Source organism: Centroberyx affinis, unplaced genomic scaffold, assembly GCF_046629955.1.
Source record: "Centroberyx affinis isolate AG114_WGS23_722 - 3 ecotype Tasmania unplaced genomic scaffold, CSIRO-AGI_Caff_v1 ptg002183l_1, whole genome shotgun sequence".
NCBI lineage: Eukaryota > Metazoa > Chordata > Actinopteri > Beryciformes > Berycidae > Centroberyx > Centroberyx affinis.
In genome coordinates this window covers 969-72400 of record NW_027280491.1, presented here as the reverse complement: position 1 = coordinate 72400, position 71432 = coordinate 969, and the positions used below count along the sequence as shown (strand labels likewise).

The window sequence follows — 71432 nt, the reverse complement described above, 5'->3', positions numbered from 1 at the left end:
AGCTGTGGCTGGCTGTTAGGATGTGTCCATCAGTGGAAGTCACCTATCAATAGGCGGGTCAGTGACCTGTGACACCGCAGGTCGTCACTGGGTCACCCCTCCATCTGAGGCCCTTTCCAGGAGTTGCATTCCCATAGTATCTCCAGAGTGGTTATTTACAGTGTAGGTGACCCTGGTGGCCAACAGGAGCACGCATGCCCCTAATCCACTTAATCGTCTTTGGCCTCAGGGTGGCCACACAATCAGAGGTCTGGGTTTTACAAAGCGGAAACCCCTGACTTCATTGGAATCCATAGGTGTAGATTTGGGGGGGACATAATATCAGGAAAAGGATGAATTGTCCCCCACAACTATTTCTGCCTCAAACACATATACTGTATTTTTACTCGCTCTGTGTTTTTAAAAGCACCGTTGTTTATTGAAGCACATTTTGTGATTGGCTTTCGTCACAAACACCCTTCCCCTTTAAAAGAATGGAGTCCTGCCTCTTTAGAAAGTTCTATTGGAAAATATATTTTGACGAAGAAAAACCCTTGAGATCAGGGGTTCATTGTCTTACTGTATTTCACACTGATCAATAATTCTCCTCACTCTCTCTCATACCTGCACACTTTTCTGTTTCTCTCTTGCTGAGGAAGTGAGGGAAAATTTAGTTGTATTTAAGCGACTACTCTGCAGAGTTTTGCTATATTCAGGGTTTGATCCAGAGAAACTTACGGCCTTGTTGGAATCACACCATGAATCAGCATGTCATGTTGTGTGTGTGTGTGTGTGTGTGTGTGTGTGTGTTATAAGAGAAACACCTATGACCTGGGACACTTGTACGTCAGCCCTGCGTCAGCTGTTGATCGCTGAGACACCAGGTCAGGTCTGAAGGGGTTAAACAGCCACGGTGGGACACAGCTGGGATTATCATGACTCTTCAGCTATCTGCCACTGACACCAGGGGGCGATGTGCGTCCTACACTACACTAATACAGCTGCTATAGATCTATGAGGGGGCCGGGCCTGCACCGCGTGCGTAATTTGTCTAAGCAATAAGTCACGCGAGGCTGAGCGTCACCATCATTTTAGAACAGCTAAGAGGCGTTGCTGGGCAGAACATGAAGCGCAGCTCTGAAATTACTGTGGATCACTGCCTTGTTGAAATGGGAACACACGATTGTAATCAAAAAAGAAGAACAATGTCCAAGAAATCTTTTATTTTTAATCTATAATAACCAAATAATAATAATAGTAATACTAATTAATTGTTATTCTTCCGCCATGCAATATAGCTTTTGAGCAGTAGCTAAACAAAGTGGTTGCTAAGCGACATGTATGTGCCATTATGAGGGGTGATGTGGTGACAGGTGTGTGTTTATTGGGTATTTTTACATCGGCTCCAAACATGACTCAACCAATCAAAACTGAAGGCAGCAATTATCTGTTTTATAATGAGCCAATTAATAAAGTTTCTCAGAAAGGGGTTGCTGATCTAGGATAAAGCCTTCTAGGATCACATACTGTATTGACTTCACCATGGTTTATAGATACAATCCATCTAGAGTTTGATTTATGACCTGACAGAGTTGGACTTGTAGATGGAAAATAAACTGCTTTTGGAATTTTCCTAACTAATCATAACAAAGATCTTTTTTACATCCCACTTCAAGTCTGCCAGGGTTAAACAGCCACGGAGGGACGCAGCTGGGATTAACCATGACTCAGCAACTATCTGATCCCAGGTCACAGGGTTCTGCAGCACCAGCCCACGGGACCACATCCAGTCCTGTTAGCCAAGAGCACAGATTAAGGCATTAAATATGCTCAGAGGCAAACTCTTTAAGATGTTCCTTACTGAACTGTCACTATCCGAAGAGTCACTCAAAGCTACAATATGGAATTTATTTGACTTAAGTGTGACGTATATTCACCCACGTTCTTGAAGAATGTTACCTGTATACATGGGAAATAAATGTTTTATATCCACAAAATAAATAATTTGATCAAAAGCTCAGATAATAACATTCAGAGTAAATTAAGTATCTTAAATCCAATGAATCACAATGTAAACCATTAGTAGGGTAAATGTGTTTCAACAGGTGACATCATACTGCAATTACAGATTTGGCCCTTGAATCCCTAAATGGTTCTGCACAGCAGTTTGAGGATTTATTACAGGTTGCAGCACCTGCCACTATAATTATAAAAAAAAAAATTACTACACAGTGGATCAACTGCTCTAAAACGTTACTAAACTCTCTGAACTCTCTCTCTCTCTGTCTCTCTCTCTCTTCCTTTCTCTTTTTCTCTTCCTCTCTCTTTCTCCTCTCTCTCTCTGTGTTTGGTTTCTAACAAAGGCGGTGTTTGTAAGGGTCTGCATTAGAAAGCGGATTGTCAATGGCAGGCTCATTAACCAGCGGACGGAGGGAAATGGAATGCGAGACTAAAAGTCTTTTGCCAGCGGATGTCAAAGGTCAGAGATAGAAAAAGGGGAGGGATTAGGTGTCGGAGAAATAAAACATTAAAGAATCTCGTTGGGGGGTCTGGGTTGTGTAGAGCAGGTAGTTTGAGTGTTGGGACACCTGTGAATTTGCAGCGCTGAGTCATTAGTGCAGCTTCAGCACAAGCTGTAGAGGAAAATACGTGCTGTCTCACTCACTTACAGTTGGGCTTTGTAGTAAATATAACTTTTTCCATTGCCTATTGGTCCCTCAGGTATTTGTGAATGGGACTTGTATCTCATATTCTGTTCTTGGACAATCCATTTTCAGCTGGTAATTGTAATGGACCTGACTTCAGTTTTATACTGGCAACATCTACTGGACATTTTACATAAGCATTATCAAGTCTTTTAATAGGCTACTTGTCACCGAGACAACTTCCATTGGCAACTAGGCCACACCTCATCAATTCTGCACACCAGGCCAAAAATAGAAGAGATGTGTGTTGGCATACAAACCCCCTTCTTAGTGTGAGGTAATATGCGGCCATTTTTTCTCCAGGAAGGATCACACATCAATGGTTGCCCTATCAGGAAGCAATTAACCCAGCACACAGCATAATATCATTGGGTAATCTTTGGTTGATTTTAAGTGTGTGTGTGTGCGTGTGAGTACGCATGAGAGCATATGTGTTTGCTAGCATGGAAGGGGTTGGAAAAATAAATGGCCCCAACAGAGGTTTTAATGAGCTCAAGGTAGAGGACACATTTAAAAGAAGGCTAAGCCCTTCCGCTGTTGAAGACCAACCGTTTAAGAGGGAAGAATGTGCTGCGTCACTGACTGAGGACACACATGCGCGCACACACACACACACACACACACACACACACACAAAAACCCACAGGCAAATGCACCAAGCTAAAAAAGGACCGGTGCTACATCATGCCAGAGCATCAACACTGTATGTGTGTGTGTGTGTGTGTGTGTGTGTGTGTGTGTGTGTGTGTGTGTGTTTGTGTGCGTGAGAAAGAGAAGTGGAGACAGAGAACTGTGTTGCCTTGTCAATGTTTCCCTCATTTCTTTCTGTTCTCTCCAAAAGAAAAGAAACAGATGATCATCATGGATCGTAGTCTCAGATTATAAGATTATAAATCACTTTTCCTAGAGCTTTCATGACACCCATAAATCCATGACAACCATGATAAAAAAGATGCAGTAATAAACATAAGCCAAAACGCAAAATTAAAATCACATGGGTGGATTCAAAATAAATGATCAAAATCCCAGGATTTACATAGTACAGCAAGATCAGTCCGCCGCTGCCGGTTTATGATGGTCTGGACTGCATTTGTACAAAATCTTTGCTGTAAACTTTATCACAACTGGTTTGATATACTATATACTGTACGTATGTGATACTATATTGATCCCAGATGCTCTATGTCAAATTCTATTTCTGCAGCCTTTTGATATTCCTTCTTGTGACTTTGCCCTAAACAAGCAGATATCCTGGTTCCTCCCATCTTTTTGCTGACGGTTCACTGGGTGACGCTTCTGAACTGACGCACCCGGGGCGACTATAGTAGCGCCTAGTCGAACACAGGTGCAGCATCAAACACTCTGCAGAGCTGTGTAATCCTGCCATTCATTTTGCAGGTTTTTATGTAATGTGCTGGTACAGCAAAACCCATGAGGCACATTCAAATGTATCAGCCTAGTCTTGGTATCTGCTCTCATTTGGCACAGGTATGGTGAGTATTGTAAGATTAGAACTGCTCAGCAATGAGATAACACTCACAATTCCTTTGGGGACACACACAAGCATACATACACACACACACCAGCAGTATTAAGAAAATGCTTAAAAGACCTTGGGCATATGTCCCTCACCCCTCATCCATCTCTTTGGTAGCAAAGACATTCAGCTCTTTGTTACTGGCTGTAGGAGATTGTAACAGGAGCCTCCTGAGGAGCAGGCACTGAAACAAACACACAATGGACCTCTGTGTGTGTGTGTGTGTGTGTGTGTGTGTGTGTGTGTGTGTGTGTGTGTGTGTGTGTGTGTGAACTTGAGGACTACAGTGAGAGTAAGAAACTGTGCCTGTCTCTCCCTGACTCCTCTCTCCCCTCAGGCTGGTAGGAACCTGATAAAAAGCCCAGACGAGCAGGTGTGTGTCTCTCCATAAAAGGCCTCAGACAAGCTGGTGTGTGTGTGTGTGTGTGTGTGTGTGTGTGTGTGTGTGTGTCCCTCTGTGCTTGCTCTTTGTAATTGTCTAACTGCTGGTCAAACCCATATTAACTAGGCGTTGTGGAACTCCCCAGTTTATTTCCAGTCATTTTCTCTGTGAAGCTCTAAGCTGCTGTGAAACCCTGACTGGCTCCTGCTGGTGTAGATTTTGGACTGGTTCCCAAAGCAGCTTAGATCCGTAACTGGGTCAGAACTCTGTGTCTTAGCCTTGACCATGAATTGCTAGCTGCTAACTAGCAACACTGGAGGTGACTGACTGTCTGTCTGGCAGATCCACTTACCTGAGCTAAGCCAGTTAGACACAAGCAGGGTGAACGAGCACAAAGCTACAGTTTAGGGGAAAGAATGTGAATTTCCATGATTAGTGACAATCCATATGCCTCAAGAGAGAAACATGGCCAAAAACCTGTTCAGATGCTTCCCAGAAAGTGGATGATATGTGATTCAAGCAACAATGCTGGAACATCCCTTAGGGCAATGTTGCCCAAAACACAGCATCACAACACTGTTGGAGGAATGGTTGGTTAAGTCTTCAGCAAGCAGTCATCCCTTTAAATATTTTGTTTGCTGGTTATATGGCACTGCTTGTGTAGAGGTCAGTCAGGTCATTTCAACTTGCCACCTACAGAAACACATACACAAATGTTCATGTGCACCCTAATGGTTAGTGGATGCTCAAAATGTCATCGCCTCAACCTCTGGAAATGGCTGAAAATCTATGCTGACATCTAGTGTGTGAAGAAGGTACTTCATCTGTCCATTATATGCACAGAGTTCTGCATTATTCTGGGCAATGATCCTATTCAGAAATTCAAAGGAGTCACATACCAAACCTGTCCAGTTGTTTGAGGTTATGTATAATTTATTTATGTATACATATTAATTATACCATAACATAAAAAGCAATGCATGGTCAAAGGTGCTTTGTTACGCATTTAGAATGCTTGATGTCACTATGGCAAACAAATAATGCCAACATCGCTGAATATTAAACACTACCAAGCCCACATAAATGCAAAATTATAAAATATACATCACTGATATATATATATATATATATATATACACCAACGCAATACATTTTCATAATATGAAAGCAGTGCTATCTATTTTATATAATGCTTGGATTTATCTATAATGAAATCACAGCAGAAACTAATTCCTGAGAAATCAGTATTAGCTTGTAAATGGAGAGTCTACAGCGAACCAATAAATGAGTAAATATCTCGATGAGTCTCGTGTGGATTTCCATAGAAACTCGGATTGTTCCAGAAAGATTTGATTTGAGACATTTTATGTCTTCCACTAACACACAAAAACATCAATCTGACAGACAAAGAATTTCACTAAACAAGCAAAACTGGTTATGCGGCTACAATAACTGGTACACAACAAAATATTATTCAAAATCACCATTCCCTCGTGCACATACATCCGTTTGAAATCCCTTGTTCAGTTAGCATCCCATTGACAAAGATAAACTGAGTAAATACTCTTGTCAGTGTCTCCATTTCAGGGTTAGTGACCCCTGTCATACGTATAATAGGTATAAGCTGGTCTAGAAAAAGACATGTGTCCTAATAGGATCTGTGAGGAGGACTGGCTGTATTATTACACCTGTTCACATGCTAATCTCTTCTTTTGTGGATCCTGAGTAAATTCAAAGTATGGTCATTACCCCTCTTTCCTTGAACCAGTCTTATAACAGGAGATTACGACACAGTGCACCTACAGGTCACTCACATCTTCACAATCACAGTTTAACTGCTAATTTACATTGCATGATGTCGGTGATACATTCATATGCTGTCAAAGTTATTTCTCTCCTTACAAGACATCACCCACAGTAGATAAACAGCAAACTTTCTAGCTATGTTAAGAGACCTTTGTGGTCATTCATCTAAATCCATTTTGCTGTCTTCTATTTCCTCTGACAGTGGAGTGCAACTGGGAGAGATCCGGGTGGATTCACACATGTTTCGTGGGCACATGCAGGGCCGGGTGGCATCCAGGGTGGCTGTCCTGGTTACTCAGCCCGACAACAAAACAGCGGTGCCATGTGCCAATCCAGCTAGACTTCGCCCAGTCCAGCTCACAACACAGGCTGGCAGCGCTCCATGTCATGTAGTCACCTATTAATCTCATTCAGCATCAAAAAGATATGTATAGGATTCTGTACATCTTATGTACACCTATCTTCAAAGTGCAAAGTAGCAGTGTTCACACATCAAATTTTCTTACGTTTCTGTCAAAAGAAGATTTTCTCTGTGCATTCTCACAGAGAAGTTGATTGCGGCCAAATTAAGTGTCTATTTAGGTTGGGATACATGTTGAGAGCAATTCTTCACTTGGTCCACTGGTAGATCTCTGCCTTTTGTTACAAAGACACAGGAGAGAGAAATCAGAAAACCAGAAACTCATACTGTCAACTCCAGAATCAAGGATGAAATCACAGAGTGAATGTTGAAACGATTTGAATGCCTTGACTCTCTGAATTGCAGACTGATGTGATTCCTCTCTCCTTTTCTTTCTCATGTGATCTGACCCAAGAAATCTAAACAGAGGACACAAGTCAAGATGTCACAACACTGGCTGTCGTCCCACTGAGGAAGGACCTGTGAGCTCTGCATTACATTATGGCATTACCAAAATACCACACCAAATGCCAGAGGAGAGGAAACAGCGATTATAATTAGAAGACTGAGGACTTCAGCTTCAAGAAGAGACTTGATTGAATGCCCCCCATATAAGGCACGGGATATTCAGTGGGATTGTGGTTGAAGTGCAACATCAACCAAGTTCAGCAAAAACATCAAAAGCTGCCTTCATCTTTCACTGCATATCAATCAGGTTCAACACAGCAGGGAAAACCTGCATCGTGCTGAAAAGGAGAGGTAGTTTTAAAATGGGAGGAAATTTATGGTTTTACTCTTTACTGCACCAGTGGAGCCTTAAGGCAACGATCTTCTCAACTCAAACACAACAAAATCATAAATTGAATCCAGAATGAGGATGATATTAAACTTCAACCACACAGGAGGGATTCAGACTGGGGAGAAACACAGAGAAAAACAATCTGCCTTTTGACAGAAACATAGGTCACTCCTGTAATTCCTTAGAACCTGATAGCATTTCTTCCATCAGTCTTATTGGTCTTTCCATGTTGCTGTTCAGTGCAGGTCTGATGCTGTCATTGTGGGTGAGGGTTCAGAAATCAGTGTGTGTGTGTGTGTGTGTGTGTGTGTGTGTGTGTGCGTGCCCCTTCCATCTCATCTAAAGAGGTGACTGGATGGTTTGTAGTGCAGTGTGAGCTGGCGGGAGCTGTAGCCGGACACGCCGATCCCCATGAGGCCCATCAGGAGGGCCATGCGCGGCATGGCGGGGCCCTCGCGGGTCTGAAGCACAGTCTGGGCTGCCTGAGTCTGAAAGAGAGAGCAGGGATCACCACCACCACCACCGTAGCCATGACAACCGCCGCTCAGTGTGATCATCGCCAGGGACGATGATGACGAAGCCAGTGTGTCAGCCACGTTCCTCCTGGCTCTGGCCGCGGTGGAGTCCTTAAAGAGGCGACCCTGGTCACACACCTGTCTCATCCCAGAGATGGTCTTACCATAGGGGAAGAGCCGTGCTAGGGTCTCCATTTTGTCAAGTTCAAATTTAGGGTCAGGCAAAGAATACGGCGAACCCATGCAGTTATTGTGTGTGTGTCAGTCTTCTGGGGGTTTGGAGATAACGGGCATCTCAGAATTTTGAGCCAATCCAAAACATGCCCTAAAGTCAGATATAAATTAGTTATTTTCTATTCTATTTTCTTTCTGTTATGCTATTTTCTCATTCATAAACCTCTAAGTGCACACCAGATACAGGAGGTTTGTTTACACAAACAACATAATACACATCTAAGGTCTAAAGTTTTAATCCTGACCCATTTCTCATCCATCCTCCCCCAGCGGTGTGACTTATCTAACCTTAACTCTGATGAGCTGAAACACAGATAATCAGGTTGGACACAAAAAAAAAAAAGAGAAGCCATAGGCTTGTAAATCCAGCTGCAGGTTCCTGAAATACCTCGCTGGGTGATTGGGAGCTTGGATCTCATGCCATTCCATTGGATATCCAATTAGAGGGCATTTACCTGACCCTGCATTAGCTAGTGGATCTCTAATTCAAATCCATTCAAAGACAGGCTGCTGTAATCCTCTGTCCTAATCCTGCCATGACACACACAAATGGACACTCTCTGGACAGTGTTCAGTCGGTGGCGGTCTATGAACATTTAGCTGGCCAAGAAGGCAATGCTTTGAGATGAGCAAATGGCATGCCCAAAGTCTCTTAATGATGGCCTTTTCTCCAGCTATGCACATGAACTGGTTTAACTCATTGGGTTACTTCATCCAAAGCATACCTAAGGCATTATTTAGGGCTAACTTCAGTTTCTAATCTTGAGTATCTACCCGCTGAGATTCTGTATTGCTGTAATGCAGAAATATACCCATCCCAACTTTTCATTAAAGCAGAGCAGATGGGAAGATGTGGAGTGCCTGGGCCCTAGACCTAAATGTCTAATCTATTTTCTCTACTGTTGGGCCAAGAGCAGATGTCCCTTGATCACTAAGCCAAATCACTAATCTATCTAAAGGAGAAAAATGCCCGGCAGCATCTTACGCACCTGGAGGTATCTGATGTACCCGGGGGTCAGGCGAGGGATGCGGAAAAACATCGCAGTTGTTCTCTCCAGTGCTTCAAGTCGAGACCACAACAAAAAAAGGCCTCTCCAACCAAGCCCTCAGGACTTTCTGCTAGGCAACCTTAGCACAGTGAGTCCCGTTCCTCTCCGGCCTCGGCCTCCTCCACCAGGCTGAGTCTCTCCCCCGTGTCCGAAGACACACACACGCCTGCTCCCTCGCTCGGATACACCAACACACACCTGCACCGCTCTGGTGTCTCTTGAGGGGAGAGTCGTCCCTATAGGTAGCATATAAAGCCTAGGCCTGGTTGCGTAAGCCAGTCACATGGTGTTTGTGTGTGTGTGTATGTGCGTGTTAGCATTTGTGTCTGTGGGGGATTAGCAGGGCCACTGGAGCTGCTGTTGGGTTAATACACCTGTGAGAGATGTACTTTGTCCCTCTGCCTATGCTGTGGGAAATAAACAAACACATAACCCCATCCTGGGATGACAAAGCAATGCTGCAGTGACGTCAGATGGGGTCAATAGGGGGCAGGTCAACAATTAAAAGGCAAATGAGTTGATTAGGATTTAGTAGGCCTATTGTCTGAATCCACAGGTGGTGCAGAGGATGCTGGCACTGGCGCCTGACCTGACCCATATGCATGACAGAGCCATGAACAGGCATTCAACCTCCATGCAGCTGATCTGATTCTGAGCAGCTGTATGATATCTCAGTCATGACACAACAACCAAAAATTAGAAGTAACACGGAAACTGTCAATATGCCCAATTTAGGATGTATGATATGGAATATTATAGAGCTGAGTTGTTGGATTTTTTACACAATACAAAACTCAATGGGGGATGCAGTAGCCTAGTTCAAAATGCCTCATCCAGTCTCTCTGGATGAAATTGATATTCTATAAATATTATTCTGCCAAATAGGTTTGTTTACACTAGAAAGGCGAAGGGCTGGCTATTGACTGCTGTTTTGTGTTTAAGAATTGAAATATCACAGCTTTCAAAATGTCCATCCAAACTAGTGTTTAGATTTTCAAACTCACACAAGGTAATAGGCTAGTAGCCATAACTACTCTTAGTAATAGGTTAAGTATATGATAATTTGGCCTTTCAGGTGTTAGCTTGTTTTGCTTTTTGGGTCATTTATAGCCACACTCATGTGCGCCCATCAGTGCTTTATAGGACTTGATGGTTCCCACATTATGAAAAATAATTAGAATATTTTTCTATAGGGACTTATAGTGAGTCTGTTGGCCTTACCTTGTATATTATGTTATGTTTTTTAAACTCCTATGGTATTTTGTATCATATTGTAAAACTTATCATAGGATTGCCATAGTTGTTTTTTTGTCAGGAAGCAGAGCTGCTGTCTCTGGTGTAAACAGAACTGACACGGTTTCTTCTAAGAGGGATTGTGCAGACTCAGCTGGTTTATTCATCAGTGTAGACATGCGATGCAGTGCCATTTTTGCTCCAACCTGCATCACGAAAGGAAGGGCTTTTACTGGAAACCTAATAAGCCTGTCTATGCGTGCTCACACTGAAATCACACAAGGGAGATTATACATTTAGATAGTGTGAGTGCTTCATTTCTCATGGCAAAGCATAGCCTAAATATTGATTGTATATGTAGGCTATCATCATAAATCATTTCTAACTCAGCCTATCATTGGACATAATCATCGTAATTGTTTTTTCCTCTAAACACCAACAGATATAGTATAACTTTGACGGATTGTTGGAAGGATCCCTTCACACAGATGCCAAGAACAGATTATCTTCTCCACCCAATCTAATGAGGCACACAGGACTGATCAGAGACAGATAGTCAGATACAAACAATGCAATTAAAGTTTTATATAAACTGGCCTCATATAGGCTAACACATGTTACTCTTAGGCACATGTTACTCTTAGGCACAAGAAAAAAGATGATGCCATTGAGACACAAAGACCTTGAGCTGCTCCACTGACATCTGTTCATCTCACATCTGTCCAGGTCGATCATTACTGAGTTCACACCTCCAGGTCTGACCGACAGACAGCGACCTTGGCTGTCCGGACACTTTAGAGACTCAAAAAGCACTAATTTCAGAGATCAATTAAGGTCGAGGTTTTTAAAGCTCTAGATATGTAGCCTACTGTTCTTTGAATAATTGTTGATTAAAGCCCCTGCTAGCCATAGGTTGGACTTGCAGCAACGTAGCATTAGTTTCACAGTATGTGTGCAACCAGAGGGCAGAAGAAAATGTGACTACATGTCAATAGGTAATGTGTGAGTGTTATAGAAGTGACGTTTTTATGTTTTATAAGTTACGGTATGTTGTTTTGGTTTGTTGTCTTGTCTTAGTCAGCCTATAGCCTACATTTTTGATTCATATGAAAACAGTGAATGCATTTAATAATTTTGAAAATAAAATTATAATTAATCAAATGAAACGTGAAAAGGGAAAATAATTTTTTGGGTGAACTGTACACCACTCTGTAGCCTATGCAGCCTGTTATTGGGGAGTTGCGAGTCACTTTGTTTTAAATGAGCCAGAAGGTTGAGAATCACTGCTGTAAATAAAGTTGCCCAGCGTATCACAACACTTACTGTAGCTAACACTGCTGACCTGTTCCTTCCTTCTCTCCCTCCATCTATAAGGCTCTCGAAAGGAGGAGGGAGGACGAGCAGGAGAACCTGCGGGCCCTCAAGGAGCCCCTGGAGGACAGGTTCCTCTGTAACGCTGCCGTTCTGCCAGGCTGGCGGCCTGGCCCCCAGTCCTACTCCCCAGATCGGGGGACGTGCCTGACCGGTGGCATGCTGTATTGCAACTCCTCTGGCCGGCCTCGCCTGCAGCTGGGTCGCAGGATCAAGCAGCGCCTGTGGGAGGCAAGATCCTTTGGTGTGGGAGGAGAGCAGGTGCCCCACATAGAGCCTGATGTTAGTGATGAACCAAAATGCTCACAGCCTCCCAGCAAGAGGGCCAGGCACTAAATGATGCTGCTAGACTAGCTTTGGGCATCTGTACATTGTTTAACCTTAGTTTTATATTAAATAGTATGGTCAAGTGTGGATCATATTTAACTTTGATAATGTTTCCACAAATATTTGGCTACTACATCAACTTGTGAATGTGTAAAAAAAAAAAAAAAAGAAGCAAAATTAAACCCAAACCAGTAACATGTTTTTTTTGTTTACAATGCTTTGCAACTAGTTGTATATTAATTACAATTTGTGAACTCAATTCTACATGTGACACGCTCTTTGCAAATATAATTCTACATTTAACAAACCATCTAGGTGTCCCTGATGATGAGCCAATGGGGACACTGGATTTGACCTTGTTTTGACAATCCAGTCAGTGAGCAGTCTGCTCTGATCTGAGTGCATATTGCCATTTCTGCAGAACAAGCAGAACTTGGCAGAACTTGGCTTGTGTTTTTAGAGTCCCACTGAGAAAAAGTGACAACCACTGCCACCTGCTGGAGAAATGTAGTAGCATCTTTGGAGAGGAATGGGATGTAAGAAATGGCAATTCTGCTCAGATCACATCGCTCTCTGAATGGATGGTCAGAAATGAGCAAAAACCCAGCTTCCCCTCAGGTTTATCACACAGGCACGTACAGTATCTACCATGATTCCATAGATATGAGTTAATTATTGTATCATTTAATAAATAATTTCTGTACAAATTTAGACATACAAGTTAGGATAACTCATTTGTGGATATTAATATTAACAAAACATTTAAATTAAGTTAAATTAATTTAAAATATGAAACCTTATTGATGCCCAGGGGGAATTAGGTCTGTAAGAGTATAATAGGTTCAAGAGGTTAATGGTTAATAAAAGCCAAATAGAAATAAGCATATAAAAATAGAATATTATATCTATCAACCCCCCCCCCACCACGACCATTGTTTTAGTGTTTTTCCCCCATGTCACCTAGGGGCTCCGTAGGTTTGAGTCAGTCTCTGTCAATTACGCATTTAAGTTGTTGCTATTTTCGTTTACAACCACCAGAGGCTATTTTGAACGTGAAAGTCCCGTGTTGTTATCGGGTTGTTACTGTTTTTAAGGATACCATTTTTTCGGTGAAAGCAAAGTCACTTCTGTCTGACTGTTAAATATTTGAAATATAAGCCTCGTGCTGTCACCAGCAAAATATAATGCACAATTCAAGATCCGTATTACACGCAGGCATTTGTTGGGACACTCATTCCGTCACTCGCGTCATTATTGTATGTCTGCAAATATCAAAGGACCCCTAAAAACTCTGAAACAGAACGCGGGCTAATATGGACTTCGATAAATAACGTTTTTATAAACAAAGTTTACCTGTAAATAAAAATGGGACTGGAAAATCTCGATAAATATATGAAAATAAGTTTTGTCGACGAAGTGTCAGGTGCTTGTTCTCCAAAGGAGAGTTAAGTTGTCCAGTCGAGCTGGTAAAAGCTAGCTGGCTAGCTAACAATTAGCTGCACCGGCTGCGCAGTTTCTTCGCTCAGTTTCGTTTCTGAGAGACAGCGAGGAAAGTGAAACACCCCCATTGTCAGTAACCAGTAAAATCTTGTTTACTTGTAACCTTTTTCCCGCAAAATATATCCTGGACTGTGGTATGGGCCAACTTTACCCTACTGTAGTAGCTGGCTATTGATATCTGCAACATAAGCAAGAGGTAACGCTAATAATAATAGCGAGTGTCTTCAGCTTTCAGATTTTATGTCACATTACTTGTCCAGTCCTTGTAACGTTGGGGAATAAGCGGAAAGCGTTGTTACATGGTGATGTTGACATGACTAAGCTAGCTGTTTATGTGTGCGTGGCAGCTGGTGCTCTCTTTGTTGAATGCTGTTAATATTTACTCATGATGTGAGTGCTTCACTGAGCGCCCAAATAATGTGCTGTTATCAAATGACTTAATACAGTCATGCAACGCCTGAGCATATATATTTTGATTATTGATTGTTGTATGTCGCTTGAGAATTTGATCTTTCTTGTCCCCAAATTCACGAAAGCTCAATTATTTTTCTGACCTATGAGAACAGAAAAGTAACAATCAATTTAACCATAATCCTATTGCTTAATACTTCTACTGTCCTCAAACGCGAGAAAACAGTCGTGAGGTCAGGGCAAGCAATGTGGTATGGGTTGCAATATCCACTGTTGTAGTCACTAGGGGGCTAATTATAAGTCTTTCTTGTTTTTCTCATACTTTGTATACTGCTTTAAAGAAAACTCCTCAGTCAGTACACATGCATTACTAACCATGCCTACTTGCATCATTGTCATACCCATAATTGCTGTAATTTGATGTGTACATGAAGGTGCATTCTGCTATTCTGGTCCATTTCCCATTTATTTTTTTATTACCTTAACCCACAGTTATGCCTACAGTCCTATGCTCTCTCTTGCATCCCCTGGTCTTCTTCCTCTCTGTGCTGTTGCATCTCATTCATCGCCTCTCTTCTCCTGAGTCCTGACTGTCCTCCCGTCTCTGTTTCAGTCACAATGAAGAGGAGAGCTGAGCCAGCGTCAGCACCGCAGCAGGTGACTAAGAAGCGCCGTGATGATGGCAGCTCAGATGAGGAGTCACCGCTGCTGTCAACCAGTCAAGGTCAGTCAATAAGCAGCACAATAGTGACGTGGAAAATTCCCCCCTTAAAATAATGCTATGCATGATTTTAGTGCAAAGTGTGAAGTTTTTGTACCATAATTCATTATGAATACCACAAAAACAGAATGTGTACCTTCTTGTTGGTCTCAGCATGTCATAGGGAAGGTCTGTTTGAATTTGTTGTAGGCTATTATGGGGCTTCAGGCTGTGACCTCACCGTTTCTGTTTACTCTTGTGTCTATGTCTGCTTCTGTGTCTTTCGGTGCATGTTTGTCCTGTCCAGACTCCAGCCAAAGTGACTCACACAGTGACCAGGAGGATCACAGACCAGGATTCTCCATGCCCACAATATCCCATAATGCCCCAGACGCAGACTCCCCCACAGAGAGCTCCTCCAAGTTCGCCATGTACAACAGTGTGTCACAGAAACTCATGGTAATGTATAGAAACCCTCGCTAGCACATGACATATTGTAATGTGTTGTCTTTGAATCTCAGATGTGTCACATTTTTAAAGCCTAATTCATTTTCATTTTTATAGTGCCTGTATTGTGTCGCTTAGAATTACTGGATTTTACAATTTTGGCTATTATGCATCAGTTTTTGTATACAGAGATAGATTCCTAAATGTTTAGTTTACTTTAGAAAGAATGCAGAGAAAAAACATGCATTTTCCAATGTCTTTTTCCTCACCCCTATGTTCTCTCTCACCTTCCCATCTTCACCTTCAGGCCAAAATGGGTTTCCGTGAGGGCGAAGGTCTGGGGAAGTTTGGCCAGGGGCGCAAGGAGATTGTGGAGGCATCGACCCAGCGAGGGAGACGGGGTCTGGGCCTCATGCTGCAGGGCTTCCAGGGGGAGCTCAATATTGACTGGCAAGATGAACCAGAGGTATGGAGCAGTAATAATGACCATTACTCAAAAACATTGTTTTCATTGTTTGCAGATGTATTTTGGATTATAGCTGAGAATCAGATGGTATTTGTTTGTGTCCATCATTATGATTTGTTATTCTCCGTCTAACTTTTACCCGTCTCTCCCCATTCCCTCTCTCTGTTTTCTCTCTGTCTCTTTATCTGTTTGTCTGTCCAGCCCAGTGCTGTAGAGAAAGTAGATTGGTTCCCAGAATGCTCCACAGAGATCCCAGATGCAGATGAGCTAAAGGACTGGATGGCATTGGGACCGGTAGTGCATGCACACACACACACACACACACACACACACACACTTAGATGATCATATGTCATATATTTCACTCTGCATACTCTTTTACAAGCTTTCTTTCTTTTTTGATTACCTGCAGAGGAAATTAAAGATTGAGGATGAGACAGAGTTTTGCACCGAAGATCTCCTGCACACCCTGCTTAGGTGCAAGGTGAGTTACAACCTAAAACACATTCTACTCAGTTCAGTATTTATTATAATCCTGGAGGGAAATTGATTTATATAAAATGGAAAAAAATCAATAGCAAACAGAGCAACACTATGCAACAATGACTTTACACACAAATGTAAAATAACAGAATAATAGTCTCATCAAGTAGTATTTTAAAATGCCTGGGCAGTTTATGCTGACAGTCTGTTTACTAGCAGTATTTCTTTCTGTTGGTTTTGATTCTTGGATGGCAGAGGGTACCTGGTTTAAGGTGCTCAGGGACTAAACCTCTGGCAGGGAATATTGTGAGGTAACCCTTTAAAAGTGAATCAGTGAAATGCAGTCCCCACATGCAGGAAATAGGCTGGTAGCTGTTAGCATGAAAGCATCGACCCCCATAAAGGGTCGTTGCATAAAGCTTTCATTTGGTTATTGCAAGTTCACAGAATCATGTTTAGAGCATCATCTGCCGTGTTGAACAATAGCATGAAAACATGTCTGCATTTAATGACGTTATAAGGTGACAGTCCATAGAGAAGTTAGGATTATGGAAGTAGACTTGCATACGCAGGTCTGTCGTGGGTCTGGTTTGAATGGTAGTGACAAACAACTTTCCTGTGTGCAAAGCTCGATGTGAACTGCCTCCTACACAGGATGGACCCGAATCACCGTACCATAATATTCCTATGTTGTGTGTCTGTGAAAGGAGAATTAAGTGGAGCATCTCACTGTGTCTGTATGTTGTGTTCAGACTGTGTTTGATAACCTGGAGGGCGAGGAGATGAGGAGAGCACGGACACGCTCCAACCCTTACGAGACCATCAGAGGAGCTTTCTTCCTCAACAGGTCAGTCCTTAGGTGGTTACTGACCGCTAAATGGCTTACAGTTGTTATGTGATGTGGTTCAAAGAGAGCATACTGTAGCCTGCTACCCCTGTAGGGACAATGACATGTTATTATGTTTTTATCATATTTAGAGCAGCTATGAAAATGGCCAACATCGACAGTTGCTTTGACAGTATGTTCACCAACCCAAAGGATTCACAAGGGGTGAGTTGGTCAAAGCAAACACGGATAGATGTTGCATCACACCTTCATTGGATCAGGGCAAAAAGGCCCACATCATCAGATTGTGAGACAAACAGAAGTATCTTTGTCCTCTCTCACCGTGTAGAAAAATCTGACAAAGGAGCGTGAGGGCGAGCTTCTGTACTTCGGTGACGTCTGTGCAGGACCTGGCGGCTTCTCAGAGTATGTGCTGTGGAAGAGGCGCTGGCATGCCAAGGGCTTCGGCATGACGCTAAAAGGACCCTGCGACTTCAAACTGGAAGACTTCTTTGCAGCGCCTAGTGAACTGTTTGAGCCTTACTATGGTACGCCCACACCGAGTTATCCAGAAAATATGCACATCACACACAGGGGGAGAACAGAAAGAAAATTGATGTCCCAGGTGAATGCCCCTGTGAAAACCTGCCCTCTCTGTGTGTCCCAGGTGAAGGAGGGGTGGATGGGGACGGTGACATCACTCGTCCAGAAAACGTGAGCGCCTTCCGAAACTTTGTCCTGGAGAGTACGGAGAGGAGAGGGCTGCACTTCCTCATGGCAGATGGGGTGAGCCTAACTCACACACACACACATCCAACTTTTTTTATTGTGGTGTACATCTACATCCACTGCTCGGCTGCTTGAATGCACGTTTTGTGATGACTGTCTCTGTGATTGGTAGGGTTTCTCTGTGGAGGGTCAGGAGAACATCCAGGAGATCCTGAGCAAACAGCTGCTGCTCTGTCAGTTCCTCACCGCCATGTCTACAGTCAGGACAGGTACGTGTGTGTGTGTGTGAGTCAGATAGTCCATCAGACTGTCCAGTTTCTGTCCACGGCTCCTACACAGGTCTTGAAAGTCTGTCAAAGTATGGAAAATAAATTTTATAATGTCCAGCTCGTAAATTGTTGGAATTGAAGAAATCTATAAAAGTAAGGAGAATGTTACTGTTCAGTCCTAATAAACGTATGTTTCACATTTTATGTAGATGTCCTACTGTCTTTCCACAGGAAATTAAAATAATTCATTATTTCAAAGAAATTAAGGTTTTGAAAAAGTATGGAATTTTGAAATGCAAAATGTGTCCGAACACTGTGAATCATTTTTGTGTTTTATCCCTCAACAATTCACCCCCCAAATAAATGTGCATGTGTTTATGCTTGTGTGCTAACATGTATTTGTATCCAAGAGTAATGCCAGACCACTGATTTTATAGTGGTGCCGTTTGTCTCCCCCAGGTGGCCATTTTGTGTGCAAGACCTTTGACCTGTTCACTCCCTTCAGTGTGGGCCTGGTCTACCTGCTCTACCTTTGCTTCGACAGGGTCTCCCTCTTCAAACCGATCACCAGCAGGCCTGCCAACTCTGAGAGGTAAGGCTGCGTGAATCTGTGTGTGTGTGTGATAAGACGGGTGTATTTTATGTAAAAATCTTGCCTAGTGCAGCTGTAAATCTCTCCTCTTGCATTACCCTTTTGCCATCCACAGGTACATAGTGTGCCGTAGTCTAAAGCCTGGCTCCGACGCTGTAAGGGAGTACATGTTCAAGGTCAACCTGAAACTCAACCAGCTGAGGAACACAGAGTCTGACGTCATTGAGGTGGTTCCCCTGAGCCTCATCAAGGAAGACACCGACTTCTACCAGTACATGGTCAACTCCAACGAGAGGTAGAGACACACGGCGGACACGCAGAAAGGCTTTAATCGTTGCATGTTCAGACTGAGTGACTGATGGAGGTTGAATTAATTCTCCCTGCAGCCACAGTGCGGTCCAGATCAAGGCCTTGGCTAAGATCCACGCCTACGTCCTAGACCCGTGAGTTACTTATCTTCTGCGTTTCTCCATATGTGTATTTCTCTCCATTTCAGTGTAGCTAAGTGTGTGATTGTGTTTGTGTCTCCAGGGCCCTTTCAGAGCCCAGGCAAGCCGACATAAGGAAGGAGTGTATGAAGCTCTGGGGGGTGAGCAGGGAAACTGGGATACTTGTGCTACATTGAATGTGGACTATGACTAATAGATTTTTAGCTACATACTCCAGTCTCCTTCCAAGTGATTTTCCCCTCCAGATACAGTGTGTGTCTTTGTCCAGATCCCTGATAAGGCCAGAGTCACTCCTGCCTCCTCAGACCCCAGGTCGAAATTCTTCGAACTGATGAAGGTCAGTTGATATATGTAGTGACTGAACACACCCTATTGCATGATACGGTGGTGATAAATGTGCACTGTGCAGTGTTTTCTGCTTGTAAATTATTTAAGTATAATATACAAGTTAAGCTCTGATGTGCACTTTGTTCTGTCCTACAAGTTGGGCTGATTTAAAAAGTTGTCTCCATGTCTGCCTCCCTGCCTCCGCCTCCCTCTGGTCCACCTCAGGGTTCAGATGCGGAGTCGTTCCAGTGTAAGCTCACACCTCTCAACTCCAGCACACTAGAAAAGGTCAATCACGTCCTGGACTACCGGTGCATTGTGGGAGGTGGCGAGCAGATCTTCCTGCTAGCACTCGGGGTGAGTCTAAAGAGATGGATAACGCTAACATGACGTAGGCCCAGTTCAAATTAACTTATCTTTTTTCTTGCCGCATTATAGCTATGGCGTCGTGGGCGTCAAGAGTGAAATTTAGGTCAGTCAGTCAGGAAGAGCTACTTCACTCTATACCTTTGTGCTGTTGGACTTTGTCACGGTGTGCAGCACTTAAGAAGATCATATTCCACAAATCATGTCTGTTCTTGTTTCAGCAATATCGTATTGATAAGCAGAAGTAAGAGTAGTATCAATGTGAAAATGTAACTAACTATGAATTTTCACAGCTTAAGTGCAAAGTTTCACACAACTCCCACAATCGTCTTCTTGTATTGAGGCAGAAGGAACAATGTGTAATTTCCATCGTTCTCCTTATATGATATCTGCTTTCTCCACTTTCCAGTAGCATCCGTCCCTTTTGCTCCTATCGATACAGTCTTAAAGATTAATGGGACACCCAGTATCATCAAATCCAACTATTTTGTGCTCAGGACTGATTCAATTTCTCTAGGAAAAGATAACCTTTTAAAAAACAACTGAGTGGGCGATCCACTCACCTTTTAGGTTATTTTTTATTTAGACAGTGGTAATCTAACGAGGGAGAAGAAGAGACCCAGTAGAGAAATCTCTGTCAGTCCTAGGCCAGCGGAGGCGTACGTGCTCCAGAGGCGGGGGAGTTGACTATCTCTGTGCACGATAACCCTTTTTCCACCCATTCTCTTCTTATCTGTTCTCTCCATTTTCCCCTTGTTTCTTGCCCTCTGCAGAAGTCTCAGATATACACGTGGGATGGCAAGATGCCTCTGCGCTGGAGGAAACTGGAGAGTTTCAAGCTGGAGCTTCCCAGAGAGACACTTCTGAGTGTGGAGATCGTCCAGGAGCTCAAGGGCGAGGTGAGAGGAGGGGCTGGAGAGAGCTGAGGGGCTAAATAGATGAAAGAACCAGGACTGAAAGGAATCAAACTGTTTCTGCTTGGCTCCATTTCTATATAGAGCTGCGCTATCATGGCTGAAATGATAATCTCATTTTTTATTTTTTTTTTAGATAGTGTGATCACGCTTATTTATCGCAATTATTGGCCTCAGTTAATTGAGGGAGTTATTTTGTTGCACTTTTCTTATATCAGCATCGTGAACATTTTCAACTACAGCAGGTTTCAAACCTCAAAGCTTGTAGAGCTCTGCTGTATTTGTATGTGCCCATGTTTGTGCCCATCATTTTTCTTTTCCCCCAAAAGATGATTGTAAAAATTACTTCTGTCACCTGCTAACCCAGCCATAAAAATAGGTTAACTTGTATTTTACTACAAATACACCTGAGTGGGGCTCTATTTTTACTATATCAGGGTGAGGGTCGCACCATTGCTGCTTGTGGCTGTGGTTTAACGAGTGTTACATGTTTCGTCCACAGGGCAAAGCCCAGCGGAGAATCAACGCAGTACATGTACTGGATGCACTAATACTCAATGGCACTGATGTTAGAGATCAACACTTCAACCAAAGGTAGGTCAATGTCACTCTTATGCCAAACTTTTCCATCACAGTGTCAAACCCGAGCCATACTCACCAAAACAGCGTTACCACATATCTGCTAATATAAGCCTTTGTCAACATTTATCCATATATATCCATCCATATATCCATATTTCTGTGCATTCAGAACAGCGGAAGAGGCCAAATGCTGTTCAAACACAACACTATGATTTGCACTTGAAATGTTTTGATTGCATTATGCGTTTCATACCGGTTTCCATGTAGTTTAATATGTGAGGCCCATTATGTCTCCAGGATCCAGATGGCTGAGAAGTTCGTGAAGGCCGTGTCCAAGCCCAGCAGACCAGACATGAACCCTATCAGGTACAAAAGGTTTTCTACTCTCTGTAAATTAAGCTCTTTTGAACAACACTTTTTAATTGCTCTGCAGGGATCGTATTGTCACTGAAAGCATTGTAAAGTTAGAAAATACGAAAACTGTTGTCCAGGCATGGAAAAGTTATTGAACATTCTAATGACATTCCAAATAGCAAACTTTCTGATTATATAAATCCCACGTGATAGTTGTTGCTAGTGAATACAAGGCCTGATACATTCACCTGATACATTCAACAAAAGTCAGGGAATTTGGAAACCTTTCTCTGATAAACAGTGGAAGGGAATAACTTTCTATGTTATGGATTTCGTGCTATTTTAGCGTAACATCTGTGTTTTCCCATAACAGAGTGAAGGAGGTATACAGGCTGGAGGAGATGGAGAAGATCTTTGTCAGGTACGACAAGACGGCTGTCATTTAGACATCATGAACTGCGGAATATCACAGCAAGTTTCATATAGTGAATGCTGGAGTCCAGATGTTGAGGATGGAGGACAACTCGTCGTCTTATTTTTTGCTCATTTTGTGCTCTTCCTCATCCAGACTAGAGATGAAGGTGACAAAGAGTTCAGGAGGAGCCCCTCGTCTGTCCTACACCGGCAGAGACGACCGGCACTTCCTTCCCACGGGCCTCTACATCATCAAGACTGTCAATGGTTGGTGTGTGTGTGCGTGTGTGTGTGTGATTTCCTTGAGTGCTATAGCTTAGTTGCAGTTTAATTCTCCTCAGCTATTGTAACAGATACTGCTGCTGAGGTTTAATTGTTTTTGACACTTGTGCCTGGTTATCTCTGTGTTGATAGATGCTCACAAATTACTGGCCTATCTAAAAGAGGGGTAAACAACTTGTACAATTCTGTGTTGTGTGGTCATGTGGTGCAGATGATGCTTTTTGTATCGTTAGAAGTCTTTAAACCATGTAGAACCTGTGCAACATGACAATCCTGTGTGCCAGCATAGCATTTAAAATGTGGTGGTGGTTTGTATGTTTCCGTTAGAAATCTGTGAAAAGGAGAGTGCAAAATATCTCTGACACCAACCTTCCTCTACTCCTCTATCCATTAGAGCCGTGGACTATGGCGTACAGCAAGAACTCTAAAAAGAAGTTCTTCTACAATAAGATGACCAAGGAGTCCACCTACGACCTGCCGCCCAATGCTGTTGCCCCCTTCCAGTACGTACTGTCCTCTCTACCGATATTACAGCACAAGACATTTATTCCCGATTCAATGCTTTTAGACATAAACACATTGGCTTTTATGAGTTGGAAAAGTTTGATTATTGAAGTCTGTATCAGAAGTTGTCAGTTTTACAGTGGGGGTGATGGTAGTGGGACGTTGGAGGACAGCTCACAACATAATGATTCTCATATCTGACATTAGTCTTATTTGTAAACAGCATAATTTCATTGTCTTTGCCCTCACAGCGTCTGCCACTCGGAGCGGCTCTTCTGGGCGTGGGTGGACGGGGTCATAGTTCACGATTCCCAGACGCGGATTGACCCCGAGAAACTGTCCAAGGACGATGTGCTGTCCTTCATCCACCAGAAGTACCAGCCCTGAAAGACGCTCACAGTCCCAGCGCTCTGCCAGCTTGTACTTAGACGCAGAATGTACCGTGTTGGCTCAGAAAAAAGGTTAAAGCCGGGTTGTAATTGGAGTTTTGGAGCCAAAGTGGGGGATAGTTGGGTTTTCTGGCAGTGACACTGGGACTCCTTGTTAAGCAATGGATGTTTGACAGACCACTCTCTCTTTCTGGCTTTTCCACTGCCCTCGGCTCTATGAATTAGTATGAACAGAACTTGGCACATAAGACAGTTTGATACTAAAAGGAGACAAAAAAAAGACTGCCATTGTCATCATGTTGCATTGCATGTCCCTGTAGATTGATTTTATGGTTCCTCATCCAAGCCATGCTTCTGTGTGTGTGTGTGTGTGTGTGTGTGTGTGTGCGTGTGTGCCTGCGTGCGTGCGTGCGTGCGTGTTGTTGTGTGTGCATGTGCATTAGTGATAAAGAGTGAGAAGCATCTGCAAATTGATAGTACTGGATACAGTTTCAAATGTAGGTTACACTATGCTTCCAAATCTACAAACAAACACTCTTGCCTGCCTCGCTCTGGGCCGTTTTAATGCTCGTCTCGTCTCTTCTTGCTCTTCTTAGAGATGAGGATCTGTTGCCCAATCTCTCACGCTAAAGGGTCCCTTGTTGCCGCTCTAGCAATTCTTCAGCTGGTACCCAAATACAACAACCACATGTGAATTATGTCCTATCCTGCCCATGCTGTCATATCATCGTCGCAATTTCACAAATGTACACATTCTTATGAATTACAGATGTAGCATGTCTTCTCTCATTCATATCTGGTCTATCCTGGAGTGTGAGTTCAACTTTTGGGAGGTGTTCTGTTCGGTTATGTCTGCCCACACGCCTCTTTGTGTTTTTTTTTTTGTTGCCTCCTGTTGCCTGGACTCTCATCCTTGTTTTCATGTTTGTTAAATACTGCAGATAAGGAGTTATTTTTTCTTGTAAAGGTAGCTATCAATCCTCTTGTGGTTAGTAATGATCATGTAGTAAATAAAAGGGACGTGATCTTCCCAGAAATGAATTGAATGAAATTTGATTTAGGCTGTAGTCTAAATAATACTACTAACACTGCTAGGCATACTAATAATAACTTTTACCTATTATTAAGTTAATTGTCTTCCTTTTATGTTTAATGCCTCCCTAATTCTTTCTCTCCCTTAATTGATTTTATATCTATTGCCTTATGGCTGTAATTGAAATCTTCTAATTCTCTTGCAGGTGTTTTATGTTTTCATTATTTGCCTCGGATCGCTTATCCAACAGCAATTCAAACTGTAGTGTCATCACAGCAGTGAAGAGTGGTGTTTCTGCTGTTCCTTTCATTCCTAGTTTGTACATCATGACCTTTTAGTTTGTAGTTACTCAATATGTTTGTCCTGTAATCTGCACCACTTTTACATTCAGGGACCTAGTGGAGGTCAAACTCACCTGAACTAAGTTTACCCACCTTGCAATTTGCTGAATGGAGTTTATCCACCTTTTAGGCTCTCATAAATTATCATGACATAAAGTCACAGTATAAATCATAGTAAGGAGTATCAGACATTAAAACTATTCTGAAGTTATATTTGATTTAATCTGAGTCATGATGATCACCAGCTGCAGGCCACTGTTTACCCACCTTTTGTTTACCGTTACATCACTGGTTACAAAACATGATGTCGATAATAAAGCGGGGAACTCTTATTTTGAAGTTCACCCTCGTGTTTATGTAACCGGAAGAGATGTTATCCTAACAAACGGCGTTACACCTCGAGACAAGGCACGGGACGCATCACCTACAGGTTATATGGCATTTTCTCCGTCATATGAAAGCACTACATGTTAGAAGATGACAAGTATAACTATTTTAACAAAAATGTTGGTTTAGCTAGGGAAGCGATACTTCGTTTCATTGCTGAATGTGGATTTTCAGTGTAAAGTTGGCTTACCTGACTTGACTTACCAGTTACCCTGTGTGTAAATTACATTTGCGAGTCACAGTTGGGTCACATGACTTGATTTTTTACCACATGATCTAATGTGAAGTATTATTGCTGAACTCTGCATACTGTACCTGCAGTGGGCAGAAGACTCGTGAGTTGCTCTCACTTACCGGACCGGGACAGTTTGAACCGCCTGTACAGGACAACATGCTGAAAGCTCTCGGACAAGTTTTGTTTTCAACTGGGATACAAAACCCCAAGTTCACAGAGGAGAAGAAGGTAAGTGTTGACTGTACTACTGCATCTAACATGTGGAGCCTCTAGTGTGCCAACCTGAACATTATAGACTAGTTCAGTGATTCATCAGTAGGTACATTTAAAAAATAATAATTATAAAATGATTCATTAAATTCACATTGAAATGCAATCAATATAAATTTAATAAAATGTTCATTAAATGTCAATAATTCAATTCATTATTATGTTGTATTTGTCTTATTATTTATAAACTTATAAATTGATTTGTGAAACGATTTTTAAAAAGGCATTTAAATTTATCTTTTTATTATGCCATTTACTAATGTTTTTTCCTATTCATTTTCCACTGTCTTGACACCACCAGTTTTGCTCTGAAGAGATCGTATTACAAAGGAAATGTGTGTGTTTGTGTGTGTTTTCAGGCACAAGACTATGAAGTCCGCACCTACCACGCCACAAAGTGGGTGAGCACCTCTGTGAATGGGATGGAGTGGGATACAGCGACCAGAACTGGTTTCCGCAGGCTGTTTGACTACATTATGGGCAACAATGAAAACAGTGAGTTTCAACAGGTCTGTGTAAAGATCACCACATGCAACTGAACATGTGGGTGTTTCAGGATGGGTGTTTTAAAAAAATAAAAAAAAATCCTGAAATGAGAAAATAAATTGGAATTGATAACAGTATATTGGCTCTGCTGCTGAATGAATACGGGAGAAACGCTGCTTTTGTTTTGCTCAGCACTTTGTAACAGCGACCCTGCCTTTGTTTTGCTCAGCACTTTACACAAGTGTTATTTATGAGAATGTATATTGTGTGTGAAATGGACCACTGAGGTCTGCAGTGTAAGAGGAATGTGATCTGTAGCTGTGGTCTACATCTGTGTAATGTGGCTCTACATGTGCTGGTTGAACAGCGGTCAGTCTACACAGTGTTCATATATGTATGTGACTGAATCCCCACCATCTGCTCAGGTGTCGTCATGCACCAGTGTTGTGATCCACCAGCTGTAAATTTGGTGTTTGTTTGAATCATTTGATATTTCTCCAGCTTAGAGAAACTGAGAGAGACTGGATTTTTTCATATTTCTGTCTGTCAGACATGTGTGCATGGTTTAGTCCGGCTGGCACGGGTTCTGCCTCACGATGTGTTTGTACCTCAGAGGTGAAAGTGCCGATGACGGCCCCGGTGACGTGCCTGGTGCAGCCCGGAGCCGGTCCCGCATGCGAGAGCACGTTCACCGTGTCCTTCTACGTCCCGGAGGAGCACCAGGACGCCCCGCCGCAGCCCAGCGACCCGCAGGTGTTCCTGGACGACAGGAAGGAGTTCACAGTTTACGTCAGGTGAGTCAGAGGCGCCGATTCATGAAGTCATCGTAGATTTCACTGCAGATTCAAGCTTTGAGGTGATCATGAGACTGTCGTCATGACGACATTTACTGCAGTTGTGATATTCGTGCAGGATCCAGTGTGAAAGGAGCGTATTTGGCATCCTTGAGTGGTTCCACAATTTGGAAGTACAGTGGTTCTCAATCATTGAAATGGAGTCACTACCAGCAAAAAATATCAAATATTACAATTAACATAAAGATAGCAATATTTTTAGGTTATGAAATTTATAAATAAGTAAATCAATCAGGTGTGCCTTTCCTTAGTTTGCAAAAAGCTAAGGGATCGGTCCCAAAATGGCCAAGTTACTAACCTGTCTTTTTTTTTTTTTTTTTTGCATCAAAGTTCGACTCACTGTAGAATCATGATAAAGCAATCAGTCCACTTGAAATTCTACTGGTTTGTCAGAAATATCATTTTAAAGAGATCTGCTAAGCTGCATGTTATGTTGAGATTTGAAGGAAATACAGCCATTTGAACTTCTGTTGTGTTGTGATAATAACAAAGACTCTAATACCCACAATGCCTTACGGAACCCCTAGTGCGGTCTTTATCACACTTTGGTAGCTTTCATTAACTCTGCAAGTCCCTTTTTAAATTGCATTTCTCTTCTCCTCTTTTTTTGATCAAATCTTTGCTGATTGATGGTAGATTCAGCACCACACCAACAAAAGAGTATATAAAGTTACAAAACCGTAAAATTCATAAAATCAGCATGAGGCCTTTCTGTTCCTTACTCAAATCCCTGATACTCCGTACCGACCCTTATTTCCCTCTCGTCTCTTGCTCCTCCCAGGACATACGGGGGTTTCGCCAACGAGCAGATGAAGCGTGAAGAGTGCCTGAAACTCCTGGAGAGCCTACAGAGGGACGGGGTTCCCTACACAGACAGTCCTTTCTACACAGCCGGCTACGACAGCCCCATGAAACTGACCAACCGCAGGAACGAGGTCTGGATCCTCAAGAAGACAGAGTAACAAGTTCAAAGGTCACTTAAAACCCTGCAGCACTGGGAAAATAGTTCAATTTAGGAATATTTCAAAATAAAGTCTGTCACATCCTTATTTCAAACAAGAGATGGATGATATTGGTCTCAAGCATGGCCACTCCAAAAAAAAGGGACCAAAACCTTGCTGTGACAGGAAGAAGATAAATTAAACTTTAAAGGTCATGCTAATAAGCAGTATGGTTCAATATTTAAACAACATTTTTTCTCAATTATTACTTGTACACTTTGTACCAAGTATCTTCCATTTCTGCATGTCAGTTTTCTTTTAAATTTGGGCAATCCCCACACTAAAAAGTTATCGACTTACTCTGGATAAAGAGCTCAAACAAATTATTATGAGAACCCTACTGGGCCATCAGATTTCACCAAAGGGCATCCTGCAGCCCTCTTACCTAGGACAAAACCTTGCAGCAGTGGGACAAGATAATATAATTTAGCTCCACCAGATGGAGCCAAGTAGTCAAGACACATTTTCTTCATCTGCTGCTGAAACTTCAGTCTCAGTTGCCATATTAGAACAGAAGGTTACAGCTGGATTCAGTTAGAGATGGTGGGACAAAAACCTTAAGTGCCTGTCCAGTGTTTGATGGACCATTTAATACGAATACACTAATTTTCAACTTTTGTTCTTATAATGTAAACTGCTACACAGATCTTAACATACATATCCAATGAATCTTAAGATACATATCCAATGAATCTTAAAGGTCAAAAGGTAGTTAGGATTGTTATAAAAATTCTCAGGAATGTGCTTAAGGGAGCAAAGACTGCGAAGATTGCCTGCAGGATCCAGAATTAACTTTTGAGGTCATCTGCAAAGTCTGACAACAAATTTGTCTCTTGTCAGTCAGCGGTGTTGCTGGGAAGGTGACTCTGACCTGCCTCCTTACCAACATGTTCTCTCTTGGTAAACACAGGGCTTCAGCACAAGTCTGGAAAGTCTAGTCCAGGTCTTACAAAAAAGTTTGTAATTTGCTCAAAAACTAGAATTTTGAAAGGGAAGATATGTAGGAACCCTGTAAATCCTGACACCTCTTCATCACAGGTGTCAGAGCCACACTGCTCTGCCACTGTCTGACATTAAATGTAAACCTGATTAATCATTATAAATCTGTACCGTGTCACTCGAGTCAGGTGACAGACCGAGTCAGACATCCAACTGTCATTAAACTACACAGGATTACTCTCTGATTCATTTACCAGATTGTCATGTAGTGGAGTAATGCAGGACTGTTGGTAGGGCTGCACTGTATTGACAAATAATTATATTGCGATTATTTTGCTGAATATTGCAGTTGTGATATAAACTGCAGTACAGTATACAGACAGATTTTTTTGTATTTTAGATTTTTCAGCAAACACACATTTTTAATCAAAAACTGACATGTTGCTTAAGATTTTCTGTTTGAATACAATGAAAGCGGGTTTTTAGCGTGTTTATCACTATGCCTTAATCAAAATGAGTTTACCTACTTTTTTGCATTAAACCTCATATCTAGCTCATCATGTACCTGTGTAAAATGTAATGGAAATTGTTCTCACATGTTTTTAATCTTGAAGAAGGGACGCTACTTGGATTTGTATGATAAAGGGACGATGATATAAGCACTGTGCTGATTTATGAATGATGGCACATATTAGTTACCTCTGAATTTTTATTAAGAATGTAAAATTTATTATTTCATCAATAATAAATATAACTCATCATCAAATGATTGATTATTCCTACAATGAATTAACTCCATCTCTGCTTTCCACTATGTAATTAGTGTGTTACTCATCCGTATTTGGTAATGGGATTATTTTGTGTGGTTTGAATTGGGAGATATTTTTTTTAAAAGGAAGCATGCTTCATTTTACGTTGTTTTTCGAATCCATAGGTAAATGCAGTCCTGACCTTTTATCAGCCAGCTGAATCCTGCCTGATCCGTGCCATAGTTTGCGCTCCCTTTCTCCTCGTTCACCTTCCCTCCTCTCTCACCGTCAGGTTGATGCATGCTGAGTCATTCACTTTATTTGTGGCAGAATTGTTCCCAATATCATGTTCGGATACTCAGCAGAAATTACATCTTTTTTTATCCTCTGCATAGACAAATACACACACACACACACACACACACACACACACACACACACACACTCCATCTTAAGTCTGTTGTTCACAAGTCAAATTGATCTCATTGGGTGTGCTCAGTGAGGTGAAACAATATTGCGGGTATGAAATGTATAATGAGGCTCCCTCGGCTAAATATCCTATACCAAACACACACAGCTGTTTACAGTGCGCCACAGTCTTGCACTCTATTTTTATTAAACCCCCTCCAGCCTGGTGGAGACCTTGAGTCAGGAATCATTTGATGTGGTAGACTGTCGAGGGAATGGGGGTTAAAAATACTTATAATACTGACAATACTTTAATTTTCCGGTGACGGAGGTTAACTGGAGCAAATAAATGTTCAGTTTTTATTTAATTTCATTTTACTAAGGCTTTGGTTTCCTCCTACAGTCCAAAGACTAAGTCAGGATTATTGGACACTCTAAATTACACGTAGATGTGAATGTGTGTTTGCCCTGTGATGGCCTGATGACATGTCCAGTGTTTCCCTGCCTTCCACTCAATGTATCCTGAGACAGGCTCCAGCCCCTGTGACCCTGAATAGTAATAAGCAGGCAAAGACAATGATTGAATGAATTATTAAGGATCTAGAGAATTGTGTAGCACCCAATATTCAGTGCAAAAAATAGTGTTTTGCAGTTCAAGAGTGACTGGTACGCTGCAGTTAAAGCCCCAGATACCCATGTCCACCAGGCCATAAAGTTGCCAGAAACAAGTGCAAAAATTTCTTTTTTTCTGTCAGCCTTATGCGCTAACAAATGGAGTGGGACCTGTTGACCTGTGTGCAAGTCATTTTTACTAAGAACCCTTATTCTGTTACACCAGAGGTGATTGCTATTCCTCCTGGAGTCCACAGTGCGTCCAGAGTCCCACAACAGTCAATACGGCCGATTTGTTTCATTCATCACCTAACTGCGGCGGTGTCTTATAAGGAAACCATACAGAGGGCCTTGAATATCAGAGGAGAGGGGAAGGCATCGGAGTGTCAATAGTGTGATTATGACTGGGAGGGGCTTTTATTGATTGATGTCTGACAGCCAGATGGACAGACTCGTTGCTGCCCGTGGAACAGCAAAGGGCAGCTGAGAGTGACACTGCCGAGTAAGTCGATGGTGTGAACATGCTGATGAGTTGGGGATGGAGGGACCTTTGTTGAAAATACTGAGAGGCGGTGGGCTCGGCTGCGCCCTTGGGAGCGCTCGACGTGCCGAGGTGTTGAAACGGCACCGGAGGAGCGGCAGGGAATGTTGAGAGGTTGAAGCAACGTCTGTGGGATGTTAAAATGGGGGGAGGGGGGGCTGCACCGCCGGCCTTTATGCCATGTCATCATAGCAAGACATGGGACACATACTGCGGGTCACAGGCGGTTATTATGGTGCAACAGCCCTCTGAGGTCAGCCAATAGAGAGGACTATTATGGGCTGCGCCTGTGATTCAGTGTGTCTCCAAATAGGATGTCCAGAAGGAGACATAACTGATGACCCCGCGGGGGAGGGAAGGCAGGGGGAGGGGAGGGGTAGCCGATGGCCTCTGGAGTTTTCCGGATGACAGACGAGTGTGGGTGCCATGGCGACGGCGCTAATGAGGCGGTGATTTGGGGTGTCGGGCTGGCAGATGGCCGTGAATCACACAGAGTGGTGGCTAGAGAGGGAAAAGGAGAGAGAGAGAAACGACACAAAGACACGCTCTTTAAATATCACCATGTTTTATTACACAGACATACACAGGAGCGTTAGCAGCCGGCCTTCCCTTCTCCGCACCCGCTAGCTCATCGCCTCCTCCCTCTCTCCTCCCACTCTCCGTCCGCAGCCCGTCTGTCTTTTCACAGGCTCACCGAGATTGAGACTTCATACACCTTCCATCCTGTTATGAGATGAGACCGGGCCCCGAGTGCTCAATCATGACCGGGGCTGGAGCTGGGAGACGCGCTTTGGTCACAGGTGATTAAACCACGGGGTGTTATGGCTGTTAGGAGGTTATGAAGTCTCACGCCTGTCACCTCGGTTTATGACTCACAGAGACCACATTTACTCAGCTTTTAAGCACCAGGGTGGGATTTGCATGACTCGAGATTAAAGGCAGTAGAATGCTAAAACATAATTATTGACGTTATTTCATTTTTAAGTTTTAAGCACCTTTTTTTTTAAAAAAAAAAGAAAAGAAAAAAAAATGGCCTGGCAGGATCAGCATAGTAAATGTGGCCCTTTGGCTCTCTGTTTGCCCCCCTTATGAGTTCCCTCCTAACTCGCACCCAAACCTTCCCTTCACCTCCATCGGCCTGCTGGTTGACTCGGACCAGGGTACCGCGTTGCTATTTGAAAATAAATAATCTACAAAAAAGGAAACCACTCCCTTCCAACAAACAGAGGGCTCTAAAAATTTACAAAGTCTTTGAAAATAAGTCAAATGTTACTTAAAACACCTTTCTCTATGTATTTACATACAGAACCATATAAAACTGCAGAGGGAGAGGAGAAACCTAGCAGAAGAGTAAACAGCATGATAGTGATCATTTAAGGTTCTAGTAGGTGGTCTCACCAAACTTCACAAAGGCTGGACCATAATGCATGGGGGTCTCAGTACAACATAATTCAGATTGTGTCCACACCAGGATCAACGGCAGGCTACATTTAACTATTTAGCTCTTTGGTAACCAATATGATCACAAACAGAATAGGATAGTAAATGATTTTTTTGTTTTTCCCCTAATGTAATTTCTGGTTTTACATTTTTAGATTCATACTTCATTTCCAAACATGTGAGTCGTGACATCACTGGTTTATTAAAACAATCTTTAAAACATACTTTTTTAAAAGTCACAAACAAACAAAGAAAAAGAAACATATATGCACAGTGCAAAATCTACAAACTAAAATTCAAACAACAGAGGATTTTTTAACCTTTCTTTTTTTCCAGAGTAAATCCGCTGTATTGGTTGTGCCCTTGTACACCCAACCATTGTCCACTTCCTGCCCATCACTAGGGGGCAGCACTGAGCCCTCCGCACTTCCCATGGACCACTGAAAACACCAGCTCTGCAAACTAAACCACTGACCTAAGAGCAGAAAGAGAAACCCGGCAATAGCCATAGCTGAAGTTGTACCTCGGAGCTCTCTGTTGTACCACGTCCTCAAGTTCACTCCACAATATGGGCTGTTTGAACCCAACACTTGCAAGCCATGGTGCTCTAAAAGGCTTTACAGAGCTAACAGGAGAGAAGCAGAAGCTGAGGAGATCTACAAGGCGAGCCCCTAGCACACCTTTACGCTCCACTCAGTCCAACTGCCTAGCTACTCAGCACCACAGCAGCAAAGTTAAGCAAACAACTCGTGACTTTTCGTTTCCTTCATCTTACCTTAGCTTGCCATCTTACCTAGTCCTTAGAGAAACCTTCCAAAAAATAACTAAAGAAGGGCCTCGGCATGTTATTAGAACCAGCAAAAGCTCTAACAGGATAAAGCAAAAATGAGCAAAACAAATGGAAAAACAAACTCGGGAACACCAGGCTTAAAAGAAAGACTATGCACTTTTCTTGTAACACAAAGGGCGAGTCACCAAAAGAAGCAGAAAATGAGAATCGTGGGAAATCGAGTCTTGAAAAGCTGCAGCTGAACCAGTTCTCCACTTCAGACTAAGTACGTCCCGCTCCACGATCGGGCTTCCTCTGACCACATCAGGGCCTGACAGGTCCACTCCCTCAGAAGCAGGGCCGAGGGGGTGGGGCTCAGGGAGGTGTCAGAGTCTCTAGAGGGCTCCTTCTCTTGGCTCCTCTTCCTGCCCCCTCCCCGGTGACCACGAATGAGTTCAGCTCCCCGTATCCAGGGGCGGTCCTTGCTCTTTAACTGCTGCTCTCTTCGGATAAAGTGCCATTGGAGTCCTTGAGCAGAGGGAGGGTCTGGGCCAGGGGCCCGGACAGGCTTTCTGCAATGTCTCCGTACTCGCTCTCGGCCAGCTCGCCCTCTCGCTCGCAGATAACCGTCATGGGGCTGCTGAGGATACGGCTGCGCGCGTTGTACTTGCTGCTGGCGGCAGAGGGTGGCGTGCGTGAGCGCCCGTACTTCATCCCGCTCAGGGCGGAGGATGATGAAGATGGCGAGGAGAGGGTCAAGCCCTCGTTGCGGTTCCACTCATCCGCTACCCTCTTGCCACGGCCTGGGGAGGCGCAGGGGCTGTGTGGCGCGGTCGGTGAGGAGGGCGACAGAGCGGGGGGGTCTAACGCTGAGTCTGAGCGTGTCCGCTGGAAGCGCGGGTCAGTGGAGCGCAGCATCTCGGCGGCGGACATTCTGAAGCTGGTCTCGGAGCGGCTGCCCTTCTTGAGGAGAAGGGCCTTGAAGGTGTCGCTGCTGGTGGCAGACTTGCGGAGGTTGCGCTGGATGGAGCCGGTCTGGCGGGGCAGCGAGGACACCTGGCCTGGGGACATGCCTGTGGGGGTGACGGGCGGAGACTGGGACTGGCTCCCGCCCCGTGACTTGTCCTCGTCAGACTCCTTGCGACCCAGGACCTTTCGCTTGGACCTAAGGGAAGACGTGGATAACCAGGTTAACAACATGTTTGCAGAAATTCTGCAGAGTGAGGCGTAAGACAGTGCAAGCAGGGTTAATTATAAAAGGTAAAATAATCAAAGGGTAAATTTAATGTTTCAGAGTAGGGGAAGGAGGAAAAACATTAAGAAGGAGTGCTAGCGTTGGAGGCATTCTATTTGGGAAGCGAGGCCAACATATTTCATTATTCAAATCAAAATTTGCATATGGACCTACAACTGAACACACATAAAATGGCCTATGTTCGATTGCTCTGCCTGGTCTTGCGAATGTTTCTGTGTTGTTTTATCTTAAGAAAAACCTTGCCCTTAAAATACTTCGTGAACACGCCTCAAAACATTGTCCCAAATTTGCCATATGTCAGGAATGCCCCCAGCAATTGTACATCATAGCACAAATCTTGAGGAAGGAAAACAATGTTGGGGAAATGAGCGGCATATTCGCTCAAAAAAGGAAGGGGGAGAGAAGGAAAAAAAGAGTTTTACATTTTTTTTTAAAACAAATCCAATGAGTTTTTACAAGAAAGCTGCAGACGCTGCAACTCTGCAGAAAAGCTGAGACGAGGCACAATGAAATTAATCAAAAACACAAACTGGGAAAAGTGCCCAAAGCAGTTTTAATCACACAAGGACGATTCAGCCTCCTCTCAGCAGGGGGTATCAGAGTAGTCGACTGCACCATTCAGCCTACACTACGTCTAGGGCTCCTGCACCCAGGCGTATAGCAGTAAAGCTGCAGCTAGCAGGATACATGGGATTAGGGCTAGCAGGGAAACAGCGTAATTAATCTGTGGTCCAGGGGTTGTGCTGTGGGATTATTGTTGCTAATCCAAAGGTAGCATCACCACGGTGGTGGAAACAAGGCTGGCCAATTACGGGGAAGGGGCTACTTGCCGCTCCGCACCTCACTAGCCAGGAGGCACCCACACTCTGCATCCCCCCGCTGCACAGGGAAGGAAAGAGGAGGAGAGGGGAGACAGAGATGGTGAAAGGCATGAAAAAAACAGATTCTGTGATAAGGGAGAAGGATTTGGTGATCAAGGTAAAGGGAAGGATAAAGGAGGCAGTGAGACAAAATCTTTAATCCTCAGATTAGATCCAGAGAGAGGGAGTGTTAAAGATATTCTTCCACAGAGGACAAGAGACCTGTAGAGAATCTACTTGGTGAAGGTCAGAAGGAGGGGAAAGACTCGAGGAAATTAGTGGGAAATACAGTTGTGTGTTAGAGAATGCAAGTCGGGTTCCCGTTTTAGAATGACTGCAGAAATGTGTGTCTGTGCCCTAAATTCAACCTCCATCTAACGTCGTCCCCTGTGAGCTCGCTTGGCACATTAGCCCATCGCCGTTACATAACATTTTTCTCTCACTCACACACTCATTCACTTGCTCACACACATTCACACGTGTGTACACACACAAACATACACCTGAATTCAGTGAACCAAGACAGCTCCACAAATGACTCGCAGTGACTGATTCTGCTTCAGCCACAGAATTACAAAGAACAAAACACACACACACACACACCCACACACAAACGGATGGCCAACAATCTACCAATCCTACATAAGGAGGTAAACACACCAGCCTGCAATATAATATATAACTCTGCATCGATTTCTTTCGCTTGCTGCAGCTGTGAAAACAATTCATTCAGGTTTTCATCATTCTCTCCCTCTGTTTTCCCAGAGAGACGAGAGAGACGTGGTGGAAACAGAATGAATCAGAAACTGAAAAAGGTAGTGAACAGGCGAGAGGTGGAGAAGAAGTGGGTGAGAGAGGTGAAGAATTGCTGGAAGAAGGATAACAAGGTAAACACAGTTGGTCAGGTTGACTTGGGGCAGCAGCTGCTATCCGGGCCCTTAGTCTGCACTTTACTAGAGGCTCCGCATCGCTGGGCAAAGTGCCTCTCTACGACTGAAAAACACTCGCTGTCAAAACAAAGTACGTGAATTTGAAGGTTTACATTCCAAAACACAATATATACATACTTTAATTAAAACAAACATTGAAATCCATCTCGTAATATTTAAAAAAAAAAATAGACAGTTCTTTTCTCAAAAGGCAAAGCTTTTAAAAAAGCCAAGAAGTTAAATGCTCTTCAAAAGAAATTTTAATTTCATGCCAGACATAATTTTGTGAGAGTACCACTTTTTTTCAAATGATGGCTATCTAATTTTGGAACAAATCTCTTAATTTGTGCATGCAATTATTATATAATTAGCACTTCCCTCATTTCAAACATTACTCCATGTTCTTTACTGGAGAGGAGCAATCGAGGAGGAGAGCAGTGAGGTCTTTGTACACACAGGCAAACAGTCAACAAAACGCACATCCAGTGCGAGGCTTACGCGCACATGCACACACAAGCGCTCACATTTAATTAAACTGCACAATAAATCGCACTGTGTGCACGCATGTGACACGCGCGCACACGCACCGTAAATACATCCGCAATCCGAAGCCAGGAGAAATAAAATCCCGTGAAATGAAATCCTGTGATGCTCAAGACAACTCCAACCGCTGCCGCACGTGACCATGAAAAACACACACACACTCACAAACCGGCGGGTTGCATGAGAAATTTATGTATGCGTGCTCCCTTTGAAGCACCGGAGCACGTATGTACATCATGTGAGAGACTGCAGAGCACAGGAAGAGTGTGTTTGATAGAGAGAGAGAGAGAGAGAGAGCAGTAGTGCGTGCGACTCTCTCCTGCGGCCTCTAACCTAGATTAGGGCCAGGGGGTGTTGAGTAGCTTAATAATGAATGAAGCAACAGCCTTTTTTTTCTCCCGCTGAGAACGTGCTACGCTAATGTGGCTACACTAACACAGATGCCTCAACCTATCCGACTGCTGGATTAACGGACTCTCGCTGCCTCCGGAATGGGTGCCGGTATATGGGCCTTGACAGACGAGGAACAGAGAAAGCCACTCTCTCTCGAGTGAGGAGACTCCAGAGACGAGCCGTGTGACGGATGCGTACGCTTGCAGATGGGACAGCGCTGGCTAAAGTTATGACTGAGAGGTGGAGGGCAAGAAAGGGGGAGGAGGGGATGGAAAGAAGAAGAGGAGGAGGAATCATGGGCTGAATGGTAAGGAGGGAAGGAGCCGGGGGTTAAGGGTGATGTGTTGTGGTTTATGAGGGAGAGAGAATGAGATACTGACAGAGAAAGAGAGAGAGAGGGAGACACAGCGAGGGGGAGGGAAAGAGAGAAAAAAACACAAACAAACAAGAGGAAAGGGAAAGACGGAGTACTAGAGGAAAAAATAAACCGAGGACCGGCACACTGGAACAAATTATATCAGATCAGCAGAGGCACCGGGAACACAGCAGGTGAGGAGGGAAGGGGAGGGAGGGGATAGAGGGAGGAGTGAAAAGAGAGAGAGAGGTGTACCTGTGAATGGCGGCGAAGAGGTCCTCGGTGGTGCGGGGCCGGGTGGGGGTCACCATGTTCCCCCGAAGGGCCCCGTTGGCCGTGGGGGCCGGTGAAGAGTCAGCCGTGCTGGAGTCGAACACCTCACCTGAGACAGAGAGAGAGAGAGAGACACACACAAGTCAGATACACACACACACACACACACACACTGGCAGGAGAGTAAACACACATACGCACACAGGCAGAGTTTCCTCGGCGGTCAGGGGAAGCACAACACACACACACACACGTGCACACATGCATGCACACACAGCGCTGGTCGTGTATCCACCGTCCCGTAGCATTAACCTGGGTGCCTATGAAATCTGAAGGTGGTGCCGGACTGTCTTCTTACATTCTCTTTCTGTCTCTGGATTTCCTCTCCTCCAGTTTAGCCTCTTCTCCTCCTCCTCCTCCTCCTCCTCTCAACCTCCTCGCTCACGTCTGCACTTCGACTGCCTGAGCCGCTGCAGGCAGTCTCACTTTACGCTCTCCTCCTCCTCCTGCTCCCCCCGCTTCATCCCCCCCTACCATCTCTTCTCCCCTCCCCTCTGATATGCTGAAGCCCCTCCTCCTCCCTCCTCCCTCCTCCCTCCTCCCTCCTCCCTCCTCCCTCCTCCCCTCCTCCCTCCATCCACTAAACACATCTCCCCTGGGACACTTGCCCCCTCCCTTACCTCAGAGAGAGAAGCTGGGATAGGGAGCGAGCAGGACACACACACCGAGGAGAGAGAGAGAGAGACGGAGAGACATAGAGAGAGAAAGAAGTAACAGCATAGGGCAGAGAGAGGGTGAGAGAATGACAGATAGAAAGGAAGAGGAAAGAGCAGAGAGACAAAATAGATATTTGGAAATCAGGATGGATGATGGGAGGGAGGAGAACAGACAGAGGTTGAGATGGGATGGGGGGGTGAGGCCAGAGAAAAGGAGCAATGCGGGAAAAAAGAGGGGACAGCAGCCACAGGAGGCTTCTGCATAAAAAACCATTGCAAAATATAGAGGGATGAGCAGGAGAGAGGGAGTGAGAGAGGAGGAATTCAGGAGGCTGCGGCACTGGTGTCCCTCGATAAGCCTTCTTTCAGGGAGGGGGGGAGAGGAGATGGCAGGTATAAACCAATGTCTATCTCAATGACACTCAACAGACAGCTGGATCCAAGGCTGATACTTCACTAGCTCTAATCAAACTATTTAATTGATCAAATGATTAGTGAGAAGAGCATGTTAAGTTAGGAAGAGTTAGGGCTTTGGCAAAGCTCAGTAAAACCGAAAGATCAAGCAAAAGCACCACTGTGGAAGTACTTGTGCCTAGGAACACTTGCATTAAAATCTGATTTAATGCCCAGCAAATCTCACTGCAAAATGTTTGGCTTGGAAATACAGAGACCAGACTCTGGCATCCCCTCTTAAGAAATAATGTGAACGTTTTCATCACATTAGAAACAGCAATTTGTACTAAGCCTATAAACCCTCTTCATCTCAACAGTGGGAAAAAAAACTCCCTGCTCTATCTTCAGAGTTTTCAAACCTTTTATCTTCATAGTCAAAATTGCTTTTATATCTTAACACTGAGAGGCGATCAGATGCTGGTTGAGGGGGTGCTGGCCCCAATAACTGGCTTTTTGTCCGCACCTAGGAGGGATTTACATAAGGGCTGAGGGAGGGCCCCATACCGTGCTAAAGCTTGTGGTTTTAAGCTTGGTTCCTTTGCTTTGGCAAGCAGTGTGACCAATTCCACAGCTGCCTGGAGACTAAGCTAGCTCAGGCCGGCCACACGGCTAGCATCCGGCACCACCACTACTAACCATATAGGATTATGGTAATGAACTTGGTCCTTTACTGTATACAAGACTGAAACATTGTCGTTTAAAAATAGTGTTCTCTTTTTCTTCACAAGGTCCATACATTTGTACATTTGATGGAAGAAGCATAATAATATTTAAGACTCACCAATGTCCTCCTCCTTGGAGCTGACGGATCCAGTGGTGCTGCTAGTTCCATCTCCGTCGTCTTCCTCTTCCTCATGAGCCTCTCCATTGGTGTCTTGTTCGTGGCCGAGACCCGTCTCTTGGCTCGTGGAAGTAGAGATATGGGGCTCCTTCTGGGTTTCTGTGGATGGTTCACTGCTCTCTGTCAGAGGCTCAGAGCTCCCCGAAGTTTCCTCTTCCTGTTGCTCAATTTCCCTCTCTCTCGTCTCTTCGTCTTTTTCTCTTTGCGGTGCATCCACTTGGTCTTCTGCGGAGGCAGGGCTGGTTGTCTCCTCGGGCTGAGCGGGCACCTGCACTGCAATTGGTTGGGGGCTAAACGGTGGGACGAGGATGGAAAGTTTGGGTTTCTTGGACACTACTGGGGGCTTCTGTTTGACCGGAGAGCTCTGGGTGGTCTGTGAGGGACTCGGCAAAGGTTTCCTCCCTTCCTCCTGCTCTTTTTCTTTTCTGTTCGAGAGAAGATGGCTCGGACCCTCGGATTTTCCATTAAGGATAGGGCTATCTGGTGTGTCATCTGTGCTACTGCAGTCCGCTGACAACTCTTCTAAGAGCTTTGACACAGGCGATGGTGAGGACTTGTGTGAATTTTCGTCCAGAGATGAGCAGTTTAACAGGGGAAACGCAGTAGGATGTTCCTGGGAGTTCGACTTCTCGAGGGTTTGGAGCTTTAGACCTCGAATGAGGTCCACTCCTGTTTCCTGAGCTTTGGTATGGTCCATGTCGCCATTGATCTGCTTCTCTGGCCGCTTGACTGAGCGGAGCTGAACACTCTGCAGGGCAAAGGCGGTGATCAGGGGCTTAGGTGACTTGGTAGGGCTGTTGGCAATAGCTGGGCTCTCTTGTTTAGGAGTGTTCTTCACTGCCTTCAGAACAAACGGGGAGGCGGAAGGTGGGGCAAGGGCAGGGAGCGGGGGAGGTGGAGGGGGAGGGGGGGCCATGGAGGGGACTGGAGGAGGAGGTGGAGGAGGAGGACTGAAGCTCCCATTGAAGGACGGGCTGGGATGAATTAACATTTCAGGGGATGGAGGGGGAGGGAACTCTGGAGAGGTGGAGCAAACAGGTGGCGGGATCATAGGGTTGCCCTGTGGGGTGGTGGGTAACAGGGGAGCTGGGGGAGGAGAGGGAGAGCCTGGGCTGGAATTCGGTGGAAGAGGGGGAGGGAAAGGTGGAGGTGCGTTGAGAGGAGTGTGGGGAGCTGAGGAGGAGGAGAGGGGCAGGGGTGGAGGGGGTGGCGGAGGAGGCCCCAGGCTCTTAATTGAGTCAGAGGTGTTGGAGGACAGGGAGGTGGAAGAGGAGGAGATGGAGACAGAGGAGAGCAGGGAGGACTTCCTCTCAGGCACTTTGGGCTTGGGCCGGCTGCCCGAGGGAGACATGGACCTGACGAACGAGGGCACTGGGGTTCCGGCCGTGGGGGTGTTGGACTGGCTGGAGTAGCCACTGGACGGGGAGGTCAGTCTGTGCACCCTGTCTGGTGACGAGGTGGCTGTCTTGGGCTTTACTACCACCCCTCCCTCCTGGCCTGGAGCTACAGAGGCCTGGCTGTTACTGGAGCTGTGAATCTCACCTCCGTTCTGTAGCTCGCCTGGGTGAGGCCCCGCTGACATGTTAGCTGTGGAATGAGCTGAGGGGGTCTGTGCCACCTGCTCTCCATGATTACGAGGGTAGTCTATGTAGTAGCCCCAGGAATCGGCATAGTCGGAGCGCAAGCTGCTGGTATCGCTGTGAGCAGGCGTCACCTGGCATAGTGAGTATACATTAGCCACACCGCTGCAGTTAGCATTAGCTGCTAGTGACGCTGCAGAGCTAGCAACACTGATGCTGCTCTGGCTGCGCGGCCGTAGCACCCAGGGGTCATCGTAGTCGCTGCAGGGGCTGTGGGAGGGTGATGACGGTGAGGCGCCCTTTCCTTTCCCTCCTCTCAGCCCCAGCTGTAGGCTCTGCTGCAAGCTGGCAATTAGAGTCTCATTGAGCATGGCGCCGTTCGCCTCGCTAGCTCCGCTGATGGCGCTAACACCTCCGAGGGGCTTTTTCCCGCCAGGCTTGCGTCGGAGGGAGTCTGTGCGTGCTGGGGGCAGCGGGGGCTTCTTGGCTTTGCGGAGGGAGATGCTGCGCGACAGAGAGCGGTCACTGTACAGGCTTTCACTATCCTCCTGGTTGGCTATCTCACGGCACTCGTACATGCTGTGTCTGGTGGCCCGTCCGGCTGCTGCCCCATGGCCCTGACCGCTGCCGTGGCTGCGTGAGCGCAGGCCAGAGTCCATGTGCATGGAGGTGTAGTATCCATCGTTGTCCTGGGAATAGATGGAGCTGGAGTCAGTAGTGGTCCTGGAGGACAGCTCCAGGCTGCTATACAGCTGGTTGATGGGGGTGGAGCAGCTGGAGGTCAGAGGGCGGCGTGGTGGCACCACATTCTCTGGTGTGTCGTAGATCCACTGCTCCTCTGGCAGACAGGATGGTGGAGTGGCCGCCAGGGTGCTGTGGCTATGCATGCTGCTGTGGCTGTGCACGCTGCTGTCCGAGCGCCCTGATTCGCTAGGGGGTGCTGGGATGACCAGACCGCTATCTTTCAGTGTGTGAGTAGGGGTGGAAGTGGCAAGGGCTGGGCAGGTGGAACTGTGGGAGAAGGCTGTGGAGCTGGAGGTTAGGTGGTCGGTGTTGGTAGAGGTGGCCAGACTGAGGGGTCGAGCGGTAGGGTAGGCTGAGGCCGGGGAGTGGGGGTGCTGGCTGGAGGTGTGGAGGGTAATGACTTCAGATGAGCTAGACAGGGTGGCATTGGGGATGAGCGAGGTGGAGTAGGCGGCATGTGGGGAGACCACACAAGCGGGGCCGCCACCCCAGTCACCTGCCTGTGTCCCCCTCACCTCCTGGGACTTGGGCCTGGGCAGGGTGCCTGTCCTGGGGGCATTTCTCAGGTGTACCACTGTATTGTCTACCTGGAGCTTGCCGATCTGCCTCTGGGCTGTAGTTTGGTCCTCTGACTTGATGGGGGTGCTGCTATAGATGGGATCAGCACTGAGGGACACCCTGGCGCCCTGTCGGGGCAGACTGTGGAAGCGGGAGGCGTCCCCGTTCAGATGAGGCGGCAGCACCAGGATCCCAGAGCCATCGCTACTAGAGATGGATATACTTCCCGTCGAGGAGGAAGTAGAAATGCCGGCCATCTGGGCAGCGATTCCCTGTCCTCTCTGCGCCCGGATTCTCCTCATGGAAGGGGGTACAATCTTCACCTCCTCCGTCTGGCAGCCCGAGTCTCGGGTCTCGGAACGTCGGAGCGCTGAGTTGACACTCCCGACTCGGCCCAGGGTGGAGTACTGTCCTGGGATGAACATGGAATGCGGCCGGAGCTCTCCGCCGCGTCCTTTTGCAGCTGACAAAAAAATCAGAGGGAGACAGAAGGAAGGGGTGAGCATGTGAGCGATCAAAATACCTCCTGTCTCCTCTTCTCGTTCCCCTACCCTTCTTTTCCCTCTGTCTAACTTCTTCAGACACAATGCCTCCTGCTCTCTTCTGGCAGGGCTGTACGTCAGATAAGCTGTGGTTACTGGGAAGCTAATTAATTTGATTTGCCGTAACCCTGTCTCATGCGTTAATAACTTCTGGTCTTCTTCATTAAGGAGGAAGGGATAGAGAGAGGGAGAGAGACTCCCCACTATGCTTCCTCTCCTATTCTGGCTCTGATGGAAGAGCGAATAGTCCCCCGGGGTACGGGACAGGCAGCTGGTAAGGCATCGGGCAGCCGACAAGCACAAACATAAAGACACGCACACACACACACACACACACACACATAAATATGTCGACATGGTCATGCACACAAAAACATACATACAGATAGACGTAGACAAGGAGACACACTCAAATACAGACATACCATACAGACACACACACACACACACACACAGAGAACATACCAGCTCGTCAACAAACAAATTGAAGAATGGGTAGTTACACAAGAAAGGATGTCTAGTGTGTCTCCCATCTGTGGTGGCTCTCCTGTTGATGCTTGTATTCCAAAACACACACTCTTTCCTCCTTCCTTCTCTCTCGCCCTCTCTCTAGCTCTCTCTAAAGCACACACACTCTCTTCCTCCTTTGCTAAAAGCTAGAGTGACAGCTTGGCTGCTGCTGCTGGTGCAATAGATTAAGCTGCAGGTCTACTTCACAGGCAGCTCTAGTGCAATGAGAGAGAGGGATGGAGCGCTGGGACAATTACCCCGGCCCAGTAATCATGACATTCAAAGGCTGCCGTCAGCTGGGCACTAACCAGACTTTAAAGCTCTTTTCCTATCAGCTTTGCTGATCTTAACCCACCGAGAAATGACATTCTCTTTAAACGCTGCAGTTCCCCTCCAGCTCAGAGACGTGTAAATAAACATCAGCCATGCGGTGCCGTAAGCACAGGACAACGTCAGCTTAGTGGGCTTAGTGCTAGCTTAACACCCGCCTCAGCTGAGTAACTACGGGTATGGGACCTCTGAACCTTCCTATTTGTTATTTAGACTCCATCTGTTCAGGGAGGTTCAGGGTCACAGGGTTTCACAGGTTTTGTACATAGAGAGAAACCGGGAGAGGGCGCGGGTTATCAAAACAACAGCTGACAATAACAATCCAGGGTGTGACAGGGGAAACTTTCACGCACCCTGGTGTATCTCCAAACTCCTGATGGAGAATTGGTCCGCAGAGAGGTCAAGAGTGGTTTTACTGAATAATAGCAAAGCAGAGGGCTGATGGTCGTGATTTGTGTTTTGCTTTGTTTGGAGAGCTAAACAGTCCTGTCCTTGTGACCCAACAACTTGACACCCATCAGTGCATTTGTGCACATACATACACACTCACTCACTCACATACCCACACTTGGACACAAAACAAGATAGCAAGCCCACACAAACACTCATTAAAACATTACACAATAGTACAGATATGGCTTGGCCTGCAAATTACTAGGATACTAGCAAAATACTAGCATTAGGAGTTATGGATTGGAAAGTAGGATGTGGGACACACATGTGGCATGTTAAGATTATCAATATGGCCCCAGGATTAACACACACACACACAACTGAGAAATAGGAATGCAGAACCTTGAACCCAAAGGATTATGAGAAAATAAGCTGCATATAGCTTCTCATAAGTAGCATGATTTTCCAATGAGCAAAATCTAAAAGTAGACTCTATTATGAAGTTTCTAGAAAAGTGGAAAGGACAAAATGAGAACCACAGAGCTACTCCTAAATGAGATGAAAAGTCTCAAATGACTCCTCGCTGAGGCTGAAGCTAAATGGGATAGGAGAGCAAATGAGGACACTTGGTGTGCAGAACTGAATGAGGAAAGAAAGACCAAAGAACTAAAGGGCCCTGATCAACACTGTGGACTTGCATGTGTCAGTGTCTCCCTTCTTTCAGCTTTCCTGAGCTAGCCCAGTATGAACGGCTCAAAACAATACTGGTGGTAAGTTAATTCTCCACCAGTTAGCTCTCCAATCCTCTCAACTCATGTTTGATAAGATGCAAACCTCCATAGAGAGGAAGGAAGGAAAGAAGGAAGGCAGGAAGAGTGCTTGTCCAGAGTGTTGGTACAGGTCTATGGACAGTAGAGGGCAACATAGAGCCCCATAGTGATCCATACCTAGCTCCAGGTTGAAGTTGTCAGGCAGCCCTGATATAGTCTTTCTGCGTTTGACCTTCTTGGGCCGGCGGGACACGGTGTCAGTGTTAATGAGGGAGCGCCGGATGCTCGCCTGGCGGTCAAACACTGCCCCTGGTGGCCGGGAGGGCGAGAGCAAGGCAGGCGGACACACACAGGCAAACAATACAGCAGCCGGTTAGTGGGAGGAACAAACTCAAAAACATGCATATTTTTTTTATTTTTTTTTTATGAAAACATGCAATGTCAACAGGGCAGGAAACTAACTTTGTCAACCACCAGCCACTTTCACTATTCTACCAGCTAATTATAATTTTTTAGAATAGAACCTCTAAACAATGGCAGTGGCTCCAACAAAGAGGCTGACTAACCAGCCACAGTCGAATATTTGGCAACTGGTGGCCGATGGCTGGTGTTAATTTCCCACCCTGAATGTGAGTGATTGAGGTGCGAACACGCATATTATATGGATGTAGAGTACATGCACACACATGCATAGGAAAGATATCAGTTGAAGCATGCACACTCACTAACACACACTCTTTCCCTCATCTCCCTTTTCCTTCTCACTCTCTGTCCAATTCCCTGAAGGTAGTGTGATCTCTCTCTCACTAGGAACTGCTCTTTCTGCTATCTGGCCAGCTGGTGACAGCCTCCAGGCGTTAGGGAAATGGGAACTGGTATGAGGGCAGATAGTGTCTATCACATTGCCTCTCAGCCTGACAGAGAAGTCCCTGATCTCTCTCTCTTTCTCTCCCTCCCTCTCTCTTAGTAATGTAAAGTGACAGGGGATGAAGTTAACAGTGATTCACGTGGCGTGGGAACACATTAACCACTCATTAGTGTCCAAAGGACGATGAGCTTGCAGTGATAATGGCTTTGACGCCGACACACTATTCAGGTGTTTATACTGGAGTCAAAGGGAGCTTTTTGAAATGCGTTTGTCTAGCACTGCTGTTCATCTCATTCCCGAATAAGAGAAGATGTGCACTGGTAGATGCGATGTGAGTGTATGTGTCTCACTGATTGAATCAGCAGACAATCTCAAATGTATTAAATTTAAAACTGCAGAATGAGGTGTATATATATTTGTGTGTGTGTACCAGTGGGTTTCCAAATGACTCATGAGTGGCGGATAGAGCTGAGATACGTGCTAGCAAGGGAATTGCACCGACGCGGCGTGTGCGCGGCTGCGTATGCGTGTTCATCTGTCAAACGCCCTGTGGTTTGACATACAGTCACTGAAAAGCCTTGACCTTTGGCTACGCTGTGGAACAATTTTCTCACACGCTCGCTCGCACATCCACACACACACACACACACACACAAAGGAAGGTGAAGGTCAGCTACCAAGAGGTTTGATGGAAGGGGAGAAAATACAGCGAGGTAAAGGAGAAGAGGCAGACGTACTCGACTGACAGATACAGTTTTGTTCACTGTGGATGTGTGGATACAGTAATTGACTGGTTGTGTATCCAGTCAACCACAGACGGTTGGTTAACACAGAAACAAAATAAGATGTGATTGGGGGTGAGAGGTTAATAGTGCAGCGTAGACACTAGGGGTGGATGAGGCCAGATTTGCCTCAAAGTAGGATGATCCTACTAAGTCGCTATGTATGGAACTAGGAGACTAGGACGTAACGAATGGAATATTTGCTTTTATGCACTATTCACTACCAACACTGATGGGATTGGTCGCTAGTGGTCGAGAGATGCATTTGGACAAAATGATCGAAGGATGAGTGTGGTTGCCGGGGGGGCGTGGCCTACCTGTGACGTTGATGGGGACGATGTCGGTGGGCACGGCCTGGGCCGCCTGTCTCATCCTCTCCTCCGGGGTGGGGAGGGGCGCAGCCTTGGCCCTGGCCCACACCACCTGTCTGTCAGCCTCCAGCTCCTCCCCCTCCCCGCCCTGAGGGGTTTGAGGCCTCATGGAGAGCTGGGACTTGTCGTCCTCCACTGATGAAGCCATGGACTGGAGGAGAGAGGGAAGAGAGGTTAGAGAGATGAAAGGAGAGAAACGGGGGAAAGAGAGACAGAAGGATGTGGGGAGAGAGAGAGAGAGGGAAGAAGAGAAAGAAGGGAGGGAACAGGCAGGGCAGAGGAGAGACAGACATGAATGAGACGAGAGAAGGGAGAGAGGAAGGCATAGAGGAGAGAAGAGAGAGAGTGAGGGGGTGAGAGATGAAACAGCATGTGGGGTAATGAAAAGTAATAGAAAACACATTTAGTCATGTTGAGACGGAGCAGAGAAATGATGAGTAAAGAAAAATGTCAAGATTAAAACAGAGAAAATGAGAGTTGAGAATGGTGAGCTTTAGACAGAATTGAATAAAACTGTGTGTGTGTGTGTGTGTGTGTGTGTGTGTGTGTGTGTGTGTCTTGCATCTGTTTAAACTCACTAACCTTCTCTAACACTTGGTTCACACATAAGCACACACACAAACACAGTTTAGTTTATTACATTGCTGTGACCTTTAGAAGCCGGGGGTGCTGTAAACATGTTTCACGATCAATCAAAGCCAAATGGACACACACACACACACACTTACACACACACAAACATCAGAGCAAACTGACAGAAAGGTTGGGAGATGGCAGGATAAACGAGAGAGAGAGCAATCAGACAGAGACAGAACCACTCATGCATTAAACTGTGTTCACGCACTAAGAGTTCTCAATCCTGGCGTATATTTCACTGCAGAGCCAGGAGAGGAGCAACAGCCAAACTTCTTTCTGCTCTACCTCGGCTTTAAACAGCAAACAGCCTCAGTCTACTGACTACATGTTTGACTATAGTTTAACACCGAAATCTCCAAAATCCATTCTAATTTTCAAATTGCCTTTAAGTATAATATTTTTGTTTGTTGACTTCCAACACCAAAAGACAAAATGATATATGGAAAAATTGATCTAACTGTACATCAGTTAATATCACAGAGCAATTTTTGGACTTGTCTAACAGTTGGGATTAAATCACAGTTTTCCATGTTACAGGCCAGAATGCATGTGAAGCAGTTTCTGCACTGAAAAAGAAGTAAAAAGGAAAGAAATACATACTGCAAACGTTTCTGCATTCAAGCAATTGTCAATGTCCATTTGAGTCTTTGATATGAATTCTGCACTGGCAGTACGCACCAATTTGAATCCAGAGCATGGTGAGCACTAATCAACTTCAATTATCCAGATAACATATCCATTCCAGGAGCGAAATCATTTGTCCTCCTTTTCATTGTATTGCCCAAACCTACCTGAGCGCTTGGAACAACTTGAGGAGAAAGGAAAAAAAGGCTCTGGAGGGAAATCTTTGGTGCGACTTTGTTCTTCAGAGGTTCTTAAATATGCTGGCACAAAGATGTGAAATTTTCCAGAATCTCCCAAACTGAGAAGAGAGTGATTCCCTATTTCCAACAACCTCACTGCTCGTCCTGACATTCCCAGACATCAGAATGACTAGGAAACAACAGTTCTTTCTGGCTATTGGTACATTCATCCAGATCATGGATAGATGGGTGGGTGGGAGTAGGCAACAGCAACGTGAGGGATAGAAGAAAGAAAGGAATAACAGTAGGAGACAAGGGAGGGTGGAGGGAAAGATCCCCAGCAATAGAGAGTGGAGTTTGGTGGCAAACATGGCTTGCTGTTTACCACCATTGTGGCTCAAACAGGAGCCCAGTTTCTCCTTTTGAAGCTGCTGTCAGCCAAAGTTAGGCTCACTGTCCTCGGGACAACAGGAAGCAATGGAGAAGAGAGGGGAAGGGAAAAAAACAATAGACAGAAGAGGGGAGATAGGAGGTAGGGAGGGTGAGGGTAGGGTGAGGGTGAAAGTGGATAGAGAGAGATGGGGGGGTAAACAGTTTAGAAAGCGAAAGGCAACAGCATGTTATGAAGGTCAAGGGTCGAGGCAGGCATGGAACGAGCCGCTGGCATCAGGGGGCTCAGGGGGACAATGGAGACCCTCAACTGACAGTGAAAGACCCCCTTCATAAAGAAAGACCACCCCTGACCCTTTCTGGACCCCCTCTCATCACGTGTGTGTGCGTGTGTGTGTCGCACAGAGGGACATGGATAAAAACCAATAAACTAGGAGAGAGGACAGGAATGGAGAGGATATAACAAGAAAGGAGGAGAAGAGACAGGAGGAGAGGAAGAGAGCAATGTTGAGAAGAGGAGAGGAAAGGAGAGAGGAGACGAGAAGGAGAGAGGAAGAGGAGAGGAGAGAGGAGTGGATGCATATTGGCTGTCAAACCATTTACACTCCACTTCACACTGTCTGGTCTGCCAGACAAAAGAGCAATAAATAACCATTTATGTCTCCATGTTTCTTTTTCTTCCCCTCTCCCTCTCTCTTTTCCCCATCTCTGCTTCTCTCTCTCTCTCCATTTATCACTCCTATGCTATCACTGTGACATTAGACAAACAACAGCCCCACCAAGTGTAGGGGGAAAACAACAAGGCTCAGTAAAGTGTTTATTCCCTACTAGCTCTGCCTGGCAAATGGTCTATCTGTCTGACAGGTCAGAGAGAGAGAGAGATGGAGCAGGGCTTCTACTCATATTACAATTCAAAACTCAACCCCATTCAGATATTTTGGCCGGTGCTCAATATGATGAAAGCTGATAGTCATGAGGAGGTATGATTGTTAACTAGTTTGGTGCCATCAAGGCCCAAAAGTCTGCAGGTTTTCATTCCAACCACAGTAAATGATTTCACGGATTTAACAGACCTTCAACCAGAGAGGAACTAATAAACTAGGATAGGACCACTAATAAACTAATCTTTGGTTCAAATGAAAACCTGCATAATCTTTGCGAACCACTAAACTAGACCATAGCTGACCTATAGCTAAGAAATTCAGACTTTTCAAGCCCTAGAAATTATCAGATACATTTCTAGGAGAGAGACAGACAGAGAGACAGGCAGGGAGACATGGACAAAGCTGGGAAGTAGCTGATGTAAAGAAAAGAGCGATGGAGGCTTGGGTGAACAATGCATTTGCACTTCCAACCACTGGAGGGCAGACTGATACCGGTTTAATCAGTGGACTTGAATTGCCATGGTGCCGGATCAGCACTAGTCTGCAAGCACAGGTGTTGCAGTATCTGTCAGTCACTGTAAGTCAGCTAAATGGCTAAAATCGAAGTGTATGTATATATGCATTTGTGCGTGAGTGCGTATGCATCTTGTGTTTATATGCGTAGGGGTACCTTCTTGTCATTTTCGTCTTCGTCATCGTCCTGCAGGCTGCTGGTGGATTGTGCGGGGTCGGAGAAGATGGGGCCCTGGGAGTAGTACTGGGAGCTCCGGAAACCATCTTTCCTCAGCTTGTCACACTCTGGAGGACAGACAGACAAACAGACTGTTATAGACTGACAGGAGATTTTGATAGTTATTATCCTTGTCTTAAACAGGAGTTTCCAAAGTTTTGCATGTTAAGGACAGCCAAAAAGATACGCATTAGAACCACAAATCTCCATTTCTCTATTTCTTTAAGTATAATATAGAATTGTTTAACTGTTTTTACAGTAGGGAGAGGGAAACCTATAATCAAAACAGTCACCCTTATATGATCTCTCATTGGGTGAACTGAAATAAAGTGAAATGTGTCACAAACACTCATTTTAACATTGTCTGACTATTTACACATAGGGCTGGGCGATAATTCAATATTATCATTTATCGTCTTTCAGTGGAATCATATCGTGATGATATGAAGATATTTTGGTATCGTGACACAGATTTCTGCTGTCTAAATTGATGATGACAAGCAAATTTTACTTAAAAACTCTCATAAAATGAGGTATGGTAGGAATATTATTTGAATATTTCTGTTTTGTTTTTGTTTTGTTTGACATCACACCTAAAAATCACCATTCGGTTCAATGAGATGAACATTAATTTGATTATTTAACGTGATTTTGCATACATGAACCATATCGTGATATATATTGATATCGAGAAAAATCTTTATGATCATCATGATATTGATTTCAACCATATCGCCCAGCCCTATTTACACACTATACAAACACACACCATGCTGACCTCAAGCAATGTGTATTACTCACACTGTGTATTACACACACAGTCGGTGACAAAAGAAGGTAGTAGTGAGTGGAAAATTGATAGGACACACATACACACACACACGTATACAAACACCCTGGGGACTGTATTATCCAGAGGAGCTGTGCAATACTGCTCAACTGTACATAGTAGAACGTAGCATAGTGTGTGTGTGTGTGTGTGTGTGTATATGTGTGTGTACGTGCATATACTGTATGTGGCACATGACTGCAGTCCCTGTCACTCCCTGCCAAGCACTGCTCACACTTCCTCTCGTTACCACCTGCTGTGATGGGGTGTATGTGTGTGATTACATGTGTATGCCAATGTGTGTTAAAAACAGACATTATAAGTGAGTGTGTGTGTGTGTGTGTGTGTGTGTGTGTGTGTGTGTGTGTGTGTGTGTGTGTGTGTGTAACAAGAGAGGGGGGTATCAGTTCCAGTCTGTCACACACAGATGGCAGAACCATCCTTCTCCATCTCCTCCATCCCCCTCTCTCTCTCAGTGGACATTTTCCACATCATCTCTCTCTCCCTCTCTGCCAACAGCTACCAGGGAATCCTTTGTCTGGTCTCTTAATAGCTAACTACATGTCAACCACTACTACTACTACTTCCTCCACCGGAGGTAAAACAGACACTAGAGTTTTGTGTGCTTCACTGATTTTACATCCTTACTGGATAAGAAATCTAACAAGCTGTGTGAGCGAAAAGCTGTTTTCTGTCATATATATTTCTATTTAAATAAAGCAGAGACTTAAATATAAAAAAAAGAAAACCTCAGAGTGTCTATATGTTACACATCCCTCTCTGCTATGTCAGTAGCCTATCAATTGATAGGCACTCCTGTTTCTTTTTATGTGCTGTAGTCCATACAAATGTAAAAAAAACCCTCATCAAGCTTTTCTCTTTCATCCCTGGCATTTATTCCATGCGTGTCACTGACGCACAATCAAAATCCTTTGTGGTGTATTATGGATGTGTGCCACATGTGTATCACTAGTTGTGCACGTCAAAGGCGGTGCCATCACTTTCATGTCCCATTTATCTCCATAGCTAATTACAGCCCGTCTCTATGGAGAGACACGCTGGTGCATGTATAATACTGTCAGCTAATGGGGCCTAATGGGACTGGCACAGGTAGCTACTGTAACAACAAGATGGCGTGCTAGCGGTGTGGAAGAGGGGCTTTAGAAAGCACTTGAGATGATGATAATGAGGATGATGACGGGGAGCAGAGCTGTTGAGATGATTGGTGTTGAGTGATTGGGGATGGTTGATAAAATAAATAAGCTTAGTGGTGCTTGTTGCTAGGCAGGACTGCAGGGAAGAGAGGAGCAGGGTAGATGAGACAAGATGAGCATGCTGTGCACAGAAATAATATAATGATATCAAGTGGGTGTGTGCGTATGTATTTTATAGTAGTGTGTGTGTGTGTGTGTCAGACTGATTGGTCTTTACCTTCATTGAGCACCAGAATCAGAATCAGAATCAGAATCAGAAATACTTTATTGATCCCCGAGGGGAAATTGGGTTACATTGCAGCTGCTCACATTGTAGAAGTGAATATATACAAGCGTAGAGAAATTATAAGAAATTATAAGAAAAATAGAAATACGAAAGTAAGAAATATGTAAAATATGTGCATTATACTACAATATATAACAAAGAGAATAAAAATAAAAATAATAATAATAATATAGAAATAAGAGAAATAAGAATTATGTACAATATGCATCATACTCCAATATATACATACACCAGTGTAAATAATTAAATAATTAATAAGTATTGCACAGTTGAATTATTGCAGTTGAATTATTGCACAAAAAAAATTGGTATTGCACAGTTAGATATAAGTTATAAGTTATGGGTTGTAACTGCTGACAGGATGAAATAAGTTCAAGAGCCAGTCTACTGACTCAGAGTGTCTGACACTCTGAGGGAGGAGTTGAAAAGTTTGATGGCCACAGGCAGGAATGAGTTCCTGTGGCGTTCTGTGGTGCATCTCGGTGGAATGAGTCTTGCACTGAATGTGCTCCTGTGCTTGACCAGCAAGTCATGGAGCGGGTGGGAGACATTGTCCAAGATGCCATGTAACTTGGACAGCATCCTCCTCTGTGACACTGCCACCAGAGAGTCCAGCTCCACCCCCACAACGTCACAACCAGATAGGCACTTAAGTGTCAGGTAAGTTGTCAATCACAGTATACTGACTTGAATTTAAAATACTTTCCTGCGAATATCTAATCATTCTGGCAGTGTATTGTCATGTTGAAAACCCACCAATTATGAACCTACATAGACTGGAATAAACCATAAAAGGTATTTGCAAATACTATTGTTGTGTATGTCTGTGTGTGTGTGTGTGTGTGTGTCTACCATTATGCAGTGACCCTAGTTATCAGTAAGTGACATCATTGACTAAACTGATGCACAACTTTCAGGATATTATTGATAATCACACCACTGTTACGCAACTCGGCTCATGCATTTCGACCTGTCGGCACGTTTTCTGGAACTCGGGAGTCGCCTGCCACCACCTCGCCACTAAGGACACGCTGAAACCCAGCCTATGTGTATAATGTGTGTGTGTGTGTGTGTGTGTGTGTGTGTGCCCGTGCGCACATCACCATCTGATTGGTTATTGATTATTGTGGCTTGCAGGGCAGATAGCGAACTTGCTCTAAGTTGTGTGCTCATGCCGGTTACATGTGCATGGGAGCTGGGGCTGAGCCTGGTTTAAACTCCTGATATTACCTCTACATTATAAGCTGATACATAAAATACCTTGTGAAAATGCAGTTGCCTTTTTTTATATATGCAAGGTTAATCTTTACAAGGACTGGTATAACCATAAGTTTGGAACTGCCTGTTGTGTTTTATCACAGTATTTGGAGGGAATGTTAGGTAACATAGCTTTTTACTGTCTGAGACAAACCTAAATCTATTCCCAAAAGTCTAGACTGTAGCTAATTCTGTAACCTCTACTCTCAGCTTCCTGGGAACAGACAAGGAGTGGAAGAACTAAAGCACACACCAAGACTAAACTGAGACACGCTGTCACTGGACACCTGTTGCTGTGCTGGGGGGCTTTCAGTAGGACCCCTGGGGCTGGGAGGTGATGACAGGATGTGGGCGACCTGAATAAAGCCCACCTCCCAGGTGGTGTGTGGGTGTGTGTGTGTGGGTAGGGGGGTGTGTACCTGGCCACATCAATATTGCAGGACATAACACCAGGGGTTTGTGTGTTATATTTTGTTGACAGTAGTAGTAGTAGCAACAGCACAAGTACCGAACAATGGGACATGCAAACAGAGACCTACAGTTTGTGTCTGTGTGTGTGTATGTGTGTGTGTCATTATCTTAGAGGTGACTTAATAACACACCATAAGCATTGGGTTACTTCCTCCATTGCCCCTCCCCTCCCCCATTTATCTCTCTCTTTCTCCCTTTATCTCCCTCTCTTTATCTGCTGGCACACAAGGCCAGCTAGCATGTAAACAACAGGCCTTCACCATGAATTACACACACACACACACACACACACACACACACACACACACACACACACACACACACACACACACACACACACACACACACACACACACACACACACACACACACACACACACACACACACACACACACACACACACACAAACACCCATATACACATATGCACACCTCTCCAATGCCATTTCTCACACCTGACTCTCAAGCCTTTATCTCTGGGAACTGGACAGAAACCATGGCTTTTACAGGACTCCCAGTGAAACAGGTGCCAGTATTTCCTGGTATTCCACCTTCCCATCCTGGGAACGTTGTGATAATAAAGGGCTGTCACTCTCTTGCGACTTGACTCCCTGTGTTTGTTTGACAACAAGCCCATGTCCCTCCCTCACTAAACGTGCCGGACAAACAGGAGGAAGGATCTCACACGGGTGTGTTGTGCGGCTAAACGCACACACTGCAGGCTTGAACATTTTCACAGCATTGACAGACAAATGTGAACCTTCACCTTTTTGTTAATCAGACTGCATGACCTTGCCATGACTAATTTGATGACATCTAGCAACATTCCCATGACCAAGATTTGTCAGTGTCTGTATTTTTGTTGAATAGCTGATTTGAGGGCCAAGAATTTAGTTGTTATTAGAGTAAAGCAACACACCAACATACCAACAGCCAAGCTTGATGTTTAACTCTTGACTGGTTAACAAAAAGATGATGCTCAAGTTTCCATTTAGATCATTTTCATATTCAAATCTTTTTGGAAAACACAAGCCTGGAAAACACTACTTTTGAATTCCATGACTTTTCCAGGTTTTTCATGACTGTAGGAATCCTGAACATAGAATCATGGAGTGCTGAAACTATGGGCTAAGTACGAACGCACAATGACATGAGGACGAGTGCAGGAAAATATAGGCTATGTGTGTACATACATTATTGATCTGTGCTCCCTGAGCATATATGAGTTACCAAATCACATATTTCTCCTCCTATATACATTCTCTCTCAAAAGAATCATAGCAGGGTTGGATTATCACCACCAGCTAAAACCCAATTAAATTTATTACGGCTGATAAGTTGCTGCTCTACCTGTTACTTTGGCATGTAACCAACTACTATTTTAAGGTTGTTCAACAAATCATATTTGGCTTGTAAAATTCTGTGGCCATAAATTGATGGAAGGTAAGTTTCCTGCCCTGTGTTATAGCCATGATTTTTCCATGTTTAACGTGTTTCTGACGGCATATTTCCCCTGTGTCATTAAAGGTTAGTACGCTGAATTTCCACTTTACTGGACAGTGATGGATCTGAACCCGCAAGTATATGGCATGCATCTTATCCCGCTGACCCCCAAGGGACGCCCCCCAAACCCTGAGTTTGCCTGTGGTCATGCTGCATCATGTGCCAGCTTCCTTTTGAACGGTCCTTACCTCGCAGGGCGGTCTTGAGGTTGACTTTGGCCTGGCGGTGGAGGTCTTCTACGCAGGGCGGCCTGCTGCCTGGTAGGAAGACGTTTTCCTGCTGGTGCCACGGGGCTGTGTAGTGCACCGTCCACTTGCTCTCCTCATCCAGGTTAGACACCGCTGCAGAGAGACAGAGATCAGGTTAGGAATTTTGTTTGACCCTTGCATCACAGAGCCTCTTCTTAAGAACAGTATGATTTGCTAGAATCAGTGTGCAGGAAAATGCTTTAATTTCCACAAACTCTTGTAAAAAAGTATTGTTTGATATTGGTGTCAAACTCCAAATGATACCCAAGCGTAGTTGAAAAACATCCTCAGGGTTTGCTAAGTGCTACCATTGCACCAAGGTACCAATTCTAAGATCGACCCTTCGATTAAATAAACAATAAATAGTGGATTGGAAATCTTCCTCTGAAAGTTTTCTTGGCACGCTGAAAAGATGTTTTTATTTGGTGGGGAAGAGGAAGGGGGGAGGAGAGAGAGGTGCTTTGTACCAAGGTGTCAGTGTCCACACCGACAACCTGACACTTATCTGAGACGTCACACAGAAGGCCACACACCTCCGAGGGGGAAGGAAAAGGAAAAAGGAGTGGAGTGGAGACAACTTAGTGGAGGGAAAAGCTGACCAACGGATATCCAACTCAATAAACTGAAACGGGCTACTCTACATTCACACAAGCAAGCTAACTTGTCTAATACATAAAACCACATGAAAACAATGTTATCAAGCAAACCATCTGTTGGTCCAGTTTGTCACTCTACAAATTGTCCAAACAACACCCGTTCATTGGGTTTTATCTTCTCGCAAGATCTCAGTACCATCTGAGGTCATGTAAACACACACAACTGGTCAACTGCCGTGAAAACAAAACCATTTCTACCTCATTCTTAAGGTCTTGTTTCTTTTCCAAGCATTTCTCTCTAACATGATCTGAATATTGTCACCACTGCACTCCTTACTATTGGTTTGTAATGTAATGTGCTTGTAATGTTGGTGATCCAGGAACTGATCCAGGAACTGAAGCTTCTTCTCCTGTTGCAATCATAAGTTACGCTACTAAAAGTGTCAGCTAAATGCCACGTTTAATGTAAATGAAATACACACACACTTCCAAAAAAATTAGGCTTACCAAGAGAGCGTATCCAAGCCAAAGTAGGCGATCGTGGATGAAGGACTATCTCCATTAAAACAGCTACACATTAGTCAAGTCCGCTATCTTTGTGTCCCTGTCCTAACCAACACAACTGCTCCATCTGACCAGTACAGTGGAAGCAGGCTGGAGGAAGCAAGGAAGAAGGGGGCGGGTTGAGGAAGGGGCTGGGAGTGTGTGTATGTGTGGGGTGTTAGTGTGTGAGTGCTCTCTCACAGGTGCAAATGGGCCATGCGTAGGAGTGTGTGTATGTGTGTGTGTGTGTCGGGGGAGGACCGAGGGCCTTGGTGCGGTGGGTTAGGGTGGGGGGCCTACAAGTGCCTCCAAGTGCAAATGAGACATCAAGAGAAAGTGTGAGACAATGTGTAAGTGCTTTGACATACAGGTAACAACTGGCAGATCTTACCACTGACTAAAGAGGCCAAAATTGCTAATTTGTGACAATACAAAGGCTAGTTTGTTTGTCTATCCTCAAAACCCAAACTGAAAAAACAAAGCCAGTGAAGTAGAAGTTGGTGTATTAAATAAATTTACATCGGTGAAACAGGACACACTGAAGTAGGACACACTGAAGTACTGTCCACCTCTAACAGTGCCTAGCCTCTAACCGTGTCTCAACTCTAACGTCTGTCTCTGGAGCTCCAGTGACTGAAGCTGAGGTCTTGGGGAATGGACGGCCGTTAACTGCCTCTCCAGGAGAAGAGAGGAGCTTTTGTGTTCAATCATGTCCTCTCTCTCGTCTCCTACCGTTTACTAAACACTGTCACAGTTAATTATTCGTTCACACCTTTCGTTCCTCTACTTCTCTTGCTACCTACACACTTAAAGGTCAGTTCCATGCTCAATTATGTTAGAGTACAAATACCACAAACGGACAGCAGACCTGGATCCAACAGTATTTGGCAATAATTTATAGTGCTTGTTTTAACCCACTCAGAGGACATGGTAGGGGTTTGCCACATAGGACGGTACAACGAATGACAATCACAGGAAAGTATTTGAACAGCAATTTAGTATACGTTTCTGTGACTGACCACTTACAATCTGAATTGTTTTAACGTTTTAAATCCCACCCAACTGGTACTCCAAGCAGATTAAAAGAAGTGCACAGAATCATTTGCAAATACTATTTGGCTCTGGTCTGACCAAGACACACACCACATGGCTGCAGAGGCCAGAACCACTGGAAAGTGAGCAACACCCGTTGCTGCTACACACTACTGGATAGTGTGTGTGTGTAGACAGAGTGCTGTGTTGGAGCGTGCCCATGCCGATCAAAATAATTGATCAAATACATCACGCGGCACACCTCCCCTGACCACAAGGAGAGGGCATGGGACACACATGCACGCGCATACCACGAAACACGCTTTCCATGAACACAGTTCAACTGCAGTGGCAGTGTTAAATCTGAAGGTTAGACAAGAAGCCTTGTAGCTGGTTCAAATCTGGACTAGCCGGGGAATGAATAACACTGTCCCCTCCCTGAGTAACTGCCACAAAATGCCATTGAGCGAGGCAATGAAACCCCAACTGCTGCTGTAGAGCTGCTCAGCAGCCTTCAGTGATAGATTATGGTTGTCCTGGGCAGTTCCCAGATGTGTGTGAATGTGTGTAACCATCATTCCTCTTGCAACTATTCTCTGAGGCCATTGCTGTGTGTGAGACTGTATTCTTTGTCAGCGTGCCTGGTTAAATAAGGGTTAAAAATACTCTACCTCTATAAAACCCATTTTTTTTATTTTTGTCTCTCACACACATTGAGCACAGGTAGCCCTCCCCCACCCTCCTCTCAGACTATGGGGTTGAAAAGGCCTCAGTCAAAGGCTATAGGCAGACCAAGGACATGGGGACTATGGACACAAAGCCTGCATTGTCCCCCAGCATCAGTCTCCACATCAGGCCTTTCACTACCACAATACCCCCTAGCCCCTCAGCACGCACACACACACACACACTCACACACACACACACACACACACACACACACACACACACACACAAACACACACACACACACACACACACACAATGTCCACATGGGACTATGGCGCGAAAGTCTTTCAGAAGTCTACTAATCCCTCCATCCATTGCCTATCCCAGCTCTTCTTGCGCCCATCAGCAAACAGACAGAAAGCAAACAGGCTACTGAAAACTCTGAAAGACACAAACAGGGTACATGGTGCATCAATACACAAATGCAAAGGCTACGTATAGCCTGGAACATTTGCATGCACATACACTTTCCCTCTCTGTCACACACACACACACTCGCCACACGGGAATGTACTTATGATCAATAAAATTGACCGATTTATATAGACAATATCTACGTTAATCCTGCACTGGGCCCCTGTTCGCCCACAAGCCAGCCACATATTGACCTGCAACTATGTGTATTTCATAAGGCTCACCATAACTAGGCTTGAGCTCAGTTAAACTTTTGACACGTACACGACAAGTATGAACATATAACCATAAATAAAAAAATTCAGCCCTCCACAAAGAAAATGTTGGCCCTCAAAAGTGTCCCAAAGAGTGTAAAATCATCTGTTTATTTAATAAAATTGAAGAAGTTATTTTGAGAAAAATGCCCCATGATCATATAAAACTTAACAAGCTATTTTCCATTTTAAATAGTAGAATAGGATGTCCTAATGTCCAATACACATGGTTACTTCTTCTTCACTGTAGAGGCCCCATGGGTGTGAGGCATGCTCAGCATGCAGTCAAGATCCTCCGGCTAAACAATAGTAGTGGATTGCAGTGCAGGGCCAAGGTGCAGGCATGTGCAATATATGAGAAGTGCAAAAATGCTGAGCTAATGATTAACACTCACACCTCAACCCTGACTGCAACACACACACACACACACACACACTTACTTACACACAGAGCTATAAATACACCTGAGATTAGAGTAGGTACAAGCAGCTTGGCCTGCATCAACCAGGTCTTTGTTACTCATCCTCACATGCTTAATACATAGCCACTGATAACATAATAGCCTTGACACAATACCTGGTGCATAGGCTTAACTATGGTTTCTGGTTACTCTGAATCAATCACCCTGATATTGAACTAAAATTTTCCAAAATATCTAGTCCTAAATAATCACACAACAATTTCAAAATTGTCCCAAGAAGAAGGAAAACAGAGCAACTACTTCTAATAAGGCAGTTGGGATATTAAGTGCTACCAGCTGCCACCTTTACAAAGGTTGTCGGGTCATTTAGTGCTAATAGTCGTCAGCCCTTTAAAGTCTTGGCCCGCTGGTTACCTGGTAACAGGGACCAACAGAGGACTGTCTCTGGGCTCAGCAGAGGCAGCAGTGGAGTTGTCATGTAAAAACGACTCCCTCAGCTCACCCACAGGAAACAATTAGTTATAATACAACTATGCACAAACCGTTAAGGATGGTACATGTTAGACGAATTGTCCACTTTTGATAGAGGCTGTGTCTAGAATTGAACTGAAGCAAATGGAAAGCGGTAGGAAATTGAGACGGCCAAAGAAAATTTCTGTCAAAATGATGCAAAACAAGGCTCAACTGCACTTCCAATGCAAATTCTATTTAACTTCACTTGCTTTCTTGTGGAAAATAAGTCCAAACTACAAACAGGGTAAAACGACTCATGACGAGTATTGAAAAGAAGTAGCCATGTCTTACCCTTCCTTTTGAAGTATTTTATCACGGATTTTAACGAGGTCCCGATAAACACCATTATTCCGGTTGGGGTGTGTGTGTCCCTCTCCTAGAGAAAAGTGCCCTTGTAAGGCACAAATAGGACCGACAAAGCCAGGGAGTGAGAGAGAGAAGACGGGATGAACGAGTACTGCGTCGGCTCTCCTCCGCTCACATTCTCCCTCTACGGTGGCTTGGCTCAGAGTGGGTCTGAGTGTGTGTGTGTATGTGTGAGAGTGTGTGTGTGTCTACTACACTGACAATGAGCCTCTCCCCCTATCTCTCTCTCTCTAAACACACGCATGGTCCCCCTCCCTACTACTCCTCCCTCAGGCAGTCCAGTCCTCGGAGACACACACACACATACACAGGCACACACACCCACAGTGGGAGGGGTGTAAGACCGGCCCCTCTGTTCCTCTGTGCTTTGGTTACCAAGGAGTTCTGCCTGCCTCTCCCTTTATTTCTCATCATCAATCGTGCTCTCTCTTGCTTTCTGTGTCTCTCTGCACTCCTTCTCCCTTGCTCTCTCTTTCTTCTTTGCACTCCAGGACTCAGAATATAGCTGGAATTTAAACATGCTTTATTAGAATGAACGAGCACGCTCATACCACATGCCTCATACCACCCTACTTTCTGCTCTCACTTGGGTTCTTGCAAAAGCGCTCAGTGCGTTCTCTCGCTTTAAATCTTTCACCGCTATCACCGACTCATCTGGGGAATATTTATGCATCTACTTAAACTATCAGCTACCCCTCCTAGAGAGACTTGTACAGCCCCGAAAAAAGACATGTTGAGTTTTTTTCACAAGCCGTTCTCGGGGGAATTTGGCTTCCACCTGCATGCAAAGTGCAATGCAAACAGGAAACTCATTACATACGTCACACTGATGTAGTAATTCATATATAGCATTTAAATCAATTATCTTGTTGGATTTCATTTATTGTTTTACTGTTTGTAAAGCAATTTATAACACTTTCTGGAAAGGGCTGTACCAATTATATTCCAGTATTCAGGATTCCAAAGAGCCCAAAAAAACAGGGAAAATGAGTTTGTGCGTATTATCTATATATAAACATCTCTTTTTTGCTCTTTTTTCACTGATTTTCTATCATCTCCCCTCCTGTCTGATCATTCCCAGCCCGCTGTGTGAGCACATGGCCACTGAATCTGTGCCACATGAATATAGATCACATACAATCCACCCATTGTCCAATCTGCTCACAATCTATCACACACACACACACACACACACACTCATGCACCCACCCAGACCCCCATTCAGACAAACACGTAGGCATACACACGCATGCAAACACACACACACACACACACACACACAAGGGCACCGTCGCCCCTCCCTTCTGCAACCCTAGTTCTTTTCAGCCCAAATGGATGGCGAGGGGAGGAGGGGCGGGGCGGTGGGTGAGTGGAGGGGAGGGGGGCTGCAATAAGAGCTTGAATGGGTCTGCAAATGATCCTTGAATTTGTGGGTAAAAAGGTCCCCCCCCCCCCCTCCCTCCCTCCCAGACCTTGCTCGTCTGAACCTTCACTCAGCCCGTCTCTGAAGTGCTGTGTGGGTGTACAGACAACAGTTTGGGTTTGCTTGTGCTCATGCTTAGTAATATACCTTTTTCTACTTTTTCTACTCTATTGTATGTTGTGCAAGGTCCCTTTGTACTGTATGTGGTGTCCTGTTGTCCTTGTGCCATGTTGCATCAGTATAAATTAGGAAACTCTTTACATTGGCAATATGTCTTGCATATTTATTTTGGGTATTTGGTGGTTAAACAAATTGGATTCTGATTCTCCTGAATGTCAGAGACACAGAAAGCCATTCTCCATGTGGCAAACTTTTCTCACTTCTCTCTATTAATTTCTCTCAGAGTCCCCACGCTTTGTCAATCGGCTCAGACAATATTTGGCGTGTATTGTCCTGAATGGCACGTGTACAGTATTATTGCGATAATACGATAATGAATGCAGACGTGAGCCCAAGCAGCATCGCTCATTACAGAGCCTATTGTTCTCAGGACAGTGACAACACACACACACACACACACATAGTGACAGACAGGTCAACAGCTCTATCTGCTAAAGGAGGGCCCCAAATCTAGGGCACCTCTAGGATTAGGGCTATCTAGCTATTCATCCATACATCCTTCCGCCCGCCTCAGACAAGATTAGAAGAGCGGAGACATCCAACCCCCCCCCAACCATACCCCACAACAAACAATATCAATCTTTCATTTGTTCATACTCCGAACAGCATCCGGGGGAAGCGTACTGACTCAGAGGATGAAGCTTGGCTCTCCAGAGGAAGCTCCTTTAGAATGGTAAACATCAGAGATTATTATGAACACACTATTAAATAGTAATCCTACTAATATTAGCCCTTGATTATGCAATATATGAATCTTGAGGAGATTACTTAATCATTGAGGCAATATTTTCTTTTCCTTCCCATTTTAAAACGTAGGCCTAATCCTTAAAATTTCCTCATAGCAAACGCTCATAAATATTCATGAGATGCCACGTGCAAGTCTTATTCTTTAATTCTTGCAAGATGAAACTAAAAATAATTCCTTGAGATAATTACAATTGGCTTGACAGTATCAAGCAATCATTAGCATTCAACCACAAAAACCTAGCATATGTTCATTAGTATTAGGCCCTATGGCAAGACAGTGATTCGCTTGTACAAAGCATTATGTCCTCTAGTCAAACAACCACTGGTGTGCTCAAGTGAGAAGGAGGTGAATGTAGTAAAAGAAAGGAGAAAAAGGAGGAATGGGCGCTATGTGGGTGATTAACGAGTCTTGTTGGATTAGACGTTGTAATTAAGACTCAAGGGTGAATCTGACAGACCGATAATAAAGGAGAGAGAATGATGAGGGACTCCTGTTCTGTCCTCCTCTCTTTCTCTCTTCGTCTTCCCCGCCCCGTTTTCACACCCCATTTGGATCTCCCCCTCAACCTGGCAGAGGCGAATGCAACCACACACACACACACACACACACACACACACACACACAATCTCACATGTATCCAGGCAATGAGACTTCACCTCAGTCAGACATAGGTTTATTCACCAAGTACAATGAAGGTAGACAGGTGAGAGTCCACAACACTTTACCTCTAACCTACTTACACACTCTGTACTTTTTATACCCCAGACTGCTGAACTGAACCCCCATGCCCTCCAGCCCCAGTTCTATCATTCAACCAATCCCCAATACACACACCTCCCCCCTCTGGTTCAATATGATAGTCTATCAAACATCCGTTCAAATGCCCAGTGCTGTTGCCTTACACGTCCACACATGAGTGCGCACACACACACACACACACACACACACACCTCCCCCTACTTCTGACAGGTCTCAGCTTTTATTTCTCTAATTGGACTTAAAGAAGAGAGAGCTGAGCTGAGCCACTAAAACCCCTCGACTCTACCTTATCCGCTAATGTCAGATCTCTCTCTCTCCCTCTCCTCCACATGTCTCCATCTCTCTATCCCCGATTTCTTTTCACCCTTTCTTGTTTTTCTCCCTTCCTCTCCTCTCTCTCTCCCAGACATGAAAGCTTTCATGGCTGTTAAGGTAATCTAGCCCATATTGATTTTCCCAGTTTTTTTCTCTTTCTTGTGTTCTCTTGTTCAGGCCCTGACCTTGCACACCTTTGCCTCAGCAGAAAACTCGCCAAGTGGAGATAAGCGAGAAAACGTGAGGAGTGGAAAACCTGCCAGGTATTTGTTTCACGCATGAGCACGCATAAAGACTTTGCATCTGTGCGTGCAACCTTGTGGAACGTAGAAAGTAGCAGAGTTGTTATTGAGCCACTAGATCTGAACATGTGACTTAATTTAAATGCAGAGTGTTTCCTGGGAGTTTGTCCTCAGTGGAATTGGTTGGAGACACACTGGAAGGTCGCTGGAATGAATCCCTGGACCTGAGGTAAGTGAATAAGAAGCGCTCTCCCCTCCCTCAACAATTAAGGTTCAGATGCCTTTGAGCAAGGCAATAAACAACCAATTGCTCCAGTGAAGCTGCTCAGCATAAGCACAGTTTGCTGATGGTGCCAGCTGGACATTATGGAAATCAAGTGTGGGTCATGCAATCCGCTCTTTCAAATTATCAGCACAAAATGTGTTTGAGGGAGCGCTGTATAGTATGAGTGCACCCTTAGAAATGAGTGAGACTTAAATGCCCAAAAAGGGAAATCCTACAAAAACCCTGAAAAAAAACCTCATCCTTTTCTCATTTCCTCCCCCTCTCCTTTTTTCTGTGAATGAAAATCCATAATTTATAGCGTGTGGAGGAGCATACTCGCTCTCTCATCCCTTGACCATTTTTTCATCCCTCCATCTCTGTGAATGAAAGCGTAGTATTAGGGGTCAAAGGGAATCTGATCGCTTGCCATCTTGTACTCTCCTGTGTGATATGGACCAACGCATGAATAATCTATCAGAGAGAGAGTGATAGAGAGAGAGAGAGGGGGGGGGGGGGTATAGCATGATGATAGCTGGGGCTGGGTGATACCATATCTTGTAAGGATCCATCAAAGGGATGTATTTCTTTAAAAATGTTATTGCTTTTACTATTTTACTGTTGTTTTGTTCAAACCATACAGTTTTAGCATCAACAGTTATAAATCTGAACAAGAGGTGAAACTCATCGGTTGGTATCCTAGAGCTATAAAGTGACTATAAAAAACAAATACTTATTATTGCAATGCCATCACATAGAAAAATGACAATAATATAGTTTGATCCTATTGCTTGGCCCTATAGCCTCTGAAAAGGTAAACATGAAAAGGAAAGAGACCACTTTATAGCAGTAACAAAAAAAGTGAGTTAGAAAAGTTAAAGTTCAAACTCCCTCCTGAATAAACATCAAATCTCACAAACACAACACACACACGCACACATAAGCCAAGGTGACACAGAGGCAAGGCTGAGTAAACAAGCTGTGAGGATTGTTATTCTGGCACTAATGATTTTAGCATGGGGCAACGTTCCCACACATCTCACACACACACACACACACACACAGTGAGTTCAGTGAGGTCTCACACTCGTTGAATGACCTTTCTCTGACACCCAGAACACCAAACTCTCTTCCTCTCTCCATCTCTCTCTCTCTCTCTCTCTCTCCCCCTTCCCTATGTTCAGCAGGTCACTGAGACAGAGGTTACTGGGTAACTCCACATCCTCCTTCCTTCCCACCCCCCATCTCGTCTTTTTCCTCCCCCCACCCCTCTCCTGGTCTTTCCGTCTGACCTGCTCCATTGAAGCAGCTTTAGCTAGCACTGGGATTCCAACACACACACACACACACAATACCCCCTCTCCTGCCCACACATAGGCACATGCACACACACAATCTTGCTATATGCATACACATGTTGAGAGAGAAAGAGAGAGAAAACAAGAGCCATCACACCCAACTCACCCTCTAATACACTACATCATTATTCATTTTCAGCTGCACACTCCTTCACACACACACACACACACACACACACACACACACACACAGCTCACCCCGTAACACCCCCCAACAGTCATTCACTCCTCTATAGCAAACTGTTGTCAAACCACTGCCCTCGCCATTTACCATTGGAAAGTCAAGGGTAACAAGGGTGTTGTGGTTAGTTTGGTGCTTTTCAATGGGCCCATCAGCAATGTCTTTACCTGACTACATGCTGGATATGGCGGGTTATGGGAGGTCAGACAGAAGGGGCTGTCTTTGTGTGAATGTGTGGCAAGAGAGACATGTCTACTTCAAACCACTGGAGTGGCTCACAACATTTCATTCCAGTGACAAATTGTGTGTGTGTGTGTGTGTGTGTGTGTGTGTGTGTGTGTGTGTGTGTGTGTGTGTGTGTGTGTGTGTGGAGTGGGGGTTTAGCCAGGTAAAATACTTTACCTACCACTTAAACAAATAGAAGAGTATGTGACGTCAATCCATTTAAGGCCCCTGCACTTTGTGTGTGTGTGTGTGTGTGTACATGATAAGTCAATGCAAAATCTTCACCAGCTACTTGAGTTGGCACAAACAGGGGAGATTTTATGTGAGTTCAAGTTGTGGCGAAAACCACTGCATTGGGTGTGTGTGTGTGTGTGTGTGTGTGTGTGTGTGTGTGTGTGCGTGTGCATGTGTGTGCTGGTTATTCTTCTCAGTGAAAGGCAGTGGGGCCTCCTTCTATAGGCAGCTCCTCCTTTGTGATCCATGAGAAAACCTTCTAAGACCGGGTGACACCCTGCAAACTACACAGCACTGAGAACGCACTCACCATCACCAACACATTCAGACCTTGTTTGTGTGTGTGTGTGTGTGTGTGTGTGTGTGTGTGTGTGTGTGTGTGTGTGTGTGTGTGTGTGTATGTGTACTCACGCATGCGTATGCGCATATCCTAGCACTGATGTGGTGACAAACGCAGATTCGTGTTTTCTGTTCAAACAACCATGTAACTGTTCTCACACAGCTCGGTGTGTGTGAATGTGTGTGTATGAGTGAAACGTCTTTGATGAGGACAGCACAATACTAACGTGGGCTGGGGAGCCAAAGAGAGGAAAAATGGAGATGGTATCAAAAGCAAAACTTTGCACAAAGACTTCCAAAGAGGATGAGAAGAAGAAAGAGAGATGGGAAGAAAAGTTTGCGTACACAAAAATGTTCAAAGATTCTTTGATGTGGCAAAAGCAGAGCCATTTTGCTGGCTAGAGATGAGCGCCAGGATAGAAAAGGAAGTGATTAAGAGTACAAAAGGATAGAGGGAGAGGAGACAGAGGTAAAGTCAGGGGTGGAAGGAAGAAAAATAGAAGTGAGAAGAGAGATGGATGGCAGATGGAAAAGCCTGCATGAGTGAGTGTGAATGCAAAACATCCTTAAAGCTAAAGAGTTAATAAAAATGGCTATGTACACATATACACAGGAAGACACACAAACACACACACACACACACACACACAAAAGCCCAGCAGGCTCGGCGGTCATGCCTAATTTTCTCTCCATTGGCGTCTGACCCGGGCACTCCCTGCCGACTCCCTTTGAAATTCAAGCCAGTGAAGAGAGAAAGAGAGACGGTGACAGAGACAGAGAGAATAGATAGTGGGGGGTGTATGTATCTATGTTCAAGCATGTGTGAAGCAGAACGCATGGAGAGACAAGACTGTGTCAGAGCCGGATCTCTGTGTAGATCTTCTCTATTGAAACATAATGTTTAAGCATGGCGTCTTTGTGCCTCAGCATGGTAGCTAAACAAGGACCAACTAAGAAAAGCCTGTTAACATAGGAGTCGTTTCATCGTCAATTTTATAATCTTGCCGTTCAGAAACGTTGGTGTTACTAGTGTTACTTAGAATGTTAGTTGGCCTGCCTTAAGGCCTCAGCAGAAGAAGAGTACAAATACTGTTGACGAGGAGCCAAAAGTGACAGAGAGGCGTGCAGCCGTTAAATAAGTCCTCCCTATGCATTCAACGAAGGAACTTTTATAGCCTAATGTTAGCTTCAGTAGAATAAAAGAGGTGTCACTCTTAAAAATGTGCGGCCCTGTTGAGCAGGGAGTCTAAACGTTGTTATTTTACGAGCAGGCTGCTTTGTACGCCCGTGTTTTCGGTCCCTGCAGGGAGGGTGGCAGTTTTGTTCCTGACTCGGGGCGCTTTATGTCCCCCTGTCAGGATGGATTTGTGCCCAACCGTCCTTTTCACCCCTAGCGACAGAGTTGTAAATCTAACCCCATTGGCCTGTTACCCCTCTTAAATTGGTGGGAAAATATTAATAAATTGAAACTTAAAAAACTTGAAAAATACTATACTGAATACAGAAGTGGCATATTCCTTGCTTTAAAGTTTTAAAATTTGAAAAACTTAAATACTGATATACTGAGTACTGCCAGTCTAAGCACCACTAAAACAGTAAAAGCAATTTCTAGCTCTTACTGTTCACTCAATTTTTCAACTGAACTAGGCCTATCCCTATTCTAAATTCTGACTAGGCAGCTCTAACAGTATTGTAAGCTACAAGTTTGGATATAATATCACATAATAACTGGTAAGTCCCTCCAGCCAGTGGTACAGTGCAGGATAGAGACAGAGCCTGGTAGCCTACGGACCACATTAGGAGCCATTATTATCCAGCCACCCTGTCTCCACTCATATCGACTCCAGGCCCTTCTCACTCTCCAGTGGAACCTCCTAGGACCTGCCACATCAATAACCACGAGGCCTAAGTGTGTGTGTGTGTGTGTGTGTGTGTGTGTGTGTGTGTGTGTGTACAGTGTATGGGTGTCCTATGAATACTGATATGATGTCTCACGAGCCCCATGCATTATGGTGGCTAAAAGCAGGCTGACAACATTGTGCATGCTTTTGTATTTGTGTGTGTGTATATGTGATTGTGCAAGTGTGAATGTGTGCTTGCAGCTGTTTCTCCAATCTATTGCATTAGATAAGAGACCTTGTCACACATTACAATCTGGTCCTTATAATGGCCTGCATGTATTGTACTCCCCATACCCTTTCTCATTTCTGCATCTTTGTCTTTCTCTCTGCTATTGACACACACACACACACACACACAGGCTCTTGCACATATAGGTTATAAGACAATACATGCATGCATGTACCTATAGTGTACATGCATGCAAGCATGTAACCACACACAAATGCTTATACTCACACACACACACACACACACACACACACACACACACACACACACACACACGTATGGATGCCTGCACACACAACATTATGCTGGCTGCCACACTGGCTTCCTGACCTACATTTCAACACCAGGGCTGGCTGCTCTTCTCTCCTAAGGGCCTGTGTGTGTGTGTGTGCCTGCTACATCATAGCAACCCCATCATTAATCCAATCTTTTAATTAACTTCACACACAAATCGCCATAAATCTGACACAAACACACAGATATGACACACTGCGGAGTAGCCTGCTTTGAAGTGGTCCACAGGGCCTACCCATTGTCTGTGTGTGTTTATGCAATACCAGTTTCACACATAAACCTCACAACTGGCTTAATTAAAAGTATGATGTAAAGTATGCCTGGCCAGGCTGGAATAATGACAGTGATCAATAGGAGAGAGTCAGAATGTAATTACAGTTGCATAAACAACATTGATTCATGAGTAGCGATATTATATTGCATTATATTGCATATTGTACATTTAAAGTATTTAGCTGACACTCCAATCCAGAGTGATTTACTAGAAGTGTAACAGCAGCATAAGCTTAAGTTCCTATCAGCAGCATAAGACACAGCTAATAAGGACTGCAATGGTGAAAACAAACAGCACTCAGACAGGAGAAGTCAAAAATATTCCTTAGCTTAGCTGTTACAGCTGGATACATGACCTTGGGTGTATATAGTAATGTGCCATTGGTGTCATTAGCATGGCAGTCATGCTCAGCTCATGTTGCTGAAGGAGAGGGTCTTGTCTGATTCAGACAGAGAGGCACACAGACAGACTGAGCTAATTTAGGTTAAGTGCCTCTGCTAGCTCAAGGGCACAAAGCAACAAGCCACATGGGGCTAGCCTGCATCAGGGTGGAAAGCTAATGTGTGTGGTGTGTGTGTGTGTGTGTGGTGTGTGTGTGTGTGTGTGGTGTGTGTGTGTGTGTGTGTGTGTGTGTATGTGTGTGTGTGTGTGTGTCAGGAGATAGGGGTATACCAATTGGAAGTGTGTTGGAGTCATGTCAACCACAGTGTGTGTGTGTGTACATGCAGCTCCTCCACTGGGAGAGCAAAATTAACACTACCATTTGACCCACTTCCCAGATTGCACCTCAATTCTCATCAGCAATGACACTAGGTCATGGGGAGATGCGACACCACCTAGCCAATCAACAAACAGAGATACAGACAACTGACCAAT

The 71432-nt window shown here is 44.7% G+C and overlaps 3 protein-coding genes across 4 annotated transcripts; 2 read left to right on the top strand and 1 right to left on the bottom strand.

Moving 5' to 3' along the window:
* The first annotated feature begins 13632 nt into the window (after nt 1-13632).
* cmtr1 (cap methyltransferase 1) lies at nt 13633-24382 on the top strand. 2 transcript variants are annotated; one of them, XM_071532276.1, is made up of 24 exons: nt 13633-13906; nt 14862-14972; nt 15256-15407; nt 15703-15861; nt 16063-16155; nt 16274-16345; nt 17097-17191; nt 17323-17395; nt 17520-17718; nt 17838-17956; nt 18072-18168; nt 18628-18760; nt 18876-19055; nt 19147-19203; nt 19292-19349; nt 19478-19546; nt 19762-19893; nt 20676-20801; nt 21319-21410; nt 21696-21764; nt 22126-22173; nt 22321-22433; nt 22843-22951; nt 23204-24382. In XM_071532276.1, exons 2-24 carry the CDS (start codon nt 14867-14869, stop codon nt 23337-23339), a joined length of 2487 nt encoding a protein of 828 aa, XP_071388377.1. In that variant the 5' UTR covers nt 13633-13906; nt 14862-14866; the 3' UTR covers nt 23340-24382. The 2 variants fall into 2 exon arrangements, with proteins under 2 accessions (XP_071388377.1, XP_071388376.1); XM_071532275.1 differs by having other exon boundaries at nt 13633-14033.
* A 725-nt stretch (nt 24383-25107) lies between these two features.
* hebp2 (heme binding protein 2) lies at nt 25108-29639 on the top strand. The gene is made up of 5 exons (XM_071532281.1): nt 25108-25145; nt 25424-25565; nt 25967-26102; nt 26707-26887; nt 27729-29639. The coding sequence occupies exons 2-5, from the start codon at nt 25494-25496 to the stop codon at nt 27907-27909; spliced, it is 570 nt and encodes a 189-aa protein (XP_071388382.1). The 5' UTR covers nt 25108-25145; nt 25424-25493; the 3' UTR covers nt 27910-29639.
* A 2147-nt stretch (nt 29640-31786) lies between these two features.
* On the bottom strand, nt 31787-61700 carry nhsl1b (NHS-like 1b). The gene is made up of 8 exons (XM_071532269.1): nt 61518-61700; nt 56664-56816; nt 50856-50983; nt 47419-47623; nt 45629-45760; nt 39965-43369; nt 37997-38123; nt 31787-34571 (listed from the first exon to the last, which is right to left on the bottom strand). Exons 1-8 carry the CDS (start codon nt 61570-61572, stop codon nt 33896-33898), a joined length of 4881 nt encoding a protein of 1626 aa, XP_071388370.1. The 5' UTR covers nt 61573-61700; the 3' UTR covers nt 31787-33895.
* Nucleotides 61701-71432: the final 9732 nt, after the last annotated feature.

Excerpts from the sequence above, each read along its gene's own strand:
- cmtr1 (XM_071532276.1), top strand. The coding sequence starts at position 14,867 with ATGAAGAGGAGAGCTGAGCCAGCGTCAGCACCGCAGCAGGTGACTAAG. Across the intron at positions 17,957-18,071 it reads ACTTCCTCATGGCAGATGGG|GGTTTCTCTGTGGAGGGTCA; the intron begins GTGAGCCTAACT and ends TGTGATTGGTAG. Across the intron at positions 19,894-20,675 it reads TCTTCCTGCTAGCACTCGGG|AAGTCTCAGATATACACGTG; the intron begins GTGAGTCTAAAG and ends TGCCCTCTGCAG.
- hebp2 (XM_071532281.1), top strand. The coding sequence starts at position 25,494 with ATGCTGAAAGCTCTCGGACAAGTTTTGTTTTCAACTGGGATACAAAAC. Across the intron at positions 25,566-25,966 it reads AGTTCACAGAGGAGAAGAAG|GCACAAGACTATGAAGTCCG; the intron begins GTAAGTGTTGAC and ends GTGTGTTTTCAG. Across the intron at positions 26,103-26,706 it reads TATGGGCAACAATGAAAACA|AGGTGAAAGTGCCGATGACG; the intron begins GTGAGTTTCAAC and ends TTTGTACCTCAG.
- nhsl1b (XM_071532269.1), bottom strand. The coding sequence starts at position 61,572 with ATGGTGTTTATCGGGACCTCGTTAAAATCCGTGATAAAATACTTCAAA. Across the intron at positions 56,817-61,517 it reads AAAATACTTCAAAAGGAAGG|CGGTGTCTAACCTGGATGAG; the intron begins GTAAGACATGGC and ends GTCTCTCTGCAG. Across the intron at positions 47,624-50,855 it reads AAGACGAAAATGACAAGAAG|TCCATGGCTTCATCAGTGGA; the intron begins GTACCCCTACGC and ends TCTCTCCTCCAG.